Source organism: Vigna unguiculata, chromosome 1 (assembly GCF_004118075.2).
Source record: "Vigna unguiculata cultivar IT97K-499-35 chromosome 1, ASM411807v1, whole genome shotgun sequence".
NCBI classification, from domain to species: domain Eukaryota; kingdom Viridiplantae; phylum Streptophyta; class Magnoliopsida; order Fabales; family Fabaceae; genus Vigna; species Vigna unguiculata.
This window is the reverse complement of record NC_040279.1, coordinates 27,316,662-27,388,750: the sequence shown is the minus strand read 5'-3', so window position 1 is coordinate 27,388,750 and position 72,089 is coordinate 27,316,662. Positions and strand designations below refer to the sequence as shown.

General features: G+C 29.8%; 3 protein-coding genes and 1 non-coding gene across 8 annotated transcripts; 3 read left to right on the top strand and 1 right to left on the bottom strand.

Annotated features, from left to right (window-relative positions):
- Positions 1–17,681: 17,681 nt before the first annotated feature.
- LOC114165631 lies at positions 17,682–17,788 on the bottom strand. The gene has a single exon (XR_003599744.1). It is a non-coding gene; the product is annotated as a small nucleolar RNA R71 (small nucleolar RNA).
- An 8,037-nt stretch (positions 17,789–25,825) lies between these two features.
- Positions 25,826–34,726, top strand: LOC114192585 (stomatal closure-related actin-binding protein 3-like). Of its 4 annotated transcripts, none has more exons than XM_028082378.1 (14): positions 25,923–26,134; positions 26,971–27,162; positions 27,680–27,979; positions 28,293–28,421; positions 28,677–28,769; positions 29,636–29,776; positions 30,293–30,361; positions 31,129–31,212; positions 31,613–31,793; positions 32,348–32,461; positions 32,618–32,676; positions 33,310–33,444; positions 33,731–33,880; positions 34,331–34,666. In XM_028082378.1, the coding sequence occupies exons 3-14, from the start codon at positions 27,695–27,697 to the stop codon at positions 34,361–34,363; spliced, it is 1,473 nt and encodes a 490-aa protein (XP_027938179.1). In that variant the 5' UTR covers positions 25,923–26,134; positions 26,971–27,162; positions 27,680–27,694; the 3' UTR covers positions 34,364–34,666. The 4 variants fall into 4 exon arrangements, with proteins under 4 accessions (XP_027938153.1, XP_027938162.1, XP_027938179.1 ...); XM_028082370.1 differs by lacking the exon at positions 26,971–27,162 and adding an exon at positions 26,316–26,347; XM_028082352.1 differs by lacking the exons at positions 25,923–26,134; positions 26,971–27,162 and adding an exon at positions 25,826–25,916 and having other exon boundaries at positions 34,331–34,726.
- A 14,234-nt stretch (positions 34,727–48,960) lies between these two features.
- Positions 48,961–51,640, top strand: LOC114181180 (G2/mitotic-specific cyclin S13-7-like). 2 transcript variants are annotated; one of them, XM_028067555.1, is made up of 9 exons: positions 48,961–49,090; positions 49,422–49,548; positions 49,624–49,693; positions 49,766–50,005; positions 50,126–50,251; positions 50,343–50,594; positions 50,683–50,835; positions 50,930–51,108; positions 51,226–51,640. In XM_028067555.1, the coding sequence occupies exons 1-9, from the start codon at positions 49,054–49,056 to the stop codon at positions 51,422–51,424; spliced, it is 1,383 nt and encodes a 460-aa protein (XP_027923356.1). In that variant the 5' UTR covers positions 48,961–49,053; the 3' UTR covers positions 51,425–51,640. The 2 variants fall into 2 exon arrangements, with proteins under 2 accessions (XP_027923356.1, XP_027923346.1); XM_028067545.1 differs by lacking the exon at positions 48,961–49,090 and having other exon boundaries at positions 49,190–49,548.
- An 11,199-nt stretch (positions 51,641–62,839) lies between these two features.
- On the top strand, positions 62,840–65,636 carry LOC114175691 (G2/mitotic-specific cyclin S13-7-like). Its single transcript, XM_028060477.1, has 9 exons — positions 62,840–63,040; positions 63,408–63,549; positions 63,657–63,717; positions 63,824–64,051; positions 64,159–64,284; positions 64,374–64,622; positions 64,722–64,880; positions 65,008–65,186; positions 65,285–65,636. The coding sequence occupies exons 1-9, from the start codon at positions 63,001–63,003 to the stop codon at positions 65,436–65,438; spliced, it is 1,338 nt and encodes a 445-aa protein (XP_027916278.1). The 5' UTR covers positions 62,840–63,000; the 3' UTR covers positions 65,439–65,636.
- The last annotated feature ends 6,453 nt before the right edge of the window (positions 65,637–72,089 follow it).

The following is a 72,089-nucleotide window of genomic DNA, read 5'->3' as shown; positions in this document are numbered from 1 at the left end:
TACTTTTTAGTAGTGAGTATGACTATGAATAATATTTAATTTTCTAACCCGAATTTGTGGTTAAGAATGATTATGTACATATCCATCTTATCTCCATCCCTATACACATCATCGTCTTCATATCTGATTCATTTTAAATTACTAAAACATCTAATTCATTAAATATTCTAAAAAATTATTTTCATTATTTTCTTTAATTCTTAGTTTCTTTTAACTTAGAAAACCCTTTCTTTTCTTTTCTTTACACAACTTTTAATTTTCTCTTAATTGTTGACTTGTTCAATATACACAATTTTTTTTTAATCACAACCTAACACTTCTTATGTGAACTTGTAAATAATTTGAAGCTCCATTTCAGGTTATTTAGGTCATAAGGTTTCATCAAACATGAGTTTTATTATACAATTTATGGTAGTGGTAAAATTGAGATCACTATATCATAACTAGTACCATTTTTACTAGGAAAATAATTTTTTGACTACTAAATTTTGACAACTTTCTCTTACAATTCTAGGTGGTATCTTCTGAATGGTTTTTTATTATTCTATTTTCTTATTCTCAATGTTTCAAAACCACTTAAAAAATGACACATCATATTGTAAAAGAGAGTTGTCAAAATTTAATTGTCAAAATATCATTGTTATTTTTAATAACACTTGTGCTCTTAGTATATGTATAGATGGGTCTATGAGGTGATAAAATTGTGTTCACTTTTATTAAGCTCTGACCGAATGAGAGAGTAAAATCACAAGTTGTATGGTGTAGAATGACAAAGTATTTTGACATTGTATTGTTGGGGAAATGTGTTGAGGGACTATTACTATGTCTAACTTTGTAAATAAACTATGTAGCATTTTATATGTGGGTTGAGACACCACTGATGTCTCCTTTACTGTTTATAATTATTTCACTAAATTAAAAAACTATTATAATGCAATAATAAAAAAACTAACTCAAGTATTTCACACATATATAGAATAATTAATTTATGACTTAGCATATAATATCTTACATTATCACTTTTATGTTATCGTACACATTTTTTTTACTACATAAAAACATTTCCTTACTTTACACATATTATACTACATAAAGGCATTGTCTTCACATGTTATTTTTTGTTAATATTAAACGACATAGTGTTGTGGTTGGATGAAGGTAAAGGAAAAGAAAAAAGAAAAAATAATGAAAACTTAAATATTATTTTGGGAGATTGTGGAAAAAGCATGGGTTGAATATCAGAACAAGCATGAGATGAAATTGAAAATGAAATGAAACAAAAATAAAGAGGAAAGCAAACCAAAAATCTAAATATAGTGTTGGGAGTATACGAAACAAGGGTGGGATTGGAGTTGTGTACGAAAGTTATCAATGACCATTCAACAAGTTTCAAAGATTTGGAATGACATAAACAAACTTGTATAATAACATCATTCAATTATCCAAGGATATTTTATTTGATAATGGAGTTTTAAAAAGTTTCATAATTGAATATGTTAAATTATTTGTCTGAAGGAATGTTTACCGTATGACCTATCAACATCCCCAATCAGACCCTCGGTCAGACGGTCTAAGGATAAGCAGTCAAAGGCGTTACAGACAGATAATTTCGTAGGTTGTTGATGTGACAATTTCTACGGAGTACCTTTTAGGTAGCCCACAACCCGAGTAGCCATGGTCTGTCTGTGACAATGGAACTTTGTCACCATAACATAAATATGTGGCCTTCGACAGCACACATAGATCCATGGAACTTTGTCGCCATAACATAAATATGTGGCCTTCGACAGCACACACAGATCCATCGGTCGAGCGGACACATTAGAATCAAATAACTGCAAAATTAAAGTAAAACAATTCAGTAATGAAGTTTAAAAAATAATTGGATCGTGATTAAGAAAACCCTAATTACGGGCCCATGTCAAACACTATAAATAGGAACCACCTAAGGTAAGTTGATAAGGATTTTTTTTCTTCCTATTTATTACAGCTTTAATTGCATTCACCCGAACGAACTTAAACTGGCTTAAGTATCAGTCTTATTGACATGTATCATGATCGTCTGAACAGCCGAATGGGCGAGAGGTGCTAGGTTCCTATCCGAAATAGTATGTTTGATGTGTGTAATTTCAGAATCAACATGCTCAATATTTGTTTGCTTGTATACTCATTAAAATGTCCTCCATGACTTTCATGTGCAACTCCAATTTTATCTTTACTCTCCGATCTTTCAACGCAATATTTAGATTTTCATTTTATTTATTTCTTTGTTTTCATTTACCCTCATCTAATATGTTTTTGTTTGCACTTTTTTGTAATCTCATCTCAACAAGTTGCTCTATGTTGTTTTTAACCTAAACAATTAAAGTTACATGTTATATTAACTACAAAATTACGTCTTTTAATATTAAAATAATATAATAATAATTAAATAAGATGACATATAGAATAACAGCTGCAACCTTAAGGTAAAAAAATAAAAAATAAAAGACAGAAACTTAATTAAAAATATAATCTTTATTATTATTCAACAAAACTTAATAAATACTTATTAAAAATATTTAATTTTATTATAAAATTGGAATTTAAATAAACCTTCATATATATATAAACAAACTATGAACGATAATCCTAACCTTAAGTATAAGATAAATCTTAGAGATCAACTTTGATATTTCAGAGTTGAATACCAATAATAGGTTGAGCTTATAGATTTATAGATTTTGGTAAGAAAAATGATATTTTGACAATTTTCTCTTACAATCTTATGTGTTATCTTCTAAGTGGTTTTTCATTTTTTATTTTTCTCATTCTCAACCTTTCAAAATCACTTAAAAAATGACACATTATGTTATAAGAAAAAATTGTCAAAATTTAATAGTCAAAATATCACTGTCTGAGGAAGAAAATAGACTCATTATTATTACTTAACATCAACGGTCTAAATGGACTCATTATTACTTAACATCAACAGTCACATAGACGGAGCTAGATTGGGGGGCCTTGTTAATTGATTCTTTATTTCAAAATTTTAATATATATATATATATATATATATATATATATATATTATTCATTTTATAAACTTAATTTTTAGATAGTTTAATTCTCAGGGTGAACCAAGTTTTTCTTTTTTCTGCTGACAGAAGTGGCACTTATAAGCTAGGAACTAGGAACATGTATTAACAAAAGTGTCTGAATTGCATTTGTATTGTCTCTATCGAAATTCTTTGGGAGAGACACTATGAATTCATTAGGAAAAGAGAACAAAAACTAATGGGTAGGTAGAGAAATAAACGTGTGTCTATGCCGACTAACAACCCATCTTTCTGTCTTGGTCAAACATCATTTTGAAACAAGATCTTAACAATCAAATTACCAAATTATAATAAGGAACCACACTTAAATAATGTAAACTCTTTTTTTTTTCATAAGTTATAGATTGTTATCAATATTTTTTTTACCTAACTAAAAAATAAATTCATTCTTTTTCTTTTTAAAATTTTTCTTAATTTGTTGGTCCAGTTCATCCCATTCATCCAAAACAGATGTCTTTATAATCACCTTTTCAGATTCAGTAATTAAAATTTATATTATTTCCTTACACCCACCGATTGGCCACATATATGCCTGATACTTATTTTATACATGCTTAGGTGAATGAAAATGGATGAAATTATTTATTATATCACGAGGCAACAAATCCAACATCTTGACTTTGTGGGCTGCATGTGGGCCTAAGCATTCAAACACTTGCTCTTCTGAAAAGACACCCCAATTACAGACACACTCAGAGCTTAAGCACACAACACATTATCATGTCTACCAGTTCCTACTTTCACTGTTTTATACATACATTAAGAAAAATAATTCAAATATTATTTTTATTTTTGTGTTTAATTTATTTCAGATTATCTAGCTCATTTTTCTTCATCTGTTGTCTAAAATTCACAATGATCATAATCATCTGTATCACAACTAAACTATCGTTACTTAGGAAAGAGGATTATAATCTTGTGTAAACTTAGCTAATTATGACAGTAATTTGATTAGTTTCAAGTAACAAATCAAATGAATATGCAGACACAGAAAACTTTAGCATAAAGTCAACATATCTGTAATGAAAATTTCAATCATCATCTCTAACGTGGGACTTTAGTCGAAGTATATATATTTCGTGTGTATGTCTATAAATGGATAGTCCATTAACGATCCGATAAGGATATAGTAGAATGTTTAAGAAATTTTATTAGGATAAATTCTTTAAATAATGACTTTAATATCATACTAGAGATGGAGTTTAAGTCTAACTCAATCTCACAAAATCAATTTATAAAATGAGGTTTGCACTTTATTTATATACTATAAAATTGTCTTATCTCTGATCAATGTGAAACTTCTAATATATCGTGATATATAAATAGAAAGGGGGTCGACTGTTAATCGAAGAATAAGGTGGATTTAGGAAGACAAATATAATAGAAAACTACAGAAGATAATGTTTGTTGCAGTATGATTTGGAGAAAATGCAGTACGTTGGTTTGTTAGATGTCCGGTAATAAGCTGCTGATAGAGAATAATGTGGTTAATGACTTCCTTTTGTTGTATACAGTTTTCTGGCATTTTGTCTCTAGAATACTTACTTTTCTTATTCATATCTCACTGCTACAACTGCTGTTCTATATAAGGGTTGCAATGCATCCAATTATAAAATTCTTGAAACTTATTGAGTTCAATTAAAATATAATGTAAATAAATTTAAGTATTACTAAATTAAAAATAAGAAACATCGATAATGAGAACATTTGCATCACCTATCCAAAATAAATAAAATTTTAGTCCGTCACAGAGTTCATTAACATACATATAAAAGATCTAGAAATAATTACAATAAGTTACATTTAGTATCAAAATAAAGACTATAATCAATATAATTCTCAAATTATATTCATCATACTAACTAATAATTTAGATCTTCAATGACCTTCTCAAACTCCTATATTACTACCACCATTTGTTCCCATTTGTGTTCATACCTGCTCACGTATTGATATATGACAATTGTAGAAAAATAAACAAACACAAAAACACATATAAGTTAATGCATTTTAAAGGAAGATAACTAATATTATATAAGACATGGCAACATAGAAAATAATGTTATTAATTTATATTTTAGAGAAAACCCAATTCCTATATTTACATGTCTCATTTTTAATATTTTTCTACTCAATTACTCACTCACTAGAAGACATTCTATTTAAAGGTCAACATAAAAATTCACATATTCTTCATTCAGCGAAATCAACTATCCACATCAATTTCTACGACTCTATCTAATAATCTCATTCAAATCTCAACCCAAATAGCTCGAACAACAAACTATTCATTTTATAAACCAGCCCAAAAACGTAAACAATTCACATTCATCAAAATCAAAACTTAGGTATCAGCCCTCGTGGCTCAAACAAATACCAACTCAAAGCGACTAAACAACACAAAGAATTTAGACTCTTCCAGAAGACTAGTGTGTCGAATAGACTCGTGAGACTCTGCACCTGTCACACTTACTTCAAATTACCCATATTACAATCACATCCAGAATCTCAAGTTCTTCACCAAGTCATGTTAGGATTAACTTCACTGGCTCCATAAGTATGATCATCTTCCATATCATATTGTCTGCTTTGTAAAGTCTCCTTCAACTCTCATCACCTAGATATCCTTCTCTACATGAGTTAGATACTAGTATAGTCAGGATAGTCTCATTCACGAAATCACCTTTCAATACACTTTGACATACATACAATAACAATAACTTTCCCTTGAAAATACTATTTGGACTCAACCCTCACAATATCAATCCAAACAAAGTTCACAAAATCCTATAGTTTTTAACAATCTTCAATTAAATGAATTCTCACACTCTAAAATACTATATACCAACTACATATATCATTAATGGCATAAAATTCATTCTGATATTTCTCAAAAGATAAAAACACATTAAATGACTTTTATTCTAGTACAAGTCTAACATAGAGATTCCATTTCATCGTATATATTCAATTGTAATCTATTTGGAGGCAAAAGTCCAGCCATAATCCACCCTCTCAATACCATTTCTATTGTACATTGCTACGTGACTCAACAATCTAAAATAAATTTTCTTTCCTCTTTCACAGTTCAACAAGTCTAACATTTAGACTTCTCTTGAACAAAGTATCCTCCAAATAGTTCTACATATCTTTAATCAGTACATCACTGACGCAATTAAGTTTAATATTCCACAAAAATATTTCCACAACTACAATATATGTATCCCATATTTTGATTCATATAACTATAAACACAAATCACACATAGATAAAATGATTAGTTTCCCTCACATTAAAATATATTCATAATACTGTTCTTCTCCTACATAGCTTCAAAGCTTAAAAAAATAGCTATCTACACAAAGAAGAGTCCAATTAATGATCAAAGTTTGAATTTATGATCACTTACAAACAAGATCTCTCTAGATTGTAGAAAAAAATCACATGCAACCATAAAAATGCTGCATGAAAAAGGGAAAACACATTACTTCAAAGAATAAATGGTAGAAATTGAATTTACTCTATTTGAAAATCCAATCGGATCTAAATAATCCTTAACCCTTCAGCTACTCAATGGTGCTGTCAATTTTCAAAATGGATGAACATGGAGTGAAATTTTGAGAGAAGGAGATTGAGGAATGAAGGTTTGGATGAGAATATGACTTGAAAGAAAGACAACAGAAGAGGTACAACCTTTATTTATTTTTTCTTACCTTTCTATTCCTCATCTCTCTTTTCTTTATTAGGCATGTTTTATCACCCATTGCCACAAGTTAAAAAAAAAAAATACAACCATAAAGATGAACTTATAAAATTCATATTAATATAAAAAACATCGAGTTATATAATATGCCTACGAGTGAAATTTCATTCCAACTCTTCAAATAATACAACTCATAAGCTCTAAGAAACTCCGCAAAAAAATTGGATAGCTCTTTCAAATTGTTCATTAATTTAAAAATATTTGATTAGACCGAGTCAAAGTTTGGTCGCTAAATTTTTCTAAAGCATCTAATATGCTATCCTAATACTTTGCATAATCCGACTCTTTCATATGTGGACATGGTCTAACCTTCGTTAAAAAAAAAATTCAATTCTATAGGTAGAAATGATACGGTCCTTAGTTACGTAATCAACATTGTGTGTATTAAGTCATATTTCTTCACTATAGGGCTTGTGGTTGTCAAAATCCATGAAAATATTTTCTATCATGTTAAACAACTACACCTTAACTATGCCTTCCTTCATTCCATACGTCTATAAAAGTGAATTTAAGTTACATTTATTTATACTGAAAATATATTTCATACGGAGACCGATTATTTGGTGCTCAAAATAACTAAAAAATTTAGAATGTAATGTTATTAATTTAGATAAAAAAATAAATGTTTAAAATAATGAGATATTGGAGACATAAAACTATTATTCAATTATAGTTGTATTAGAAAGAAACAAAAGAAACAACCGTTAATCTTATTTCATTTTGAGACTGAAAAAATAGTTTCTAAAATAAAGTAATAGCAACTAAAACATTTGTTAAATTATATTTCTACTGAAGCCATAAATATTTTGTCACTAATAAAATAAATAACTTTTATGACAATTAGGACAAACTTATGATTTCTATGCATTTAAATTTTTCTATGTGAACTAAATTAGAGATAGACAATTTTAAATCTCGAACATGATTTCTTACTTAATTTATACAATGATAAAATTTTAATCTTTAAATAAGTTTTTATTTAATAAATTTTTAAAATAAAAATCAATTATTCAGTTTTATAAGGAAATTTATTATTATAGGACATACAAAGCAGTATTCAACTTATTATTTAAAATGTCACTATACATATATAATTATGTAAAAAAGAATTTCATTTTTTTATTACATTTTACTTTCCAATATAAAACTATTTTTCATTCCTAATGGCCTTTTAGTTAAAGTATTCAGTCTCATCTATCACATTAATTTTTGCACCTACCCAATCCAATAGAAGATACTAAGTAATATGAACTAATTAATCTCATTACAAAAAAATTTATAAAATATTCTAAGATATATTAGAACAAATATTCACATATTAACATTAATTATGATAAACCTCATTAGTTTGATTACGTCTTGATATTTATTAATACTAAATATTTACAAAGATATTTGGTATATCGAGTAAGATGTCACATTATTATTATTAGGGTTAAATACCCTTAACTTTCGGTAAAAATGGGAAATAGTTCCTTCTCGAAATTTTAAACTAATTTAGTCCCTCAACTTTGGAATACGTGTATTTAGTCTTTTTAATCAATTTTTTTAAGTTTATTTGATATTTTAAACGCAATTGATGATAATATTTGTGTTGCTTACATTGTTTAACTCATTTTCGCTTCAATTTTTACTTAGAAACGCATCTAAAACGTCTAGTTAACTTAACAAAATTTGCTCAAAAAAACTAAATTCACCCATTTATTAAAGAGGAGGGACTAAATTAGTCCAAAGTTTCAAAAAGAGACTAATTTCAATTTTCACTTAAAGTTAAAGGACCAAAAAAATATTTAACTCTTATTATTATTATTATCTATTCAAGGTAAGTTGTTATTTTATTTATATTGGTTAATATTATACTATCTGTTTATCATATGGATCCAGGGTCCAAAATATCCTATAAATACATGTAGTATTTATAAGGGATACACATACTCACTATCATATATTCTAATTTCCATACATACTTACTTACCACGTTCCGAATCTCGGTAAGAACAATTTTAAATTTTTTCATCCTAAATTTAAATTTGTTAAATAATATCTCACATCTAAACAAAACAACATAAAAAAAAAATTATCCAAATAAATTTATAAAAAAAATATAAAATTATCATACGCATTAATATGTAAAATAATAATATTTAAGCTCAATAAAATAGTATGATAAAATTCAAACACACAAACACATTAAGGCTTATGTTTTCGTTAGTAAAGGGAATATAAAAAAATATAAAAAATGATTTTAGAATAATAATATTGGAAAACAATGGCTTTAGAATCATATGTCATGGGTGACATAGTGAGGCATTATTTTGGAAAATAATAATTTTAGAATCCTAAAAGACAGAACGTAAATTAGTGTCACAAACCACTTACTATTAAGAGCAATTTAATCTTGGATATGGTTGCTTATTTTTGTCTCATGGGTGGCCCCACTTTTCAATCTTAAAGTTAGAGAAGAAGTTGGTGGAGGCATTGCCCCCTCTCTCTTTATGATATGACACTTTCGAATAAGTTTTCTTCTAAGTTTTGTCAAAAAGATATGGAAGGGATAAATTCATTTTTTATAAGATAAAATAATCAAATTAAATAAATTATGTTAATATGAAGCAACACATTACCTAATTGCAACCCGTTTATTAAAAAATACTATATCAATTCCGACAATGGTAGCCATCAATAATAGCGTAATGGTAGTTGATTAATGAGAAACCAAAAAATTAAAGGCGTTCATATTTTATAAAAACAAAGAGCAAAATTATTATTTTTTTTTGCAAAAATGAAATATATTTGTTGAATTTGTCAACGATTAATTAATCATCATTGAAAATATGATCATAAAACATCTCTTCTTTCAACTATAACATTTCCAAATATTAATGTCGTGATGTAAAAATTTATAGAAATAGAAAAACGAATGGTAGGGGATAGATAAGTGCTAAGTCAAAAATATAATAATTAGAGAAAATGCAATTTTTTCTTCATTATAGTGGTTCTCAAATTATATCCTTCTAAACTAGATTAGTTGTTGTTTTCTTAAATGACTAACATAAAGTTTTTTGTTTTTTGTTTTCCAAATGACAAGTTCAATATAGCAAAGATGGTAGTGCATTTCTGCTTTTTTGCTTTTTCACCCTGTCATTACTAGCTGCACCCTCTTATGAATATTAAAAAGACTAAAATATCCCACTTCATACCATTACTTTCGTCACCTTTGTTGTCGCCATTGCACCATCATCACTACTATAGAGAAAAAAGAAGAGAGAAAACGCTACAAAGGAAGAAAAGAGAAAGAACGTGCTGCTAAAAACAAAAATCTCATTTTAGAAAATTATATCTGGAACACCTTTTATTATTCAGTAAAACATGTTCTGAAAATCTTATTTGAGAAAACGCATTCGGAAAGGTATTATATAAGTTTCATAAAGTTTTTTTTTTCATTAAATTTTGTTTTAAAAATTTCATTCTAAAAATCTTATTATTATGAAAATTCCATTATGGAACTATTCTGAAAATTATGTTCTTGAAATTCCAAAAATCTTATTTTAGAAAATTTCTGAAATAAATAATTTGAAAATCACTTTCGAGGTACGGGAAGAAAAAGTCCCATTTTGAAGACATGTGACCTAGTTTTCTTGGTCCATCTTTAACCAGAAATAAACTAATTTATTATTAAAAAGAAAAAGAGAAACTAATGGTTGAACCGAAGGTTATGTATGTAGCCAAATGGTCCAAATATGTTTAGAGGTCTACACAAGAAAGTTGAGATATACAATTAATAATATTTTAATACTTCATATATATATATATATATATATATATATATGATGTATTATTAGTATACCAAAATCACTATTTGTATAAATAAAATTATTAGAGTATTGTTGAGACGAGTTTTTCTATAATTTATAAAGAAAATAAGATCAACTTGCGAACACGTATGTTGGCAAGCCCAAGTGTAAAAACATAACCCAATCGTTACCAGAAAGTCCAGGACCACATTTTAAAACCGTGAAAGTTGGATTTAACTTTTCTTTTACTTTGGGCTTATTATTTTCACCCTTTTTTTATGAAGTTCAACGTAAAACCTTTTAGGAAAAATAACCTCGAAAACATGGCTTTGTTATATGTTATGTAATAAAAAACAAACACCCTAATAATACAATAGATACATTTTTGACAAGTTTTATAAAAAAATATTTAAAAAAAAATGTAAACAAATAATTTTAAAATCTGATGCCACTAGAAAAATTAATATAACAGTGGAAAATCAGTTAAAGAGTAATTATAAGTATCAAGTAATGATTTCAGTTTCAATCACAAAGTTTATTCATTGATACCCCAACTAAAACTAAAATAAGCAAAATATCAAGTGGTAAAATTTATTACATTGTACTAGTCCTCTGCTCTTAATGGGCTGGATCTAACATATGCTAACGGACTTAACTTCTTGGACTAGTTTGGTTTTGTATCCATTAAATGATGGCAAGGACTTCCTGCACCCTATCAAATTTCTTGGTGCACGCCATCAAAAAGTCTCCCAATAAGTTATTTTCGTAATAGAAGTGGGATGATTGTATATCTGAAAAAAGAAATTCGAATTATTTTAATGTGTTCCGAAAAATAAATTTGGAGGTGTAACGATATGGTGCAGGAAGTAATTGCCTTAAATGATTATTGTCTAGGACCCAAAAAAAAAAAAAAAACATTGGTAAAGTCTTTCGAGTTGTATTATCCGAGTTTGAGAGACGTAATTTAGTTTTGAACATAAAACAGAATAACAATACGAAGTTCAAATTGATACATTTTTATTCTATCAAATAAATGTAATTAAAGAGAATATAAAAGGTTTTTATTACACTTTTGTAGTTTCAATATTATGTCGCATTATTTTATAATTATACGTAAAATTCGTAATATTATATAACACTATGTTTTTATTTTAATAGGTTAAATGTAATTTTGGTGCCTATTTTTACAAAGTTTTGAATTTTGATTCTTTAAACATTTTCCCCAACAATTTTAGTCTCCAATTTAAATTGTTTTCTAATTTTGATCGCAATCATAATCTCTTAATTTTAATTATGTGTAAACTTGCTCAATTTTCAGTTTAATCATATGTAGTTCTTTTTGTTATTTTGACATGACTAGCTGAAATGGGACAAACTACATACTTGTGACATTTTACTAGATTATAATGCTCAAGAGATTTGCTACCAAATATAATACGTTAGTGTTTAATATATTTGTAAAATAAAAATTTGAATAAAATATCGGATGGTAAAAAATAGGAAGAAAAATTACGTAAACAAAATTAAAGACTAAAACTATAGATAATTAAAAATTAATTTGGACTGAAACAACAGAAAAATGAAATTAAAATTGTGGATTTTGTAAAATATAGAGAGTAAAACTATGACAAAACATTTTACTTTTTAATTTTAAAAATACTTATATAAAAATATTTAAATGTATGTTATTGGTACCGAGACCTTATTTGGAGACATGATTTTATTATCATAATAAACATATATATATTGCTATTGAAAGCTATAACACTATTATTATAATTAAAAATATCTTTTAGTGAAAATGACTTCATCGTAAAAAAGATTGGAAATAGAATAGAAGTATCATGTTTCCAAAGAAAAATAATCTAAAACTAGGTTACAATTTGGTATGTTCAATAATTCTACATCATTTAAAAGTTGACATTAAAAAAATAATTTAAATATATATTTCTTTTTTAATATTTTGAGGTGTTTTTTAATGACAAAACAGTGTCAGAATTTTAGATTCTATTGCGGACAATACCTCAAATGCGGTAATTGACTCTAATAATGTTATTTCAATAAACTTGAAGTCAGAACATTGAGTTGTCTATTGGAGCATAAACTTCCTTAGCATTCCATTGAGAGATGAACCCTTATTTTCCTTAGATCTCAATCGGGGACATGTTCTGGTATACCTAATAGTCATACATTACTTAAAACTCAAGGTCAAGGACAATTTAAATGTGATGATCGACTCTAACTATATTACCTCAAATGGACTCGAGATAAATTATTAATTATTAATAGACATAAATATTTTATAGTGGGTATTGTCATTAGGGTTTCTTACCCTAAGTGGCCCTAAGACCAATATCAAACTTAAATATTATATAATTACTATGTGCATCCAAAAATTAAGACTCCTTGTCCCAATCAGATAAGAAAATTAGGTGAGAAAAAGGAGCAACAAATAGTAAAGTTAGCGAAGGATATCACCGATGACACTAATATAAGAAACTAAGAGTATCTAACAAAATGAAAACATTAAAGAGTTTTTTTAATATTACTAGCCTAAGACAAACAAGAAATTTATTGGGAGAAATCAAAATGGTGAAGAGAAATCAGTAGAGGAAAACACCAAAACCACAATGGAATATATGACAAAGAATGTGAAATGGGTCGCGCACAAGGACCATACATGCGTACTTCAACATGGGCTAAAACATAATGCATAAGCCCATAAACATAAACTACACAAATCTCTACTTTTTTATTCTCCGTTCACTTCTCCTATCAAACTACTTCGATCTATTATTTTTCCATATAATATAACCTTATCCAAGACATCTTATTCACTCTTCCACTTTTTACTCCTCTCCATGCAACATGTTCAGGATTTAGTATACCCGTTTCATCTCCCTTTATAATGAAACAATTGTCATGCATTCTGAATATATATATATATAATATTCGATAAGTCTTCGGGTTATACATTATTTTCTTAACTCACCCAAGACATTTTCTTTTCTTTTCTCGTGACATCATGAGAAATTTCGATGTAATTTCATTAGTATATATCTATCACCGTAGTCGCATGTTAAAAAAAGAAAAAAATGATAAAATAAATATAATTCCAAGTTTATAAGACAAGCCCTAATAGAAAAAAATGATAACACTTCATTTTCCATTTGGTTGGCTTCCTTCAAATTTTCTTAATCGTAGAAAACTTGTATTATCTCAAAAACATTAAAAAAAAAATACCTTTTATGATGCATTCATCATAATAGCGTCCACATATTGCACAAGTTTAACAATCGTCTCATTGATTTCAATGGTAAAACCTTGAGTACAATTTGCTTGTCTACGTCGTTGTCACGAAAAGTAATAACAAAATTATTATAGAATGATCAATGTACTCCACTCATAATTTAATTTGAATATATATCTATCACCTTAAACTTCAACTTTATAGATATTTGAGAGCATACTTAAAACATGATTAACGTGTAATTTTTGCGTTCTACGTCTTACTTTCTCTTCAAAATGACATGGTCGTCACATTCTTTGAATATGACCATATCCATGGATTCTCAGCACGCAACCTCAATCCTTTAAGTCCTTTTGTCTATGACAGTTGGCTTTGACAGTAAGTTCTTGTTCTAACTTCTTTTGCTATTTTCTTCATTTGGCATATTCCAATTCATACGCATTTATTCTTTTTTATTTATTTTAGGTTTTAGTATGAGACAATGCATATGTAATTTGATTGTTATTCAATGGTTCAGTAATTCTTTTTATTGAAAATATGCAAATATTTCCAAAAGAAAAACACTTCAGTGATGTATGGATTTCATCAACTACGCGGAATGAACCAGTAGCCTCCAATACAAACAACTTTGTTAATAATATAAACTCAGATATAATTAATCAGTAGCAATTAGGCACTTTGGGTCTGATGCAATTATTTATTACAAGCTTTTTATGAATCATTTATCTTTATTTATATTCATCACTGACTGCAAGAAAATATTTTATTTTTTCCTTTACTAATACTTAATAATCAAAACAATAAAACAAGTGGATAAGGAATACTTAACAATCCGTAGATTTAAAATTCCAGTTGTTGAATCAACTGGCGACGGTAGTTAAACGTGTTCATATGAATCGCAAATGTTGTCGTATATTATATACGGTCATACTTTGTAATCTTCTCCTACACATGCTGTGTAGTTATGAACTTTGTTTTTCATAAAATAATCATGTGGTTTCATGCAATTTGTTCCCTACCAGGAAATCAATTTGCATATGATATAATTTGTTTTTGTTTCAAACATAAATATACTTTGACAATGAAGAGGAACAACATTGAATAATAATATGGAAAATCATATCGTGATTCCCATTTTTTTTATTTTAATTTTTTTCTTCCTGACGTGGTTTAGTATGAATCATTAATTAATGTATTAATGTCTTTTTTTTAAAAAAATCAATTGTTCACACTAAGTCACATTATGGAGTAGAGGATGAGAATAAAAAAAAAATGAGAATCATAATATCATTTTTCTAATAATATACATGAAGAAGTGATATGATGTATGAAGATGTTGAGAAAAACGCAAATTAAGAATATTACCGTCTTTACTAAAAAAATCATGGAAATTTTAAAAATCCTAAAATTGGAGAAAAATTACTCAAAAATAACACTATTTGAAAATTAAACATATAAAAAAAATCAAATATTAATTAAAGTGTCTTTGACTTAAGACAAAAATATCATAAATATAGAATTTATTATATAATCATAAATACTCATCTCCTAAATTATCCTGTATAATAACAAACTTTTTAAAACATGTTATAAAATTATGCAAGATGAAGTGAGCCCTATCAAAAGTGGGATAAATGGATTGTGTTTGGAGAAACAGAGAGGTGTGTATGATATTATATTTAGTTAAGGAATCCAAAGACATAGGCCCCTATCCTATAAAACCTAAAATATTGGACCCTACCATGTGCATGCCTCCAACGTTATGAGAATACCACCCAAGCTCGTGTATATATCATAGCTTTTAGTGAAGATAAAATATAAAGACTCGTGTCATAATCGCATGCATTAAAATAAAGACGTACAACTAAAAAGCTAGAAAAAGATAGAGGAAGAAGATAAGGGATTACGATATGTATATGCAAATTGGATATTTATTCATATCAATTAGTACAAACACGCGTGTCGAGGGAATATATAAAAGATTATTATAGTTTTGTGAAAATAGTTGTTTCAATATAAGAAATATTATATATTCTTTTTCTAATATAATTAGTGAAAATATATGGATATTATTTTTTTAATTCTAAAAATAAATATAAATAATTTTTAAATTTTATTATAATTTTATTTATTTATTTTGTAGATAATTCTTTTATTAAAAATATTTATTTTAGTTTAAAAATATTAATTTAAAAGAAAAATTAAATAAATAAAATATTTAAATCTTACTTAAAGAGAAAAAAATGGTAAAACAATTATTTTAATTAGAAAAAAAATTATTTTTTAAAGAATAAAATTGGGAATAGAAATATGGATGCCAAAATGAGGCATCTTCTTTATATATACTTTATATATATATATATATATATATATATATATATATATATATATATATATAATTTTAATATAAAATATTAAATTGATTTTAAAAAAATTAATGATTAAAATAATTAAATAAATATCTGGTTTTCATTAATAATTACATATGTTTATTAAAAAACTAAGTAAAGAATAAACCATAAAATTAATAACATATTAATATTTATTTTTTTAATAAATACATGTAGTATTTATTAAGTATCTATTTAATTATATTAATCATTAACAAAGTTTAAACAAAATTAGTGTAATTATTGTATTAAAATTATAATTTTTCATGACACTAAACATAAAATATATCAATATTTGTTGTATTAAATTTACTATTTAGTTTAATTTTTTTTATTTATTTAGATAAAAATAATCTACAATTTAATAATTTACATACTTATTAGTTGATTACATTATAAGAAAATGTTTCATTAACAATCGATTTTGTTGACCAAAAGTTGTTAGTCACTATATTGATCAATTTAGATACCAATTTACAAAATAAAAAATTATTGATCACTAAAATAGCACTATTATGAATAAAAAAATTATAATTGATCGTTAAATTGGTCAATAATTTATTATAGACTAATTTAAAAATCAACTCCTTTTAATAATAAATCAATTATAATTTTTTATTCATAATAATAACTATTTTATTAATCAATAATATTTTATTTTATAAATTAATATATAAATTAATAACAACTTTCTATTATTAAAATTAGTTGTTAATTTGACTTTAACTATTTTTTACCTAACTCTATTATGACTTATAAAACTCAGTGAAATTTGATTACGAGCAATTTTATTAGAGCCAAACATCACAGGTGGAGGTATTTTTTTTAAAGCATTAAATATAAAGATAAAATAATTAATTTTAGAGGATATTACATATAATCTTTTATTAAAAATAAAAATAAAACAAGAATGCTTTTTGAAAGCCAATGCCACACGACATTTCACTAAAATGAGTTGGCCCGCGTATACTTCCCAGTTACGGAGCACACTGCGTACCCCATTTCCTTCGCACTTAAGCCTGTTTGATCAATAATATATAATGCAATTTGATCCAAAAAAAAATAAAAATTGGGGAAAATAATAATAGAACAAGAAAGAAAGAATAAATCAACACTAAAAGAACAAAAACAAGACAATTCTTCAAACCGTCAACACATTTCTTCTAATACTCAACTAGAAATGAATCAACGTTGATGCCAACCAAATCACTTAGAAATATTCTATCAAACTATGTTATGTAGCAAGGGAGGGCCTTTACACTATCTAATATTGTTGTTCCACCTACAACCAAGACAATGAAAATGAGTTCAAATCAAAGCTTAACTAGTTCAAGTGTTGTAGAAGAGAAATACTTTATTTAGTTCTTTCCACCATGAAAGTACATCAATGTTAAATTTGACCTTTCTACTTTTAGGAAAATAGCACATGAATCATTTTGTGAAGAATGGGAGAGGTTTAAGTCATTGCTTAGAAAATGGCTAAATCATGAATTTAAAGATGTATCACAATTGAACAACAATGAAATTATTTTAAATGTAGCAATATGAGAGACCATAATGTCTATTGATGCACAACAAGCAACAAAAATAATAGATTTTTTGCCTCCACGGATTATCAAGCTCGACATAACAAGTAATCAATTTATAAAAAAATGAGTAGTTGATCTTATTACTTAAAAAACCAATTAAGCACAAAGTAAATAATAATCAATTTACGATGGTCAAAATTTTGAGCTTGTTTAAAAAGGGGGAGGGGGAGTTCAAGTCCAATCAAGAGGAGTTAATTATTCCTTTTCTTATAATACAGTAATTGAATTATTGGGTAAATGCCTATAGGCAAGAATTGAACCCATGACCCCTACCTAGGGCTGGGCAAAATAAATCAAACTGCATTGCACTACCAAAAACTGCACTGAACTAAAAAACTGTTTGTATGAATTGCACTGAACTGAGAAACACTTCAGATGAACTGAACTGAACTGTTATTCTTAAAACTAGACTAAACTGCACTGAACTGCACTGCACTATAATATAAATTGAATTGTTTTATGAACTGCACTACGTCAGAAGTGAACTACACTATTTTTGAACTGAACTGCACTAATTTTTAACTTAACTACACTGTTTTTGAACCGTTTTCGAACCGTTTTCGAACCGAATTGCACTGATTTTGTATAAACTTCAGTATTTTTGAATTGAATTGTATTATTTTTAAATCAGATTGCATTGATTTTTAACTGAATTGCACTATTTTTGAACTTAATTACACTATTTTGAATCGAATTGCACTAATTACATATGATTGTACTACGCAATAATAATCTAAAGTTTATAATTTGAAAGTGCTTAGGAAATAATACTTGAATATGCATCATACTTCAATACACCAATTAACATTTTTATAATTTTTTTATTTATATTAAAGTTTTCCGTAACTTAAAATGTAATTAAAATATTAAAATTAATATAATAAATATAAATATCGGTATTAAGTTATTTTTTATATTTTAAAATCTTATGTAATATTACTTTTTAGTTTTACAATGTTTATTATGTTACGTCAAATTTTTTAAAAGGATTTATTTTAGAAAATTTTCAAAATTAATATTTTTTTAACATTTGTATTCATTAATATTTGTGTGAAAAATGTTCTAGAAATTTTATGAAATTCTAAAATATATTTTGTGAAGTAATGAATTAATAACTTTTTATATTTTTTAAGAATTTTTTAAAATAAATTCTCTTTAAAAAAGTTAACGCCACATAATAAATATTTTAGAACTAAAAAATAATATTATATAAGATTTTAAAATAAAAAATACGTTACTACCAATATTTATATTTATTATACTAATTTCAATATTTAAGAATATAAATAAAAAATTATAAAAATGTTAGCTGTCACAAAATTTAATTTTTAAAAATAACTTCTGTAAACTCATAACATAAAAATAACATTACATAGTAAAATTTATTCAAAATAAAATAAGATCTTGAATTAATTTATAAATTTTTTAATAAATTAATTATAAATATTTTATATTTTTCTCAAAGAAAGAGTAAAGAAAAAAATTAAAACAAAATAAAATAAATATTTCAATATGAAAGAAAAAGAATAGAATGTAAGACACAAAATACATAAGTCCAATTTTTATCTTAATACCAATATTTTATTTGAGGTATTTTGCTCTTTCAATTTACTATAGTTCAATAATTAACTTAATATAAGTTTAGTTTCTTAAAAGTGAACTATTTTATAATACATTTTAATTATTATTATAAATAGTTTAGTATATTTTAGTTTAATATAGTACAATTAACTATAGTTTAGTATAGTTTAGTAAATTATGCCCAACCCTACCCCTACCTTTAGAATAAATACAATACTTTAACCATATAAGTAAGAACTCCAACCTATTGATTTATTGATGTCACTAATCTCTTAACAAATTACGTAATTTACCTCTAATATCACTATTTTAAACGAATGATAGATTTTAAAAAAATTATTTATCATTCAAACTTATAATCCATTAAAGTTTCCATAAATAAACATCATTAAAATAATTCATTGTTTATGAAAACATCAAAAACCTTATAACATTATTCTATAATATTTCTCAATAAGACCCTTTTCACTAAGTCTCAACAAGTCTCTTCACAATTGTGCATCATTACCAACATCTGCAACAACATTTGATCTCATATACATATACGATCATTGCAGTCAAACACACACAACCATTCACAAAACATGTTGTCTCACATGATAGTTCAAAATATGTTTTCATAATCTCGGGGTCTCACAACACCATTTAATTACATCAGATGCCTCACACAACCATTCACAAAGTTTATTGTCTCACACAATAGTTCACAATATATCATCACAACAAATAATACAAGCACTGATTATCTTAGCATCAAGAACCAATTTTCAATTGTAACTCTCGCAAATAGCTTACCAATAATCATTCACTATTAGTGCAACCATCCCTCCTACTTCTCACAGGCCTTACAAACAAAGTCCACTTCCCCTACTTTCCAAGAGTCTTACAGGAGAAGTACATAGGTGTCACTTCTTGTCACTCTCCTTGAGAGCTTTCTTGGTGAAGTACATTAGTGTCACTTCCCACAACTATGCTTAAGATCTTCCCTAGTGAAGTACACAAGTGTCATTTTCCATTACTCTCCTTGAGAGCTTCCCCGACAAAGTACACAAGCACAACTTCCCATCACTTGAGTGTTTCCCCGATGACTTATGGGTGGAGACCACTCTCCGTTGCTCTCTCAAGAGTCTAACGATGTGAAGTCAACACTCAAGTTCACCACTAGAGACTGATAGAGTGTAACACTTTTCGTTTAGTCACCACCTAACTCCATACATCATATTAAATATCAACTCAACAATTTCGATTCATATAAAATAATACATCACACAAAATAGTGACAAGGTTTTTGATGTTATAGAATAATGTAATTAGGTTTTTGATGTTTTCATAAATGGTGACTTATTTTGATGATGTTTATTTATGGAAAATTTAATGGATTATAAGTTTGAGAAATAAAGAAACTTTTCTAAATTTCTCGTTCTGTTTAAAATAGTGGCATGAGAGGTAAATTAAGTAAACTGTTAAGAGGTTAGTGACATGCTAGAAGGAGTGTTACACATCACCTCCTCTTCCTCCAACTCATCTTCTTTCTCCTCTTTTCTTCTTCTGAATCATCTTCATTTAATTTATAACAAATATTTCTTTAGATTTAACGAGAAAATTAACACTCATTTTACTGACGAATTTCAAAAATACAATTGCCCACAAATTTTCAAAAAATTCAATTACCAATAGATTTATCTACAAATTTAAATAAAATCAATATCGAAGAATTATCATAAATTTTATCACAACATGGTCAAAGCTAAAACAATAATTTTGACATTCATTTTATCAACATAGTTTACTGATGAAAATATCTATCGAGAATAAAAAATTTTGAGTTATCGAATTCTTTTACCGACAAATCCATTACTGTCAGAAAATAAAATCCTAAAATTTGTCTATAAAATTTATCGGTAAATTCTATTTTACCAACAATTTTTTTTATCTATACAAATCTATCCTTAATATGGTGTTTTCTTGTAATGGATATTTTGGAAAAAATCATTCAAGATTTTTTATCCAATGAAATAAATATCGAAGCATTTACAAGAAATTCAGAAACTTGAATGGACCATTTGAAAAAATAGCTATTTTAGCAAAAAAGTGGTAAATTCCCGTCACACACCAAGATCAATCCTAAAGAATGCTATAAAGTTATCACTACTATAATTGACAACATTATTAGAAAAATAATTGCCGACAATTTGACAATACAAGATGTAGTTAAAAACATATGTGAGTGATCAGTGAAAAAGAACGAGTTGGAGTTAGAAAATTAAAATAGTATAAGAGTGAGACGCTAAATAGAGAGATAAAAAAGAACAAAAATTAAGAAATGAAGAAACAAAGAAAGAAAAGATAGGCATTCATTAATGCCAAATTTATCCGATCTACATTCTTTCCATAAAATATAAAGAAAAACAATTTGCACTGATCATAAATAATCTTCAAAAAGTTATAGATTAATAAAAATTTGTGAAAAAAATTATTCACTAATTTGAAATTGAAATTTTTAACAACAAGGGGACCGAGTGTCCACGATGATGAAGTCATTTATCCACTAGTACATTTTAAAATATTGTGTCAATGAGTTCCAAATGTTTGACTTTAACATGGGACAAAGTCACATTATTTGTTAATATTGAAAATATGTTTGTGAATGAAATAATTGTTGGGTTTATATTTGTCATGAGTTATAGATATTGAAAATTTGTGATTCTATATATATGACATTGGTCTTATACACATATAAGTAATTTTACATTACTTTTAATCTTAAATCTTAAGACAATTATATTATTAGTCTTTATTCTTATATAGTGTTTAATTGTGTCTATTCTATCTCATATTGGACTTTTGACGACTATTCCCAACAATAATAAATGAGAAATTGAAACGTAATAAAAGGAATGAAATAACTTAATAAAGAAAAAATAAAAATTAGGTAAAATGAACACACATGCACCATGAAATTCCAATTTGGAGAATAATTTTTTTTATTGAGCTAACTAATATTATTTCTTATTCAATTGATCGGTATAGAGAAGCATAACAGGTATATAAATTGATCTTTGGTGGGGGATCTCTAAAATGAAAGGACAAGGTAAGTGGCTGGGTGCCATCAGTTGCTGGTTGCTAAAGGTCCTAATTAACAATGATTAAGGGCAGTAATTAAGTTAATTGTAGCCACCAAATCCTCCCCCACCACAACTAAATGAAAGTGAAAGAATGTAGGTCACAAAACCCAGCAAACATATACAAAATAGATGCCATTTTGCAAAAGTGTAAGTCCAAAATGGCTGTTATCATAACCAGAGCATCATTTATCAAACACTCTCATCATTTCCATGATTCCTTCGTCTAGACGCGCCTATATATAATATATATTGCTAAAGATATATATGCACATAAAATAATGCAGAGTTAGGAGGAAGTGCAAATATATAATCACAGATTTTGGTGGAACCATATTCATACTCATCAATTCCGATGCTGCAGATGACTTTGAAGACAAAAGTGCATGTGGGGTATGGAACAACATTGAACCCTAATCCATTTTTTATGCTTTTTGTTACTCCACTAAATTATCATATCATTATTAATAGTTTTAGTTTGTCTACTTAATTATCATACCAGGAGTAGTTTTAGTCTCATTTAAGGAACTCTTTTACTATACTTTAATGGCAAAATATTAACCCGAGGCATATGAAAATAATGATAGTAAGAGAATAATCACTTTTTATTAACTTTATTAGCTTTGTTCATTAGGATTTTAGGAGTGAGTTTGGTCATTGAGTAAGAGAGATCCTATGACATTATCACATTAATAACAACCATTTTACAATCTATACGGTCTAACAAAAGTGAATTTTTGTATTTTTGAAAAAAAAAATTAAGTGAAGGATAGTGAATAATAATGCTAATTAAAGATTCTATTTTTAGAAATTAAAAAAGAAAAAGAGGTCAATGATAATTTTAGAGTTGTCAAAACGGATAATTTGGCCTGGTCCGACTCGATCCACAACGGGTTAATTACTTAGTGAGCAAACCCAACCTGATTCACTTATTAGTGAGCCAAAAAAATTTGAATCCGACCCGATCTACCACGAGTTGGTGGATTAAACAGGTTGACCCACAGACTCACTTAATTGAAAAAAAATATAATTTTATTTTTAGTCAAAACTAAATTATAATTCTAATTAAAATCTAAATAAACTTTAATACAATCCAAATACAAATCAAAATCACAAAAATACAAATTATCTATGTGTTTAAAAAAAACCTAAATTGACCCAAATGCAAAATCGAACTTAAAAAAAATACTTGTGTGTGACCCTTTATTTGCAGGTTGGTGAGCCGAATTCTAGGTAGGTCGGGTCAAAAATCAATCCGTATTGAAATTTATATAAAAATTCAATCCAACCCGATCTGAATCCATAATGAACCAAATTGACTCGCAGATTCCAACCCATTTTGACGATTCTTGATAGTTACTTCTTATCTTTTTCATTGTATTTTTTTTTTTCTATTCAATTTGAACATGAATTTTAAGTGATGTATACGAGTTATGTATTCGACAAAAATAGCTGATTAACAGAAAGTTACTAAAATCATTTGTGTTTTAGCCAAAAGTCACTAAATTAACTTATAGTGTAAAACCGTGTTAAATCTAAATACTGTCTTAATATAATAAATATGGTAATAACAAAATTAGTTTGATGACTTGACCCATTTGGAATTAGAGTATTCCCTAAGCATGATTTGATAAGATTACGTATTAGTGATTACATGTATCATTAAAATAACACCTATATCTCCAGCCTTTTACACACTGTTTGGTGCTCTTTCACCATCAAGACAAGTCACAAAGAGAGAAAACTTTCCTTTTATAATATTATCAATTATGAGTGCTAATCCCAAAATTTAAGGGCATATAACAAAAGTAACAAAATGTTGAAAAATAGACAAAGCAACCAAACGCACTTATAGGCCCAGCTGGGTTCGTGATTGCATAGTTTCTCATCGCTCACATGCATGCTTTAATTTCCATGCACACTCATCTCACATTTTCATTTTTATAAATAATTTAATTATAAATTTTAATCAACAATGGAGTTGTTAATTCTATAATAATCACACCTATTTATATATTGAACTTTTGAATATTTACGAAATTATCTATATTCTCTCCTTTTTCTTTTATATATGTCAAAGACATAATAATCATCAAAGATATTGCACGTGAATCTACAACTATATTATTAGATCTTCTTCTGTACAGGATTTTCATATCTATTGCCTTCCACGAAAAAGTTGGTATAGAAACTCCAAATATATTAAATACAACCATTTTAAAATCGACAACAAATTTATATACCAAATATTAAACACAAGTTTTAAAACAGCGAATTATTACACGAAAAATAAGTAAACTAAAGTTCCTTTTCATATTGGCAGAAATGGTCCCACTCCCACATATGATGCTCAATTATAAATGTCACAATGAAAAAAAAATGTTCGTATTTTGGAATATTTTTCTTAAGAAATAATAATAATTGGAAAAGAAAAAGTTACACATGGATAAGTTCTTAAGACATCTCAATTTGATAGTTGGCTAACTAAACAAACCAACACTTTGTCTTTGTTTTCTTTCGTGTAGATGTTCTTTTATGCATGTAGCCATCATGTAGTGTTTTTTAAGGGCCACTTTCGAACTTTATTTTGACTCAAAAAATCACCACGCCGTGAATGAAATCGAGTATAGTAATGAGTTGCTTTTGCTCGTTTTTTTAATGTACTGCATTTTATAAAAAAAAAATAGAACTGTAATTTCGACATATTATTAGTATAATTTTTTTACACTATTGACTAATAAAAAATTAGGATGTATGAATTTTAAAATAATAATATAAAAATATGTGTAGAATGAAAATATAAAATTATTTATTATTTACATTTTCGGTACATATAATATTTATTTCAAAGAATATCGAGGAAAATTCGTATTTAATTTAGTATATGTTTGATTTGCAGCGAGATAATGAGATTTAAATTTATTTATTAACTTTTATTTTTCATGTAGAAATTTAAATTTTATTCTTACATATGTTTTTTTATGTATTATCCACTGTCTCAGGTGGTGGCATATGCGTCAATAAGAGAAAGACGGAGGGCATTATGGGGTAAAAGGGAGTCAAAAGAACAACACCCGCCAAACACCAGTCCCCGCTGTAAAACAACGTTAAAATAAAAAAAGAAAAACCACGGTACGGTCCGATCATATGGCCAAGCGCGCGCAGTCGCGCGTGTTCACGCCCTCTCGCTGTAGATGGGCACGGTGGAGGTGGGGACGGCGCGTGGGACGATGGAGGGTGGCCCCACCTAGAAGGAGGGCGTAACAATGATGCAGTTAGCGAAAAACAAATTGATTTCAAGTCGTTGGGAGGGGAGACAAATGAGTCAGGTTTGCAAGCTTTTTCTTTCACTCTTCTTTTCTTTCTTCTTTCTCTCTTTTTTAACCTTTTCATAAAGCAACGCTAATGGCCACCCTTTAGATTCTTCTTCTTCTTCTTCTCATCCCCCTCCCCTTATCCTTCTTCTGCTGTTCTTCTTGTAACTCTTCAACTTCAATCCTCTTTGTCTCTTTCACTTTTTGCTTACCTGCAACCGGCTTCAGCAGTGGTAATTCTTTGTTTTAATCACTCTCTTTGTTGGGTTGTTTTTTTTTTTTTTTGGGTTTTTAGGAGTTTGTACACTCACTCTCTCTCTCTCTCTCTGGCATTTCCATTTGTATGCATGCAACTCTTGGCTCTCCATTCACTCTCACTTTGCTTTTCATTTTTCTTTCTATTCTTTGCTTCAGTGGCCTTACTTACAAGTGTTGCTGAGTGAAAAGTAAGATTTTACCTTTTTATTTATTTCTGCATTTGTGATTGAGTAAGACGGAAATTGTGGAATGTGGGTTGGTTTGACGATGTTCAGGAATGCATCTTTAGATGTTGATGTGATTGACAGACAATCCTCTTGTTTGATCTCGAATTATCAATGCTTTTACTTTGTTTCTCTAACTTTATTTCTTAATTCTTATTATTGATTTATCATGTATTAGGTGCCTGCGTCAATGTCAGCAATTTTTCATTTTTGTTGTGTAGATCTATGTGGTTTCATGGTTTTGCGTGTTTGTTGTGGGTAGGAGAAACCTTGTTTTTTTAATCTGGTTTTTGTTTCTATATTAGGAACTGCTGCACTAACTTGAAACGTAATTTGATAATGTAGTTTGGTGAGTGAAGGCTTGTTGGCACGGTGACTACGCTTGATCTCTCTTTTTTTACTAAATATAGGAAATGAATCACTTTATGTTTCAAGATTAATATTCAACCACAATATAGCTGTTAGTTTATGTTATTGCTTCTAATCTTTCCCTCTGACCATTACTACTAATGCTATCTGCTACATCATTTTTCTTCTAATTAAATGCCGTACTAATTCTTCCATCCTTTTCTTTTTCCCTTTTTTAGTTGTATACGAATTAATTGACAATTGATGTATTCGGCCACTTTTTCTGCTCAAACTAAATGGAGTCAAATGAGATCGTCATTTTAGTCTGAACATTTCTGGCATCTTTTACCAATCTAACCATCTTCGCCTCAAACTCTAATCTTTGTTGATAACACTTCAAGATTCTATCCTCCTTCAAAGTCTAATCTTTGGTAACAACACTCTTTTAAGTCTTTATATTCTCAATGAGGATGTTTTGATTTACAATGTGATTCATAATTGGCAGTTGGCAGATCATCAGCAACCGTGATGAACTTATGTTGTTTATGTTTTGATTGTAGTTTGATCACCAACTTGCATGAACATGAATTTAGAATGTCTTTCCCGCATAATCCAACATGATTGATGCTTCTTAAAGTTCATGAAGACGTTTATTTACTATTGATTTGTCTCTTATGGTAAAAGGTGCTTTGAGTAGTAGACAGATCCTAGAAGTTCAACCACACCTATTCCATCACGCTTTCTTGTTTTTAGCATTCTTTCATGACTTCACCTTCTCTAAATTACATGTCATATGTCCTCAATACGTTTGTCTAAGCTGGGTTTGATTGTAGTTGTTGATGAAGAAAGGAGTCTTCTATACTTAAATTTTGTTTAACTTTTGACTCTTCACTGCTATATTCTCTATCGAAGGCCTCATACTATATTGTAATATGTTTTTTTTACCAGACTACAATTTTCCTCATGACAAAGATAAGTCCGGAAGTTGAAATCAAGATGCCAATGGAGGCATTTCCGCCAGTTTCAGCTGACGTGAGCTTTATTTATGATAGTTTTCCAAAGTACAAACTGGGAGCTGATAATCAAATTCTGGAAGAGCCAGTTGAGGAAAACCAAGGTCCTTCATTGAAGGATGTTATTGAACAAGAAGCTTCCAATTTGTCAGACCAACACAAGCGGATCTCAGTTCGTGACCTTGCCAGTAAATTTGACAAGAACTTGGCTGCAGCTGCTAAGTTGTCCAATGAGGTTTTTGTTTCAATTATTTGCTCATGGTCTACTATTTGGTTATTTCCCTTTACTAAATATAAATATCCAATATTTTTCAACACTCCCCTGTTCTGTCAAATACACATTAGTTCAAAGTTAAAGTAAAATAAAATAGCTGGTTCATGTTAGATCTCTTTTAGATTTTAGGTAAGTGCCATTGTTGAAATAAAGTTTTGTTATTGACTTCAAATCACAGTTCATCGGTGTCTTTTTTTGATTGTTAATCTGAGTCGTGTTTCTTTTCTCAATTTCTGATGATTCCCCTGTCCTCCTTTCTGTGTGAAAAATTCAGGCAAAACTGAGAGACGTTGCATCTTTGGAGGGGCATGTTCTTTTGAAAAAACTCAGAGATGCACTAGAATCTTTAAGAGGTCGTTTTGCAGGAAGAAACAAAGAGGATGTGGAGAAAGCTATATCTATGGTTAGTTATTTTATTTTATTTCATGTTAAGTAAGTACACTACATTGTTCAAAGTTGGAAATGTTATTTCATTCCATTTGATCCACTATCTTTTTAAGTTTTCTGGTTTCTTTCGTGGAGCGTGTTTTCATTTCCTTTTTTCTGAACCCCACATATTTCTGCGAAGCTATTTCATAATGCATGAAGAAAATTATTTTAGCTCTTCAATTCATGTTAATGATGCTAAACATTCATACTTAACAATTATTCCTCGCAGGTGGAAGCTTTAGCCGTTAAGTTGACTCAAAATGAAGGAGAATTGATCCAAGAGAAGTTTGAAGTGAAGAAGCTAGTAAACTTTCTCAAACAGGTCTTCTTCGACATCTAATTTTTGGTCACTTGTTACGCAATCTCCTCCAAAACATTCTGCTAATTCATAATTTAATTTACTTGAACAATTTATGAATTTTCACTATTATTGCTTTGATCAAATTCCAAAATTCATTTGGGTTTGTTTTTTACATATTGTAAAACAATAATGAATTCATTGTTTGACATGTGTTTGTGTATTGTTTGCAAATAAACTGTTTCAAACTGTACTATGGTAAGGATTTTGGCAAGTGAATTTTTAAGTCCAAGTATTGAAATCCAAGAGACTCGCACAGTACTCAATTTGTTTGTTACTTTTGAAAAATTAAATATTTTGTTTTATATAAATGGTAAAAGATAAAGAGATCAAATAAAGATAAAAATAAGGAGATAAAGAATAAGAAATCAAACTTTGAATTGAAAAGGTTGTTGAATATGAATATGATATGAATATGTTAGGGTTGAGTTTCTCAAGACCACCCCTCATATAAATTACTTCAAAGTAATATATTTGTTTAGGGTTTAGGATTTACACACCATGTTATACATGTACCAAGCATAATAGTGTAGGATGTTAGGGGGTGTATTGGGAAAAAAAAAACCAAGTTGGTTCCAAAATGCAACATATAAACTACTCTAAGATAGTGGAAGGAAGTTGGTCACTACAAAAATTATTTTGTGATATGTACCCTCTTCTAATGTTTTGAAACGATGGTGATAACTATTCATTAATATTACTAGCATTCCATTTATAAGCATTGCAATTGTTTTTCCTTCTCCAAGGCATTTTGAAATAGTTTTGATTTTCTAGTTCTTTGAATTAAATATGTTTTGACAAGAAAACTGGAATCCATCTTTGTTTTGTAGGCTTCTGAAGATGCTAAGAAGTTAGTTAATCAAGAGAAATCTTTTGCTTGTGCCGAAATCGAAAGCGCAAGGTCAGTGGTGCTCAGAATTGGGGAAGCTCTTGAAGAACAAGAAAAGGCATCGCAAGCTTCTAAACCACAGGTACTAAAGTGTTGTTTGATTACACAATTATATGTATGTATAATTTTGCATTAAAGAATTCTTAATCAAGCATTACTTCACTCTATAATAATACTCAATGTACACATGAGAATCATATGTTTGGGTGTAGGCAAAAGATTACCAAATACTACAATTTTAGGATAGAAAAGAGGGGTTTATTCTCTGTATGAGGGCCTCATCTTGAAGATAATTTTCCTATAGAAATTGTATAAGCTGAACAATTCTTATGAACTTAATTTCCTCGTCAACTATACAAACTTGACTTGGAAATTTTCATACTTCCATTCATGTGAACATAAAAATACTCAGGCTGGAACTGTAAAAAAGAATAGAAGGTTGAGTTTTCTGACTACCCTGTCTGTAGTTCTTTGCTTGTAATTTACATTGTATCTTCATATCATGTTATATCATCCTTCATTTTGCAATGTATATAAATATGGAAAATCTCTAAAGATGCGTTATTGGTATATAATATCTACTGTCCCTCGTTGTTAGGACGTGGATGGACTAATAGAAGAGGTTCAAGAGGCTAGAAGAATCAAACTGTTACATCAGCCAAGCAAGGTGAATTGCTTTCCTCTTCCTCATTACTGTTATAACGGGTAGTTTTTGCTTAACTTCACTGTACTTCATTTTATAATAATGATTATAATAGTAAGAAAAATGATCCAGATGTTGACAAGAAGCATTAACACCAATTTTTCTATAATTTCGTAGTTACACATCATACACCATGCTTAGATACGACATTTTCACCTTAAACCTTTCAAAATATGAAATTTTTTATTTTGGAATGTTTGAAATGCATATAATTGTCTTAAATGCTGAAATTTGGTTTGAATTGTGTAAATTTGACCGTACCATATCTGAAGAATTTTGGTATATTACATGTTAATATTAACATTTTGAGTTTAACTGATAAGTATCTTCAGTGTGGAAAGATTTTACATTGTTAACCAAATAAAAATCACCTCTAGTGTGACTTCTAGGGTGATTATTGTCAAAGTCAACAAACTTATATATGGTAGTTTGTGATTTGGATGACTTTGTAAAAATACTTTACAATGTCAACGCATATCTTTTTTTCATTCTTTTCTAATTCTTATGTGTGTGTATGTAAATACATATATTACTACTGTTAATTAATATACTCTGCTATACCGTATCCTAACTTACTTAATTTTCCATTGCTTTACATCATATCATTTGGGATAACTTGAACCATTACACGTGCAATCAGGCACATCTTAATTTAAGGACCTGTTAACTAGATTGTGTTACAATTTGAATATTCTTCATAATGGTGAAATATGACAAGTGTATGATTTCAGGTGATGGCCATGGAATATGAATTACGTGCTCTTAGGGACCAAATTCGAGAGAAATCTATATTTTCAATTAAGCTTCAGAAAGAGGTTTGTTGATATCGTGTTTCACTTGCTCAAATTAGCTATCAAAGCTATAATCAATTTTACTAGATTCGATTGGGCAGTCTTTTAACATGTGGTAATAGGACAATAGTAGTTTATTCATATACTATTTTTTCCCAATTTGAATCAATCGTAAAATGTTTGCTTCGATTATAGTAACCAAAATTTAACTAATAAATAACACATGTTGGGCAAAATCTTGATTTGGTCGTGTTTGAACATGATTTTGGTTCTCAAACCATGTTTTGAATGGAATGAATAAAAGCCTCTTGTCTATCGGATAAAACTATGGTTTGCAAACTATAATTTATACATTTTATCAATACTAAGATTTAATGCACTCAAATCTACTTTTCTTGCAATAACTTCATTTCATCTATACCAGCTAACCATGAGCAAGAGGGACGAGGAAAATAAATCTCGCTTATACATGTTAAATGGTTCTGAAGCTTTGGGTTCATATCTTCAAGTCCAGCCTTGCTCAGATGAAGTGCCACATGTTTCTAAATGTTCGATTCAGTGGTATCGCTTGTCATCTGAAGGCAGCTGGAGGGAAGTTATTTCAGGTACCTCTCTTTTAGTTTGTTTTCAATCGTGTTTCAGAATGCTCAGATCACAGTATTGTGTTGATATTTTTTAGTAACATCTATACTTGATTCTGTTAATTTGACATTGGTCTGGAAGTTTTTCAATGACTATATCATCTGTGTATATTATACAAATTGGCCAGTTTGCTTTCCATTTTAGATCTATAAGTGAGTGTAAATGTCAAGAAAAGGTTTGATGCCTTTATTTATTCTTGGTCTTTCTATAAATAATGGTTGGAGCATTTAAATATGTATCCTCTTTAATAATGTATCCTATTTTTACAATCCAACAAATGTAACTTTTCAAATATGCTTCTGCAACATTTAGCTGCTATTAGTTCTTTGATTTTACATGATATATGGCTCCAATATGGCGATGGAATCTATTTTTATTTGCAACCTGCATAATGAATAATGTTTTACATATCTTGTTGACTTTGTTTATGTTGCTGTTTCCTTGAATAGGCTCCAACAAGTAATTGATCTTGATTATTTTTTATAATATTTGAAGTTGGTTTCCCTTCATTTCTCAGGTGCCATCAAATCAATATATGCTCCTGACCCCTCTGATGTAGGAAGAATCTTACAAATAGATATTGTCTCCAATGGGAAAAAACTTACCCTTACAACTAATCCCGTTCAACCTGGTTAGTTTCTTAAGGGCCTTTACCTTTTTCTTTTCCCAGAAAATAACTTCTGTTTTCAAGTTTGCATAGTTGGGGTTATCTTGTACGTGACAATAACTATTGGTGCACCCTGAAATAGAAAACAAATGCTAACAGCTACCTATCTGTGTGTAACAGTTTCAGGACTCGGAAGCCATGTAGAGTCACTTCTACGAAAATCTAATGCTGATTTTAATGTATGTTTTCAGCATCCTTTCTAGATTCAGTAATTTAACTTCTCCTGGCAGAAAAGGCTGTAGAAAAAGTGTCATTTAATTCAATAAATATTATGAAATATCTGTTTGTCTTCTCAGTTATTTCTGAAGATAATGTTTAAAAGCAGAGTTAAATTCTGTTTGGTCCTATAATTCAACAAACATTATAAACCTTGCTTACTATTTGGTTGATAAATTTACTATTTGGTTGGAACACCCCTTTCCTATTTCCATTCCCATCCTCTCTCATAGTCGCCACCCACCCTGTATTATAATTGTTGCAAACTTGCAAGCAAGCTTATAGTAGTGGGTGATAGAACACAAGCTATTGATTCGCCATTCCAGTTTTTGATAAAGATGGATGCCATATCTTTTAGTTTTTTTTTCTTTTTGTAGTGTATAAAAGAGCCTTACATTTCTTGAATCATTGTAGTCTAATTGAGTAAATTTCGTACATGTGTTATAACTCAGCTTTACTGTTTCATTTTTTATGCGTAACTAACTATGTACTTCCACATTTTCACAGTCCTTTTATCTACAAAAGAGAAGAAGTTTTGGTTTGGTAGTGGACATTTCTTGGGAGAATAATTCCTGGTTTGTATTGGATTTTCACAGGTAGTTATTTCTCAAATGAATGGAAAAGATCACTCATCTCATTCTACTCATTCATTTAATGTGGGGAGGATGAGGATAAAACTATGCAGAGGTTGGATTACAAAAGCTAGAGAGATTTACTCCCCATCAATGCAGGTACTAATTTTGCAATGAGTCCTTATTCTTCTGTCCGACAACATGTTAAACATGAAAGTTAAAGGCTCTCCATCTGCCCCCGGACACATAAATTTACAGTGTCAATGTCTTCCCAGTACAGAATTACTCCTTTCTATTCTTTATTTAACACAGACAACCTATATAAAGAATAACATGTTTTTATCGAAGTGCAATGTTCCATTTGTGTACCGTTTTTATTTATGGTTTATTATCTTTTAACACCTCTATTTGACTACCCTTTAACTAACATTTATTTTAACTTCAGCTATGTGGAGTTAGAAGTGATGTCAGTAATGCAGCAAAGGCATTGTTTTGGCAAGCTAGAAAAGGTCTCTCATTTGTATTAACCTTTGAATCAGAGAGAGAAAGAAATGTAGCCATCATGCTTGCCAGGAAATATGCTCTTGATTGCAATGTATGCACCCTTCTCATCTGGTTACCTGTTACTGATTCATATGTTGACTTTCTTGTCTCATTGTTTAGATCCTACCTCTATCCAAAATGTTTGCATTCATACTTTGCTTCCAAATAAATTGCTGTCTATGTATTTGTAGGAGATAGAAAGTAATGCATTTACTGAAAGAGTGAAGTTATTTTAGTAAAATTGTGTCAATAAGTTATATATAATATTGTCATTAATTTGTGTGGGGAAAAAACCTTAAACTACCACCATTTAGGTACAGAAAGTAGTACAGAAACTACCTTATACATCATTTTCTCAATAAATGACATTGAAAACAATTTATTTGGAGACAAATTAGTTATAAAAAGTTAATGCTTTAATGAAAAATCACGCATTTCCTTGTTGAAATGGATATCTTACTTTGATGCAAATTAAAAATGGGTATTTGTTTTCTAAATGCAGGTGGTGCTTGCTGGGCCAGATGATCTAGTTTAGAAGCAAAATTAACTGACTGAGTTCTTCCTACAAACGTGAGGTTTATCATATTCTTGGTGTGAGTATACATGTGTGGTTGTATTGTTAAAGAAATATGTGGTTTCATACTTGTGATTGGGTTTCCACTAATTGAGTTGCATTGTTTTAGGCATGTTTTTTTGTTTGCCTAATCATGTTGTTCCAAGCTCAACCTTTTATAATTATTAGTTCATTTGTTCACTGTGGCTAATTTGCATGTGCTAGTTGTTTTGTAATGTAAAGCACATCCCAAACATGGTATATACCAAAACTTCTTAATGATTATTGCCAAGTAAATTTGCTATGCCTCCTTTAATTGGGAAGGATGTAGTGATTAACACTCAAGTGAGTATTGATTAAGGGTAAAGATAAACTTTTATCTTTAGATTTATTCTTTTCTTATTACTAAAACCAATTGAAGTAATGAATTCCATTGTTGCTACAAGTATTAAATTTGAAGTTGTAAGTAGTGACATTTTTGAAACAGTGAGAATCGAGTATCATTCTTAAAGTGATGTGAGTTTTCATCTTAATTATTTGTTCTTTTCGTAATTGTAGAAGAGCTAAGAGAAAGAGAGAACAAAAATTGTAGATGCTCGTTAACAATATCTCTTGATAACTCATTAGTTAGCAATGTATCATGTGATGATAAGAAAAATGAAACATCATAGTCTATTTCTGTTCTCCTTAATTTCTCAATGTTTTAACACTAAGATGTACCGTAAATATTTTAATCAAATTATGTTTTTAAAATGTATCAAACTTATATAATAAAAATTATTTATTATGCTTTATCTTGTTTGAATATGTCTACCTATTTTTGTGGTAAAAGCGAGGGAAGTTATTGATTGAGCAACGAGAAAAAATTATTAACAATAATATTGGTGGATTATTGATCATCGATGAGATGATACTTATTTTCTTGATAAATTTGTCATTTGGGTTTTGATCAATCAAGGAAAAAATAACTTAATCATTTTCTCACGTCCACTCAGTCATACATAAATTTATTAACTTTTTATGATAATTATTTAAAAATTATTTTCATTAAACTCTTAATCAAATATAAGAGATGTAAAAATAAAGGAGATTGTTGGCCACTAGAAAAAAGGTAATAATAACTATGACCATTTATTAAGTATCAAGGTGGGAAATTAGGAAATCAACCTAAATGTTCACTAAATAGACATGGAATCCATTTTTTTAAAAAAAAAGTTTTTTTTTTTAATTTTTTTTTCAATTTTAATTTTTATATGATAGATTGATAGGTCAATTTGCTTTAACCATTCAAATTTTAAATCCCACAGGTTATTTTTTTTCGTTTGTGTAAACCAATATTAGTATTCGTAAATTAATCTATTTAAATAATAAACATTTAAGAATAATTAAAAATAAAAATAAAATAGAAAAAAGTTTTTTTTTAAAACAATAATAATGAAATGAAAGGTTAGATGCAATGATACCAGGAATGGTAAAAGAATAGGAATTAAATTTGTATACAAACTTAAAAAGAAAAAAAAAATATCACATCGGATAACTCGTGTGACTTAATCATTTTAGTGGTGAAATATTTTATATTTTACATGAAGTTTTACATTTAAATTCTATTGCCACTTACAGATAAGAAAATAGTTATGTACTAACGAGTAGATATGGTTAACTTATCAAAGTTAAAGAATAGGAATTAAATTTGTATAGAAACTTAAAAAGAAAAAAAAAATCAAATATCACATCGGATAATTCGTGTGACTTTATCACTTTAGTGGTGAAATATTTTATATTTTACATGAAGTTTTACATTTAAATTCTATTGTCACTTACAGATAAGAAAATAGTTATGTACTAATAAGTATATATGGTTAACTTATCAAAGTTAAAGTTTGAATAAATTTTAAATCTCTTTTAAATTTGTTTATTTTTAATTAGTTGATATTACAAAATTTTATTCTATTGACTAGTTAATTTTGTTTTCATTTTTTTCTTCAAAGTCCCTGATATTTGATAGTTTTGTTGATGAAATAACATAAGTCATTGCTATATTGTTGACATGTTTATTTGAGGTTTTTTTAAGTATTGAAGGTAAAAAATAAAAAGGATGTCATTTTTGGTAATGTTAGCATTGACGTTGTGGATTTTATGTGAAGGTTCGAAAGCGTTAATAAAAAGTGTTGATTAGCAGAGCACGAACATTAGATACAAGAATTTTATTCATTAATTTTAGTTCAACCTGAGACAATTCCTCTTACAATTTTAATGAATTCCAAATCATGCCTAAATTAGTTACACGACACATCAACATGAATGTGTGCAAATTAGTTGTCAAAAATAAAATTATCGATTAGGAGGGTTAACAAAGTGACTTCAACTCATTTTGATCCACTAAATGACTATTATTAACCTATTATTTATTAACTACAAAATATTAACAAAAAACATAATTTTTATCATGAGGTATAAAGTTATATGATCTTTAGTTAGAAATGAAACAACCATTCTGAGTAATTTATTTTTAGTCAATTTGAATGTTATTTTTCAAATTTATGAAAAAAAAATTAATAAGGAATTTGTTAAATTAAACAAAGTAATGTGTGCAAAGTTAAATTTAAAAAAAAAAAATCAACCAAAATGGTTTAGTAATTAACGAAACTGTAGGAGTGTTCTAAAACAAATATATAGTTTTCAAACAAAACTCAACCAAATCAGGTTATCTCTCACCAATTGTCATCTTATTATTTTAAAATTTTATATTTTTATAATTTTATATGTTTATAATTTTATAATTTTATACATTTATAATTTTATAATTTTATACATTTATAATTTTATAATTTTATAATTTATTTTAAAATTGTATAATTTAAAATTATGACTTTATGATTTGAATTAAAAATTCAAAATATATCATAATTTTATATATCATTATAAAAACATAACACTATAAAAATGTAATACAAAAAATCCAATACCACTTAGAGAATTTCCAAATCTTGAAACTTATTAATATATTTTACATTGGATAATAAAGGTGAAGTTGGAGTTATCCGTGAAGGTCGTGAAAAACATCTAATAACAAGGCCGGTGATATAGAATCACAGAAATATCATTATAAAATTCTTAGATTTAAATACTTTGTAATTGGTATTGAATTTTTATGAAATATAAAGTTATGGTATATTTTTAATTTTGAATTAAAATCATAAAATTATAATTTTATAATTATATAATTTTGAATTAATATACTAAAATATTTAAATTATAAAAATATACAGTTATACAATCATAAATTTACAAAATTATATAATTTAAAAATTACATAATCATAAATTTTAAATTTTAAAATTTTAAAATAATAAAATGACATGTGACGACAATTGAGTAAGATGATATACTATTAGGGGTGTCAAAACGGGCCAGCCCAGTCCGTTTTGGCTCGACCCGCCTATGGCCCGCCAAAAGCGGACCAAGCCGGGCTGGCCCATCTCTTTTCTTTTAACTTTTTTTAATTTTTTTTAACTTTTTTTAACTTTTTATTAAAATTTTATTTATAAATTAATTTATATGTATAAATTTATTTATATAATATAAAAAAGTATTATTTTTTAATTATTTTAATTTTAAACATTAAAAAAATAAAATAAAAAATGGGTTGGCGGGTCGGCCCGTGGGTTGGCCTGTTTTGGCCCACTAAACTGGCGGGCCAGGTTGTAGTGGGTTGACAAGTTGGAAATTCTAACTCGGCTCACCCTTTTTTGGGCGGGCCGGCCCGACGGACCTGACCCATTTTGTCATCCCTATATACTATGATATACAAATACGACACATATCTGATACGACCATTTGCCTTAACTTAGAAAAGGTAGGATACAATACGCAGGGGTGGATCTTCATATAATTATAGGGAGGCCATTGCCCGTCCAAAATTTGTAAGTTTATTTATAAAATATATGTAATATATATTATATATTAAATTAGTGAGATTTTTATTTTTTTTATAAAGTATAATATTTAATGTTAATAAATAATAAAATATAAAATTAAATATAATAAAAAAAAATATTTGTTGAGATATATTTTTTGTTTTTGTTCATTGTCTTTTAAGTTTCTCACGTATTGTATTCATATTTCATTCTTACATGTTTTTTCTTTGTTTCTAAAAAAAAAAAGTTAGACACACATTTATTCTTTCTGCTCTCATTTCTCATTAATTCTCTTCCATTTTTTAAGATAAAAAAGTAATTCCCATGTCTATAAATAGTAAAACATTAGTTTAATATTTAATACTTTTTTCATCCCATGAGTATGTTGTACATTTATTTTTTTTATGAATATAAAAGGAAAAATGATGTACTATTGTTTCTTCATAACCATTTTTTAATTCAGACTTGTTATCATAGATTTTTCTTTCAGTAATTACTCTCTTAATTTTTTATTAGATTTTGATAAATCATTTTTTAGTCTTAAATATTAAAAAAAAAGGTATATTGATGAAGAATAAAATAATATTTTTTAAAAAAATGATAAAAGGAAATATACCCTTAAAAACAAAAACAATACATATTTACATCTTCACATGTTTTCAAGCATGACACAAAAGATCCAAGTCTTGGATTAGAGGAATCCTTCCTCAATATTCAAAGAATTACATGTGAAGATTTTCGTATTAATTCTTTGAAACTTATTCCACAACAACGTTTTCAAATATTAGAATATCTCATGAGTGAGAGAGATTAAATTAGAAAAGCTTATCTAAAATGAGTTTCATATCAAATTCAACTTCAAAACTATCATTTTCTAACATGAAACATATAAGGATATTTCAATACTATTTTTTTTCATATTGACAATGATTAAATATATAAATTTTGAGTATATTATTTCGGTCCTTCAAAATTTTGGATGAAAATCGCTATTGACAATAATAATTCATTTCAAAATAAAAAATATATAATATTATTGTAATTTATTTTAAATTATACTACAATTAAAAAATTAAAAAATTGTTAATAAATATTATCTAAATCGAATGTGATAAATATATTGAACTCAATATATAAACAAGATAAGAAAATATAAACTTAATAGTTTAAGCTGTTATGAATAGTTAAACTATTGTGTTTTTTTAATTATGATTATAAATGTTAATTTTATAATTTATATTTTTTAAACTATTTTAATATTTCATTACTTTTTATTATTATTTAAAATTCAACTTGTATCTTATTTGAATATATTTTATTTACTATAATTATTATTTTAAATAGTAATTTGAAGAAAAGTGGAATGATAATTAAAAAATGAGTTAAATATGTTTTTTTGTTTTGCAACTTTGAATAAAAATTAAAATTAGTCTTTCTTCGAAACTTTAGTTCAATCTAGTCCCACAAATTTAGAACTGTGTGGATTTAATCATTTCAATCAAATTTTGTTAAGTTTATGTAACGTTTGAAACACATTTCATAATAACAGTTGAGTTGTTTATATAATTTGACACACTTTTGTTTCAATGTTAGCTATAAATTTATCTTGAAAATGTAATGAAACCAATGAAGAAGGGTGAGAACACAGCTGGAGAAACGATAAGTCAAGGCCACATGGCAAGCGGGGCAGAGGGCTGGAAAAGGAGCAGAGGCACAAAATCCAAAATACCGAACAAAAGGCTAACAAAACATGTATGGAGGAAATACTAGTATATAGTTACAAATAATAACGTGGGAGGGGATGGATGGATTATAGAAAATTTTCTCTCTTATGTTTTCTCTTCTGTCCATGAACATTTGGGAATTCTGATTTTCTTTGTTGTTGCTTTGTTTCTGTATTGGAACTTCTTGTGTTTTTGAATACCAATACTACACTAGGTGTTCCTGGATTATACTATTTTTGCTTATAGTGATTTTTACCTTTCAATTGGTGCTTTTCATTGAGTCATGGCGGAGAATACTCATCTGAAATAACTCGTAGTGGAGGTTTCTCACCTCAAGGACCTCTCTGTTGATGTGAAAACCCTTAATGATGCGGTAGCTGCTACCAATCGGGACATTAAATGATTGTTGGAGACAATGACAAATAAGAGAAGTGGCGATAATACTGGATTCAAAACGGTGGAAACTACATTGGAACTCTCCAATCCATTGCAAATCTGCAATCAGGGTCTACAAATCCTTCGTTGTGCCCTTCCTTTCAAGCTCGCAATGTTAAATTGGACTTTCCTATATTTGATGGTTATGATGTGCTTCAATGGATTTTTGAAGCAAAGCAATTCTTTAATTATTATAATACGTCGGATGAGCAACGTTTAACAATAGTTACAGTGCATATGGAAAAAGATGTTGTGCCATGGTTCCAAATGATGTCTACATCCAACTCTTTTCCTACTTGGGTTACGTTTACTCAAGCCTTAGAACGGGAATTTGGATCTTCCCCTTATGAATGGCATAGATCTAATTTGTTTAAGCTTACTCAGGAAAGCTCAGTCCAAGACTATTATGTCAAATTCACATCTCTAGCTAACTGGGTGCAAGGGGTTACAACTAAAGCTCTTCTAGATTTTTTCGTTGGTGGATTAAAAGCGAAAATTCGTAGGGATGTGTTGGCTCAAGAACGTACCACCTTGATGCATTGTGTTTCCCTTGCTAAATTATTCGAGGAGAAATACTCCTCTATTCCTAAAACCAAACAATACTAGTACAACTATTACCCTAAAACACAAGACATAAACACAACTCAAATGCCTTCTCAGTCCCTTAACTCTTCATCTCTACCTCCATTACTTCCTAGCCCCCCGACTACATCATCCACCAATACTTCCCGCAATTTCAATGTTAAGAAAATATCTCCAGCTGAAATGCAACTTAGAAGAGAGAAAATGTTATGTTTCACCTACGATAATAAATTCACCCCTTCACATCGATGCCCTAACAAACAATATTTGTTATTGCAAATGGATGATGATGAAGATCACATTGACCGTCCATAGGATAATGAAATTAAGAAGGGCTCGAACAGTCAAGGTGACCCTCATCTATCCTTTAATGCTTTGAAAGAATCTGCAGGTCTGAGTACCATGAGGTTCCAAGGGTCAATCCAGGGCATGCCTATTCAAATCTTGATCGACAGTGGAAGTTCTGACCATTTTTCACAGCCTCGGTTAGCCCACTACCTTAAATTACCCATTGAACCTATTCAGAAAATTAAGGTTGTGGTTGGCAATGGTAGTGCTTTAATGGTGGAAGGTGTTATCAAGGACTTGGAAGTCAAAATCCAAGGCCATTCAATTTTTTTGCCTGTGTTTTAATTACCTGTTTCAGGAGCAAATTTGGTTGTGGGGGCAACTTGGCTTTCCACTCTCGGAGCACATATTTCTGACTATAGCACATTAACATTGAAATTCTTGCTAGGCTACAAATTTATCACACTACAGGGTGACTCTAACAAGCTTCCTAATCCAATTCAATTTCATCACATGAGAAGATTACAACACATTCATGCTATTGTAGAATTATACTCCTTACATTTTAACATTGTTCCTTGTTATTAAGATTACTGGCTAGACTTGCCTACAAATATTGAACCAGAGATTGCTCTTTTGCTTCACACATATCAAGATGTGTTTTATGTACCATCGAGGTTACCACCTACCAGATTTCACAATCACTCCATTCCTCTGCTACATGGCACGAATCCTATTAAGGTCAATCCCTACCGCTATCCCTTTAGTCAGAAACAACATATAGAAAAAATGGTTCAAGATATTTTGCACGAGTGCATTATTATGCTTAGTTCAAGTCCTTTTTCTTCTCCCATCATCTTGGTAAAAAAGAAAGATGGAACCTGGCATTTTTGTACTGATTATAGAGTCCTGAATGCCATAACGGTAAAGGATAGTTTCCCAACGGTTGATGAACTTATTGATGAGTTACATGGAGCATTATATTTTTTCAAATTGAATTTATGGTTCAACTATCATCAAATCCTAGTATAGAAAGAGGATAAATAAAAACAACCTTTAGAACGCACCAAAAATGTAACATCTCAAAATTCATACCACAATATTTTTAATATAAAAAAATAATTGTTAATATAGTTATAATAATTTTTTTTTCAATTAAAAATATATATATACACACACGTTATATTAAGTACATATAATCTGATATATAATATTATATATCAGAATATATGTACGTAATATATATATATAATTTAATATAATAATATTATAAATATTATATATCAAAATATATGTATGTATATATTTAAATATATATATATATATATAATAATAATATTATTATTATTATGATAATGTTATAAATATTATATATAGGGGTGGCAATGCGGGTCGGTCCGGTCCGTTTAGGTCTGGCCCGCATAAGGCCCACACAACGCGGGCTGGCCCGTCCCGCCTCGCATACTTTATGCGGGCTGAAAACACTGGCCCGCCCCGCATTTTTTTTCTACGGATCGAACCCTAATTACCATCCCTAATTATATAATAATAGATTATGTTTACGTATTAAAGTATATGTATATATAATACAAGTTTATCTTTAGAATAAATGATGTAAGGTTAATATTCAGAAAGAGATAGAATTTCAATTAATAAGATTCCATTCTTGTACTGCAAATCTAAGATAGGATTAGATTAACTTAATGAGTGAATCTTCAAACCTCTATATAAAGAGATAGTGTACTGAAAGCCATACGAGGAAATGCAACGAGAGAAAAAAAAAGATATGAGAGTTAGAGAAGCACATCAGAAAAAGGAAAACGTAACAGTGAGACTCAAAGGAGAAATAAGAGTTGAATCGTGCATTTATTCAGACCTTTTTCAATCTTCAAGGTAAGGGAATGAGACATTTATCATTCTATCTGTTGACTTCTATTTTTCTTATCTCCTCATAATTTTTTTTTTATATTTACCTTTAAGTGAGGTGTCTCTAACCTCATTCTAATTTATATTTAGTTCTCGTTCCTATTTATTTATTTATTTATATTCATCTTCAGTTATGCACTGGTCCTATTTATTCAATTTATATTTATTTTCAATTACTTATTTATATTTATCTCTAGTTCTGTACTGGTCCTTTATATTTATTTATATTTATTTTAATTATTCATTGATCCTATCTATTTATATAATTATATGGTTTAATATTGAAATAAAATTTATGATAAATAAAGATTTGATTATTGTAGTTAGAGGTATGACCTTGGGGATTTAAATGAGTTAGTATTACTCAAGATGAGATGTTCTTGAGCTACTTTGTTGGTCATGAGCTCATTTATCCTAACTAGTCACTACAAAATTAATCAATATCTTTTTAAAGTATGATAAAATCCAGTTTTATGGATTTGGGAGAATTTTCATTTCATTTTATCTTAATATGATATGTTGTATATTTTTTTGTGTGGTATTTGTCTAACTTTCCTATTTTATGATTATGTGTGAAAAATAAAATGTTATAACCTCATCATAGATGGCCGCTCCCAACATGTTTGATCCCTTCTTCGCCGACATTGTGGCAGTTTTTCCGGGGAATGCATGGCAAACCAATGCAGTGAATAATTCTGTAACATTTCAGGAAACGGAAAACTCCACCATTACTTTTCTCTCTACTCCAAACGCGTCGATTGTCATCGAATGACAAATCGGAGTTACCTTCTATTTACCCCCCAACAGTCCAAGTGAACCCTATTTATAACATTTTTCCTCCACCTGTTTGAAAACTAGTATATGAGGGGGGAAACTGTAAATAAATAACACCCCTTCCTCTTCTAGTGTAAGAAATATAAGATGTACTAAACAATGTAGATATAAGATGCATACAATATTGTAAATATGTATATATATGTGAATATTTTAAGTATAATTAGATATCATCGTATAATTTTGCCTTTAAATTTTATAAGTATATTATAGGAAATAATAATAATAATTAAATAAATAAATAGAAATATATTTTTTCGTCACAAAGGGCATTATGAATGGCTTGTTATGCCATTTAGGCTCACTAACGCCCCAACCACCTTCCAAAGCTTAATGAATACGGTGTTCCAAAGAATGTTATCGAATCTGTTTTGATTTTTTTTTTTTATGACATTATGGTTTATAGCTCCTCATGGAAGGCTCATCTGCAACACCTTGAAGTTGTTCTCAAGTTGCTTAAGCATCATCAATTGTATGCTAAGCTTAGCAAATGCTCATTTGGTCAGCAGCAGATTGAATATCTTGGTCACACGGTGTCTGGAGCAGGGATTCAAATGGATGCTAATAAGGTTCAAGTTGTCATAGATTGGCCCACTCCCACTAATTTGAAGCAATTGAGGGTTTTTTTTAGGTTGACTGGTTTCTATAGACAGTTTATAAAAGGTTATGCTACATTAGCAAGTCCTTTGACTGATTTTCTTAAAAAAGGACAATTTCGCTTGGGGCGACAGAGCCACAATTGCATCCAACCAGTTAAAAAAATGCTATCACAACTGCTCTTGTGTTGTCCTTACCATATTTTTCTCAACCTTTTACTTTGGTGACAAATGCATCAGGAATTGGTGTGGGTGTAGTGTTGGGACAGAACCAATATCCAATTGCATTTTTTCCAAAGAAAATAACTCCACACATGCATAAACAATCTTCTTACGCAAGGGAACTTTATGCTATTACAGAAGCCATAGCTAAATTTTGAATTTATTTGCTTGGCCATAGATTTATAATTAGAACAAACCAGAAAAGTTTGAGAAGTTTGACAGATCAAACCCTTCAGACCCTGGAACAACAACAATGGCTCCATAAGTTGCTAGGGTACGACTTCACAATTGAACACAAGTCGGGGAACGAAAATTTAGCAGTTGATTCCCTATCTCGGTCATTTTATATGGCTTGGTCTCAACCAATTCCTCATTTACTTTCTGCTATTCAAGAAGCTCAACTGACTGATCCTGAATTGTATGTTGTATTGTTGTCTTGTAAAGACAATCAACCTGTCAAGCCTCATTACACTGTCCAAGGTGAATTGTTATTGTGGAAATAGAGGCTAGTATTGCTTGCAAAGCATGCTATAATCTAGCAAATTCTTCAAGAGTTTCATAACATTCTTATAGGCGGTCATGTTGGTTACGACCCTAGCTCAAATTACTGCACAATTTTTCTGCCCAGGCATGCATGGTGATGTTAGAAAATTCGTGCAACAATGCTTAATATGTCAGTAGACTAAAGCAGCTACCACTTTACCAGCTGGCCTATTGCATCCTCTCCCTATTCCAAGCCAAATCTGGGAGGATTTAGCTATGAATTTCATTATAGTTCTACCCTCTTCCTAGGGATACACAGTGATTTATGTAGTTGTGGATAGGCTATCAAAATATGCACATTTTACCCATCTAAAAGCAAACTATTCCAGTATATAAGTGGCAGAAGCATTTATGAAAATGGTGGTCAAAGTACATGGAATTTTAAAATCCATAGTCTCTGATAGAGACAAAGTTTTCATTAGTCAATTTTGGCGACACCTCTGGAAGATCAGTGGTACTACATTGAATATGTCCATAGCTTACCATCCTCAAAGTGATAGGCAATCTGAGGTACTCAACAAATGTGTTGAGATGTATTTGCGATGTTTAACATTTGAGGCCCTGAAAGATTGGTCAAAATTACTTCTGTGGGCGAAATATTGGTACAACATCGCTTATCACGCAAGTGCTGGAATGACACCTTTCAAGATAGTGTATGGGAGAGATCTACCATCTATTGTTAAATACACTGTTGATATGACAGATCCCATTTCTGTTAGGGACCAACTGTTGACTCGGGATGCAATCCTAAAGAAATTGAAGAGGAATTTACATAGAGCTCAACAAATATAGAGGAAGTATGCTGATCAAAAGCGACGTAAAATGGAATTTCAGATAGGTGATTATGTTTTGGTGAAGTTGCAACCATACAGATAACACTCCTTGACTCTAAAGAAAAATCAGAAGTTGGGCTTAAGGTATTTTGGGCCATTTAATATTACTGAAAAAATTGGCAAGGTTGCTTATAAACTTCAATTGCCATCTACTACTCGCATCCATCTCGTATTTCATATATCCCAATTGAAACTTTGTCACGGAGATCAAACTGCACCCTATGTGCCTTTACCAATATCTGACAAAGAGGTCTCACCTATCATTCCACCCTACGCAATTTTAAAGTCTAGAGTTATTATGAGGGGGCATTAACAGGTTCCATAACTCTTGGTTCAGTGGGAAGGTCTTCCAAAAGAGGAGGCTACATGGGAAGATCAATTTGTGTTCGTGAAGGCTTTTTCGACTTTCAACCTTGAGGGCAAGGTTGACCTTAATGGAGGAGGAATTGTAATGAAACCAATGAAGAAGGGTGAGAATACAACTGGAGAAACGGTTAGTCAAGGCCACGTGGCAAGTGGGGGCAGAGGGTTGGAAAGGGAGCAGGGGCACAAGATCAAAAATACCGAACAAAAGGTTAACAAAATATGTGTGGGGGAAATACTAGTATATAGTTACAAATAATAACATGGGAGGGGATGGATGGATTATAGAAAATTCTCTCTCTTATGTTTTCTCTTTTGTCCATGAACATTTGGGAATTCTGATTTTAGTTGTTGTTGCATTGTTTCTGTATTGGAACTTCTTGTGTTTTTGAATACTAATATTACACCAGGTGTTGCTTTGCTGATAGTGATTTTTACCTTTCAGAAACGTCATATAAACTTAACAAACTTAACAAAATTTTATTTAAATGACTAAATTCACGCAGTTATAAAGTTGGGTGGGAGACTAAATTAGGTCAAAGTTTACGAAGATGGGTTAATTTTAATTTTTACCAAAAGTTTAGACTAGAAAACTACTTAACCCTTAAACATAAAAAAAAATATTCAAATTTATTTCTATGCAAATGCTAAGAAAAATAAGACATTTTAATAAATTAAAAAAATTTAATTAATAAATTAAGAGATAATATTTAAATTTATTTATCGAGTTGTTAATATTAGGTTGTTAACATTAAAAAAATGATAAAAAAAATATTTTAAAAAATAAAAAAAGAGTTGAACGGTTATATTAATAAAATACGTTACATTAGTAAAATAATAAAATGTCATTCAAAATGTCAGCTAATTCCATTGGTGAAGTCCAAGCGAATTTTTAAAGATTCAGGACGTATGTCTGTCAGATACGCTCAGGACACGGTACGCAAACTGTTTGGATGTGTTCGTTAATATAAAGAAGTTAACTAATGAAAAAAAAATTGTTGAATATTTAATAAATTAAAAGAATTTATTAAAACTTAATTGAAATTTTTAAATTTATCAATATTTAAAATGTAATTAAGTTATTACAAACTAAACAAAATTTCAAACTAATTTTAAACTTTGAATAAGTTTTAAACTTATTTTAAAATTTGAACTTCATAATAAAATGTATTGATATTATTTTAAAGATAGCTGAGTGTCTAACTATCAGTGTATGTTTGAACTTTGGTCTATTGTCAGTTATTTAAGTAGAAAGAAAGGTTTTAGGTTATGATTACAATTTGATAAACAAGTAATTAATTAAAAGGTTGTGTTTGATAAATATGTTACATGTGTTATATTTTTTATTTGTTAAGGGAGGAGAATATGTATTATAACACAAGGTAAGATATTTCGGTTTATAAAATAATTTAACAAAACTCTAAGTATTGTAGGGATAAAACTATAGTTTAATTTTTTGGGTTAATTATGTTTTTGGTATTCGAATTACTATGAAAATTTATATTTAATTTTTTAATTAAATTAAAAATATTTTGTTCCTAAACACTATAAAATTATGTAAAATATTTTCTTTAATAAAGATACGTGAAAATTATATTTTAGTTTATTACGAAACTTGTGATATGTGAAACATATGTTATGTGTCATTTGTTTGGACTAATTTTTACATTAACTTTTATAAAACATAAGTAAATAAATATCTCATAATATAATTTAAGAAAAATAATCATATTTTTTATAATAATTTAAAAAAAACATAGTTAATCCAAATTGTTTTAGAAAAAACTAAATGAATATGTACATATAACAAATGATGATAAGGTTTCCTCCAAAGTAAATCCTTATAACATACGCTCACTTTTTTTTTATCATAAACTAGAAAACTATTATTATGGTTAACTTTAAAATGCATTCGGACATTGGTAATCTACATCTTTAGTAAGAGTTATGCTAGTAAAATAACACCATATTTAAAGTTATTTGTTTATTTAAATTAAATGTATACTGTTAAAGAAAGGAGAGAGAAGGAGAAGAAAGAGATCATGTTTTAAAAAGAATTAACGAAAACGATATTTTCGAAGAATTAAATAAGTTTTAAGAATGTAATATGTGATTACTTTTTTGTTAAAGAACTTAATATTTTTCTGAAAAAAAATGTATCATATATATATATATATATATATATATATATATATATATATATATGAATGCAAAATCAAACGTGTAAACATGAAAGATATCTCTAACTAAACGCTTAAGAAGTGGTTAAAAAAATTGACCGTTGAAGGCAAAGTGCTCGGTCTCATCTCATTCAGAGTGATCATAGAGAAAGGGAGAGAGGGCCAAATATTCTACCCTTTAGGAGATTATAATTTGTCTCAACTCAAGACAAAAAAAAGAGTTTTCCAAATGGCATCAAGAACCACCGTAAAACAACAGGGCGCATGTATGTTTGTACAGTCTTTTTTGAATCATTGCATGTATACTATACTCTTTGATCGTACGATGATGCTGCCCTGCTAGTTTCTTTGGATGTATTATTTCTTGTTCTTGTCAAAATAGGATTGATTGAATCTTTCTTATCTGATCCTCCGGGGTCTTGGTTCATATTTTGTTTTTAGTTGGATCTTGGGGTTGCAGGATTGGGTTCTATTCCGTTGGATGAAAACATGAAAGGGTTTCTTTTTCTGTTCTTGAAATTATCTTAGGTGTTGCATGTGTTTCGATGCAAAGCTACGTAAGTTTTTCGAATGAGTGGCCTTTTTTTCAATCCATAGGTGAAGCAGTAAAAGGACGGAAACAGCAGTGTGCTGCGAAAGGAAGGAGCCGCAAGGTGTTAGGTGATATTGGGAATTTGGCCAATGTAGAAGAAGTTGAAGTCAAACCTAATCGCCCCATAACAAGGTGATTTTTTTTCTTCTTCTTCTCTATCTCTCTGGCGTACTCATTACTAAGGTAACATTGTTATGATTATTGTAGGAGTTTTGGAGCTCTGCTACTTGCCAAGGCACAAGCAGCAGCAGCAGCAGCTACTGATAAGAATAACAAGGTGAAATACTCTTTACATTACTTGTTTAATTATCCTATAAGGTTATGACTAAGTTTTGTTTTGGAATTGCAGAAACGGGTTTCTGCCAATGTGGCTGGACCTCCACCTGTTTCTAATGCAGTTGCAGCGACCAAAAGAGTGGTCCAAAAACGGGGTCAGAAAAAAGGCACTGTGAAACCAAAACCTGAGAAAGCCATCGACAAGGAAGCTATCCCAGATAAGGAGATTCAGAAAGACAAGACAGGGGAAGGAGATGACAACTCTAAGAAGAATTCACACGCTTTTACTTCAGTGCTCACAGCTCGAAGCAAGGTATATAGGTTGAGAAAATCAAAGTAAAAATAAAATGAACATAAAATAAGAACCTTGCTATGTACAAGAATGGCACTGTGACACTTTTTTTGACAAGAAGTTCTTGTGAAACTATTGCAGGCAGCAAGCGGCATAACTGACAAACCGAAGGAGCACATTATTGACATTGATGCTGATGATGTTGACAATGAGCTTGCTGCTGTGGAGTATATTGATGACCTTTACAGGTTCTATAAGCTTGTTGAGGTAACAAACGCGATTCCCTTGATCCATTTTGTATGCTGTGTTTGAAGTGAGATCATTGTAATATATGTAAACGTGCTTTTGATACATGAAGAATGAGAACCGCCCTCATGACTACATAGAGTCACAACCTGAGATAAATGAGAGGTCGAGAGCTATACTAGTTAATTGGCTGATCGAAGTCAACACCAAATTTGGCCTTTCACTTGAGACCCTTTACTTGACAATCAATATCATTGATCGATTCCTATCAGTTAAGAGTATTCCAAGGAGTGAGGAACTGCAATTGGTTGGCATCAGTGCCATGCTGATGGCATCCAAGTATGAAGAAATCTGGGCCCCTGAGGTGTGTATGTATATGTGTGTGTGTACATTTACATTTGTTACTACATTGATGTGTTGACCCTTTTAATAACACTTGTCTTGGACTGCAGGTTGCAAGTCTTGTCTGCCTTACAACTTTCACTCCTGAACAGATACTGCTGATGGAGAAAACCATACTATATCAGCTGGAATGGACTTTGACTGTGCCAACACCTCTTGTTTTCCTGGTTCGTTTTATCAAGGCAACAGTCCCAGATCAGGAGGTCTTTCTTTTCTTTTTCAAGTCTCTTAAACTATGATTCTTGCTATAAAATTTCTGTCTTTTCTGAATTTCTTTCTCAATGTCTGCATTTTTAGATGGAAAACATGACTCATTTTCTGTCTGAGTTGGGATTGGTGAACTATGCCACCATAATGTATTGCCCATCAATGATTTCTGCCTCAGCAGTATTTGCAGCTAGATGCACTCTGAATAAGACTCCCCTTTGGAATGAGACACTTAAGTTGCACACTGGTTACTCACAAGAACAACTTATGTATGTGAACATAAATTGGACATACTAACTCTTTTTGGATTGTATTATTTCATTATAATCATTCCATGTATTGTTTCTTTAATTTTAATTCTTTTTGGCTTTGTTTGTTTCAAACAGGGAATGTGCTAGATTATTGGTGAGCTTCCACTCCATGGTTGGGGATGAAGAAGAGCTGAAGGTAGTGCACAGAAAGTATTCTGATCCTCAGAAAGGAGCTGTCGCTATGCTCCCACCAGCTAAAAATCTTCTCCCTGAACCACACAGAGTTAACGAAACTGAAGAAGCAGGCAAAAAAACTCCCTTAGTTTTTTCATAAGCCACAGTTTAACGAAACTGATTTTATAGCAAGTTTTTCACGCAGTCAATTCCTTCGTCGCCTTATGAAATTCACTAAGTGCAACAAGGTGCAATTTGCAATTTCACAGTTTCTTTTTTAAGGAACTTCTCGAACTGCTAACTGTTATTGCCGACATAATGTTAAAACAACATCTTTTGAAATTGCATAGTGTGCTTTCTACGTCATTAAGTTGTGTTCAGTGTTAAATATATACTGTGAAAAGAGTTATGATATGTTAACAAAGTATTTTTAACAAAGTTTTGCTGCCTAAACTGTGAAAACGTTGCTGTGAAATATATATGTTAAGGAAAATGATAAAATGACTACTAATTTTTACTCCTTCCCTTATCACTTTACGTGTCCTGACACATTCCATTTTATTTTCTTTTTTGAATTTAATTAAAAGCAGAACAATGTGACAGATGAAAGTGGAAGCTCACTTTCGCGCGTGGGCTGAAAAATTCTCACTCTCTCACCTTACCCCATTCTTTGAAACATTTTGAAATAGAACCCCTTTTCTTTTCACTCCGAAAAATTCCTACTCTCTCACCCTTACCCCATTCTCTTTCCAACAAAACCCTTTTCCTCTTCACTCTAAAAAATTCCCAAATTCTCACGCTTCCATTTAGAAAGCCCACCCCCATTCCATTTGTTGTAAACCAAGTATTGGTTTCCATTGTGGAAACTACAGCTGGAAAAATAATTCCCTCCCAAACTTGATGGACTTTCCAAATCTGTTTGAAAAGTGAAATTAAAAGGCAATTTTTTTTTTCAAAATTAACTTAAACCTCGTTTACAACCACATTGATGGGTGAGTTATTGGTGTGCACAGGCCGTGGTCCAGCAAGTTTGGGAGGCAATTGTGTATGCAGTTGCACTTTCCAAATCTGGTTTTTTAAAATTGTCCAAGAAATCGTTGGTGGGTTACACCTTATTTAGTTTTGGGTTCCAAGTTAATTTTTAAAATGTGTCAGGAAAGTTTTCCCGCAAATGCAAAAATAGTTGGTTTAGAATAAACTAGGTGTGCACAGCCTAAGCTCCACCAAGTTTGTGAGGGAATTCTGTATCCAACTACACTTTTCAAATCTATTTTATTTTTTGTTCAAAAAGTGACTTTTGGGTTACTAGTTAATTGGTATTAGGTTGCAAGTTAAATTTAAAAATGGGCGAGGGAAGTTCATCCATAAATGCATAAATAGTTGGTTTGGACCAAATACGATGGGGTGTGTTATTTGTGTGCATAGGCTGGAGTCTACCAAGTTTGGGAGGTAATTGTGTATCTAACTACACTATCCAAATATGTTATTTTATCGTTGTTCATAAAATCATTGGTGGGTTACAACTTAATAGGTCTTGGGTTTCAAGTTAAATTTAAAAATTGGCGAGGGAAGTTCACCCACAAATGCATAAATAGTTGGTTTAGAACAAACGGGATAGAGTGTGTTGGTGTGCATAACTTTGGGTCCACCAAGTTTGGGAGGCAATTGTGTGTGCAGTTGCACTTTCCAAATATGTTATCTTACTTTTGTCCAAAAAGTCGTTGATGGGTTACAGCTTAATTATTCTTGGCTTGCAATCTAATGTTCCATACGGATCAGGAAAGTTTTCCCACAATTCAAGCTAATACATGGTTTAGAACAAATGGGATGGGGTGTGTTGTTTGTGTGCACAACCGGGGGTCCACCAATTTTCGAGGGAATTTTGTATCCACTTGCACTATCCATATCTGTTATAACCTTTTTGTTCAAAAAGTCAGTTGTGGATTACAACATAATTGGTCTTGTGTTGCAAGCTAATTATCCACATGGGTCAGGAAAGTTTTCCCACAATGGAAACCAATACTTGGTTTACAAAAAATGGGAAGGGGTTTGTTATTGGTGTGCACAGCCTGGGGTCCACCAAGTTTGGGAGGGAATTTTGTATCCACCTGCACTATCCAAATCTATTATTTTACTTTTGTCCAAAAAGTCGTTGGTTGGTTACAATTTAATTGGTCTTGGGTCGCAAGCTAATTACCCATATGGGTCAGGAAAGTTTTCCCACAACGGAAACCAATACTTGGCTTACAACAAATGGGATGAGATGTGTTATTGGTGTGCACAGCCTAGGTCCACCAAGTTTAGGAGATAATTCTTTTTCCAGTTGTAGTTTCCACAATGGAAACCAATACTTGGTTTACAATAAATGGGATAGGGGTGGGGTTTCTAAATGGAAGCGTGAGAGTTTGGGAATTTTTTAGAGTGAAGAGGAAAGGGGTTCTGTTGGAAAGAGAATGGGGTAAGGGTGAGAGAGTGAGAATTTTTCGGAGTGAAAAGAAAATATGTTCTGTTTCAAGATGTTTAAAAGAATGGGGTAAGGTGAGAGAGTGAGAATTTTTCGGCCCACGCGCGAAAGTGAGCTTCCACTTTTATCTGCCACATTGTTCAACTTTTAATTAAATTCAAAAAAGAAAATAAAATGGAATGTGTCAGGACACGTAAGGTGGTAAGGGAAGTAGTAAAAGTTAGTAGTCATTTTATCATTTTCCATATGTTAAATATATACTATGAAAACGTGTTGCTACCGTACGTTGTTGCCTAAACATCAACAACTTACTTTTTAACTTAAATGTGTGTTTTTACTAACATGCTGGTAAAACATTTTCAGAATGCTATAACATATTTAGTAACGGGAAATCATTTTAAGTAATTTATATTTCTTTTAGTTCTAATCTGTTCGATTTAAAAATTGAAATGTACGCGTTTTTGAGCAACTTTAACACATTTCAATAATTCTAAGAAATTGAAATACAGTATTTGAATTAGTTCCAATTGGCCTTCATTTCTTAAATAATTTATTTGAATTAAACAATATAATTTTTATTTTAAGACAAGCTCAACCCGACCCTTGAGTCTCAAGTTGGGTTAGCTCAATCTTCAAGATAAGATGACTCATTTCAACTTTGGCTCGGATAGACTCGTCTAGACTTTGATCGGACAAACTTGTCTCGACTTCATCCCAGGCCAACTTGTCTTGACTTCGGCCTGGTTGACTCAACTCAATCTTCAATCTTGACTAACTCAACTCGACCTTCAGTTCTTGCTAACTCGCCTCTACTTTCAGTCCGGATAGACTTGGCTCAACCTTCGATTTCTACGAAATCAGATTGACCTTCAGCATATGTCAAATTGGCTCGACCATCAATTTATATAAATTTGACACTAACCGACGTGGCTTAACCTTCAGCCCAGGTGACTAGGGTGGACTTTCATCTTAGCTCCATTCAGTTCGACCATTGGCCTAGGCCTAATTGACTCAACCTTTGACTTTGACTGTAGATTGAGTCAAATCAATATGGGCTCATAGTCATATCGAGGCGACACGGGCTAAATGTCATGATAATTTGGTTAGTATTGAAGGTCAATATGAGTCAATTCTTTTATACTTGTGGACTTTTTTCTTCCTAACGGATGAGGAAGAATTGCACAACTGATCGATGAGGAAGAATTTCACAACTTGTGAAATTTCAATTTTCTTCTTTTTTGAGGGAATTTCAAATTCTATTATGCTAGTTATTTGAAATATCTTCTTAAAGTCCCTAAATTTGAATTTTCTCATTCAAATAAGTCAATTTACATTAAAGTTCCTACATTTGAATTTTCTCATTCAAATAAGTCAATTTACATCAAAAAATTTTAAATTCTCCAAATAAATGAATTACTCTCTTAAAAATTGTCTTATTCAAACACAACATTATCTCCAACATACATTTTTAGTTTTAAAAAATGTTAGATCATCGATTCACACCAATAAAAGATCGGTCAAGAAAAAAGTAAACAAAAATTATTACTTTAATTTTTTGTAAATTTTGAATTGTTTATAAGAAAATAAAAGGAAAATATTTTTTTTATCACTGGTTGTATTAACCTACTTTTAAGAATATTTTGATCATTAAAAAAATTAACTTTTGTATTTATGAAGAAATGAAATAAAAATAAAAATAGTAAATGTAAAATATGTGTAAAATTTTGTTGAGATTCAAATCAAACCCGCTACACATCGTGTAAAGAATTGAACTAGTATTTTTTCTAAAAATGTAAGCATATTTTTAGGGTATGGTAAAAACACGTCGTATATATCTTCTTAAACATTCTTTTATCATCAAGACATTTTCTCAATTTATTTATAAAAAAATTATGTTACATTACATATGTTAAAGTGTTTGCATGAATGCACCTTGCCTCCTCCCCCACCACACCAGGGAATGGGCAACGTCTTCTTGCACCTCCATGGATTTCTTCCTGCACCTCTACAGGTCAGGAAAGACTTATTTGCCCGTTCTCCTTTTTTCCTCTCCTCCACCGCACCCCTCACTCCTTCCTTCTTCAATGGTCCAATGGTATTCATCTTCCTCCTTCTCTTTCCCACAGGCGACCCTCTCTCCCTTCTTCATTTTAAAAGCCATGTCATATTAATTTTTTTGTTAAATCAATTTGGTATAAGTCTTATAAATGACTATAGATCTTCGGTGTCTACATTTTTTTTTTTTCAAACAACACCTTGATTATTTGCAACCAATAAAAGAGACATAAGTCATAATGATTTTCGCAAGTGAAATTTTTCCAAAGGATAAAAGATTTTATGTAACTCCATGTTTACTTTTAAATAAAGGAATTTTCTTTCAAGCAAAGGCATTTGCTCAAGCTACAATTCCTAAAAAAATTATTTAGAGGTTTTAAAAAGATGTTTCTTTACTTAATCGAACATGGTTGTTATATTTATAGTTGTAGATAAAATATTGAATCATATGTTTTAACTGAATTTTTTTATTTTATTTATGAACCGTTATACAGAAAAATGAAATGGTGAATGATGAGTAGTGAAATGCAAAAGGGACGTGATTTGAGATTGATAATTATAAGGTGGACATGAGATTTACCCCTGTTTGTAAAATGATTATTCTCATTCTACTATTTACTCGACTCAGAAATAATATATTAGATGACGAAAGCTGATAAAAGCTTTTAGGCTTAAATATATTTTCTCCCTATTTTTTGTTATTTTTATTTAATTTAGTCTTTTTTTTAATTAGATCTTTATTTTTATTAAACTTCGGTCAATTTAATCATTTTTATTAACTGTGTTTAAATAATTAACGTTTTTGAAGAGTAGATGTCACATGTTAATTTTTGCTTTTTTTTATTTTTTTATTTTGTTTTTAATTTTTAATTTAAAAAAAAATTGTTCATGTGTCAAGTCACAATTGTGTCACGTCAGTTTGTGATTGTGTTATTTTTTTTTTCCATTTAGTCCCTCTATTTGTTATTTTTTTCAATTCAGTTCCTATATTTGTTATTTTTGTTTAATTTAGTCTCAATTTTAATTAAAATAGAACAATTTTTTTCTTTCATGTTGATCAACTTTAACTTTTTATAAATATTATATATATTTATAAAATTGACATTATTGTTATTTATTTTTTAAATTCAATTATAAATTATTACATTTAATTATAAATTGAATATAATTTGTAGATTGGATTCTTAAATAGAATATAATTATTTAAAATATTATTAAAATATAATTATTAAATGTTTTAAAAATACATATTAAAATTTGTAAAATTCACATTTAAATTTAAAATATTTAATATTTTTGTTACATTTTATATTAAATTAAATTTTAAAATGTTTTAGATTTAAATGTTAATTTTATAAATATTAGTTTAATTTTCTAAAATATTTCTAATATTTCTAATATTTGAAATATTTTAACATATCAATTTTAAAAGTATCGGTGTTTTAGAATATAAATATTAAAAAAATTAATATTTATATTCTTATAATATTTAAAATAATTTTATTTTATTTAACAATTAAATATATGAATTTTATTCAATTTATAATTAAATTTAATAATTTATAATTGAATTTCAAAAATAATTAATAAAAATGATAATTTTTAAAAAAATATTAGTATAATTTTTATAAAAGATATTAAATTTGGTTTTTATTTGAAAGAAACAAAATTAATTCATTTTAACCAAAATTGGGACAAAAATAATGAATACAAGAACTAAATTGAACAAAAATAACAAATATAGAGATTAAATTGGAAAAAAAAAACATAAACACAAATTGACATGTGGCATTGGTATTGACACACGGCACAATTATGACTTGACACGTAGACAATTTTTTTTTAAATTAAAAAAATTTAAAATAAAATATAAAAAAATGTATAAAATAATTAAAAAAACTAGGAGCTGATACATGGCATATACTGTTAAAAAATGTTATCTATTTAAACATTGATAGTAAAAAAGGCCAAATCGACCAAAATTTGACGAAAATGAAGGTCTAATTAAACACAAAACGAAAATGAGAACTAAATTGAATAAAAACAACGAAAATCACTACTAAAAATTCTCATGTTACATATGAATTTTCTTGCAAATTTGTTAAAAATATTTATAAGAATTTTAATTGGCAGGTAATTCCTTTATGGCTAATTATTTCCTACAAAATTATAAAATATGCAAGTATTTCCTACAAAATTTGTTGCGAAAAGTGTTTTATACCAAATATTTTGCAAAAAAATTGACAGCAATTTTCCGCAAATTTTTTTCATAACAAAATTTATAAGTATTTTCTAAAAAAAATCAAAAAATAAATTGGTAGGAAATATGAGTTTTCTTAAGGGTGAATAGGGACTAAAAATATATTTAAGCCAATTTTTTATAAATTAATTTGTTGTTTGAAATAAAATTGATCGAATAAAGTTTATTGTCTTTGATGAACATGTTTCTAGTGTTGGTTTTATTACTGTTTTACGAAAGTGTTTAAATCAACTTATTTTTTATTGTGTGATTTGTATATCTAATTGTGATTATCATATTACAGGACAAATGATGTGAGAGACGAGTTAATGGATTTTAATAAAAATGTTGTTATTTAACTTCTGATGATGCATTTAAATCGCTGTTGAGAGAAAATTGAATTGTTTAGAATTAAATTATTTGTGTGTTTATATATAACGAGTTGTTGAATCATATAAATTAAAGATAAAATTAAAATATAATTTATAAAAGTGGTGTAAATCTCATTTAACAAAATGATTTTATGAGATTGAAAGATATAACTCACTTATTAAAATAATATATATACATATATATATATATATATATATAATTATATAATTTTTTTAATATACCGTAGATGAGCTAATTTATCTATCAAATTGAGAGCAAGAATAGTACTTAGATGTTGAGATTTTCTTGCCATTATTTACACGAATAGACAATTAAAAAATTGCACAAGCCTTAACGTGAAAACTCCTTAATAGAAAAAGAAAAATCATTGATAGTCCCAAAAAGTATTACACTATATAATATAATAAGATTGAATTACAATTCCAATCCTGCAATAAAAAATAATATAAATAAATGCACATAATATGAAAAATTAAACTTAAATTATGAGTTTTCTAATGTATAATAATTAAAATCACCGAAAAATAAGAGAGGCTAAAATCTTGGAATAAAAAATTAAAAAGGACTACAAAATTAATTTAACTTAAAAAGATGTTAATATATTAAAATAATATTAAGAACAACGACATTTTATCCCCTCCCCAATCATTATGTATTTGGATAATTAGTAGTAAGTGAATTAATATTTGAATAGCAAGCTTGAGACTCAACTTTGTTTTAATAATATATTTTATATAGGTTTAATTAATCGTAAGGTACCCAGTTTGGTACTAGAGTGTCAAATTGGTACTCGCTTTTAAAAAAGTGTCAATTGCATCATAACTTTTGAAAATTGCTTCAATTAGGTCCCTTTCATACAGAGTTGACTAACGCCGTTAGTCAACGTGCCACGTGTCAATCTGTGGTTTTTTTGATTTTTTTTTTTAAAAAAATTAATTTTTTTTAATTTTTTAATTTTTTTTTAAATTTAAAAAAAATGAAAAATGCCACGTGTCAAGTCCCTGTGTGTGACACGTGGCATTGTCAGTGCCACGTGGCATTGTAATGCCACTTGTCAGTGTCACTATTAGATGTCATTGTGTTGATTTCGATTTGGTCCCCACATATGTCTTTTTGTTTCAATTTAGTACCTAAGTATGTGTATCTGATTCAATTTTGACCTAATTTTTTTTTTAATAATTAAAAAATTTTTGTAATCCATTTTTTATAAGATTAAAAATAATTAAGTATAAATATTTTTACAAAATTAAGTACTAATATTTATAATGTTTCTCTCAATTTCATACCAAATTTATTATTTGTATGAATGTTATGCTATTTATAAGTACTAAAATGACTTTTACCACTAAATTTTAATATAAATATCAAATACTTAATTTTTTTAAACTTTTATACTTAATTACTTTTAATTTTATTAAAAAATATTTTAATTATTAAAAATTATTAGGTCAAAATTGAATCAAATACACATAAGTAGCATAAGTAGGTACTAAATTGAAACGAAAAAACATAAATGGGGACTAAATAGAAATCATCACAATGACATCTGATAGTGACACTGACACGAGGCATTACAATGCCACGTGGCACTGACAATGCCACGTGACACACACAGGGACTTGACACGTGGCATTTTAATTTTTTTTTAAAAAAATTAAAAAAAAATTAAAAAATTTAAAAAAAAATAATTTTTTTTAAAAAAAAATCAAAAAAACCACAGATTGACACGTGACATGTTGACTAACGGCGTTAGTCAACTCTGTCCGAAAGGGACCTAATTGAAGCAATTTTCAAAAGTTAGGATGCAATTGACACTTTTTTAAAAGCGGGTACCAATTTGACACTCTAGTACCAAACTGGGTACCTTACGATTAATTAAACCTTTTATATATTTATATCCCACAATTATTTGTTATATATAAAACTTTTAGTATTTGAAGATATTGTTTAAAGATTAGTAGTTGAATATCGTATTAATAGTAACCTAGACGTGGTGTTGAAAGCAAATTATCATAAGTTGGATATTGCGAGCGTGGGATGTTTTTGAAAAAAAAAAAGTCACTTAACATTATTTTGACAAATATTCGAAACTTGTCAGGATAAAATAGGTATACAAAAGTAACTTTTTTATGTGTAGATTAAAAAGTAAAGTGAAAAATAAGAAAAAATTATATTAAATAGGTGTGAAAAAAGATAAAACAGTGTGAAAATAATATTATTTTTTTTACGATTATTTTTTAATCTGACTCCCAAGTGGCTTGGGAATTTATATGTGAATGTGTTCCAATTACTTAATATCATGTTGATACACAACTTTAAAGTAAACTTGAAATTTTAATATTTGATGTGTATATGATAATGCAAGTGATAATGATTTTGATATACTTCCGTTACAACTTTGTTTACAATGTGAATTGTTGTTTTTATAAATTAAAAATTAATTTAATGAATTAAAAAAACTCAAAAATTTGTTCAACCATTCTAATAGAATGCTTTTTTTTAATTCTTTTATTTTACTTTAGCATTTTACGATTCAAATGTCTCATTAGTTTAATCAGTTTTTTTTAGTTAAGTAAAATCATTTAAATATCATCTCTTAATTATTTTAAAATTTTGGTACAAAACGACAAAAACTTTATTTTAACAAATTGAAAAGAAAAGTTCATCTGTTCTATTTGCATACATTTGAGCAATCAATTCGAAAAAAAAATTCTTAATTGTTTCAAAATTTTGAAATAAGATCCATAGTGAAAAAACGATTGATGGAATTATGCTATTAAAGCAATGATTTTATAATCTTAAATTGAGTTAATGACATTTTGGATTAAGGGTTTGGCATGTTGTTCCAAATGGGTGTATGAAGTTTTATTTTTCTTTTGTTGAAAGATTCTTAAAACTTGAAAAATTAGGGACATTTGTGTAATAAGAGTGATAATCAGTAGGTGTAATTTAATATATGGAAAGAAAACTTTAAATGCGTTATTATGATCTTATAAATCATTCTACCATTAAATTTTGTAAAAATTTATATACAAATATAATAGTAAATAAACTATGATTTAATAATTATTAATGTATTTTCTTATTTAAAAAATAAAAATATACTTAAATGTTATATTGATAATTTATTTGATATAAAAAATAAAAAAATAAAAAAATAAAATTTTAGTATTATTAAAAATAAAAATTTAATTAAACAAAATAAAATATTATTTTTTATACAAATAATATTATGTTATTTATTTTTTATCTTCTTTAATAAAAAATAAATAATATTTATTTTCTGTTAATTTAGTTTTTGTAAATTTAGTTATATTTTAATTGTTAATAACATTAAAATATAATTTTTGTTATTTAATTATTTTTTTAATTTTATATGTGCATCAAATAAATTATAATATACATTACACTTATAGATAATTTTGTCCTTCAAATAAATTCAATGTGCATTAATTGAGTTTAAAAAAAACTTCTTTATTTATTTATTTTCTCACTTAAAAAAAATACCTCCGTAATTTACTTGTATGATATTTGTTTGTTTTAAATAAAACAAATTAAAATAAAATTACCTCTGTATAATACATGTCGTGATGTGAGTCAGACATTCATTTGATCACACATTTAGATTCAGTTTTATTTATAACAAATTACGATTCATATATATGCTGTCACAAAAACATATAATTAACTCATTACCAGTCATATATTAAAACACATCTAAAATTTAATTAGCGACATAAAAAATTAAATTAAAAAGGCTAACCCAGTGGCTTGAACTCGTTTTACACATTTGAAAACTATTGTTACAAAATACTATTATCAATCAGTTATATAACTAAACAAAAACCAACTATACTAAAAAGATACGAGAAATAGTCATTAACAATAAATATGATTTTCACCTTGAGACAAATAATATAATTATCAATTATATTTTATCCTGTTAATTAATTACTATGTTTAATAACTTTTAGCATTTTTTAAGTTACTATTATTTTCTGACTATACACCTAATTTATATATATATATATATATATATATATATATATATAAATATATTATAAATAATATATATTTCATTTTCAATATAAATAATATATATAATATTATTTATATAAAAAAATATATCTGAAATTTAAAAGAATAGTTAAATTATAAATAAAAATTAATTTGCCAGATATAAAATATATAAAATATAAGAAAACATTTTATTTATTTATTTAATTATTATTTTCCTTTTCTTTTTCCATTATGATACTTTCTCTGCAGGCACGTTCTCATTTTTGAATTTCCAACGGCTATTCTCTATAGTCGAACCTCAATCGTTGGATGAATGTAAATCCAAAGGTCCAAATTCGACTCAGAAATTGACCGTTGAAGGGAGAAGCGTTGTGTCCCTCGGCTTCAAATGCCAAGGCTATTTCACTGTCCCTCTCACCCCATTATCATTCAAGCTTATTCTTAGTCTAGAGAAAGAGAGAGAAAGAGAAGGAGAAGGGGAAGGTAACCCGCCCTTCTCTACCCAGAGTTGTTTCTCATATTTTGATACTTTGATTTCATTTTCAAGACCCAAAGAATATCCCAAATGGCGTCAAGAGCAATAGTTCAACAACAAGCAGCCAGAGGTAGTGTCCTTTTCAATCTTTGTATTTTTCTTTCAAAAGTTGGATCGAGTCTTTATTTTCTGATTCCCCCAGGGAAGTTGGTTCAAGTTATGTCTTAAAGTTGGGATTTTTTGGGTTCTTTTCTTTTGTCCCGGATGAAATATGAAAAATACTGTTTCAAATCAAATCTATTTGTATAACGGACAAGTTTCGATTTTTTCGATCTTTGTATATAAATCTCTTTCCGTAACTCATCGATCTTTTCAGACCAAAAGGTTTTCCATTGTAGATTTTTTTATTGTTGTTGGAGCTATCTTGTGAATCTGTGTGTTTAGATCAGAAGCATTCTGCCACCTTTTGAATGTGTGGTTTGGTTGTGATTTCCCAGGTGAAGCAGTAATCGGGGGAGGAAAACAGCAGAAGAAGAACGGTGTAGCGGATGGAAAGAATCGCAAGGCGTTGGGTGATATTGGGAATCTGGCCAATGTAAGAGGAGTCGTTGAAGTCAAGCCTCATCGCCCCATCACTAGGTTCCCTTTCACTTTCTCTTTCTCTCTTTTCAGTCACTTTTTCATTTGGTTGTTTAGAAGAAGTTGTTGAGGTTAATATTGATGTGATACTATCATGATTCTTTTAGGAGTTTTGGTGCCCAGCTACTTGCCAATGCACAAGCCGCAGCAGTTGTCGAGAATAACAAGGTGAACCACTCTTTATGATACTTTGTTTCATTTTACCTTAAGTTGATTGTTGTTCAAAATAGACAAAGTTATGGTATCAAGTCATAACTTTTTCTGGTTTTTGCAGAGACAAGCCTGCGCTAATGTGGCTGGTCCTGCTCCTATTGCTGTGACCAAGAAAGTCCCCAAGCCGGTTCAGAAGAAAGTTACTGTAAAACCAAAGCCTGAGGAAGTCATTGTCATTGATGAAGATAGTATAGACAAGGAGGTTCAGAAAGACAAGAAAAAGGAAGGAGATTGCAAGTCCAAGAAGAATTCACAAGCTTTTACATCAGTTCTCACGGCTAGAAGCAAGGTAGATACAGATAAAACAAATAAAATGATAAAAAAAAAAAAAAACTTTTTGTCTGAACTATGTAGTATCACTAATATGCAATGCCTTTCCTCCTATTGATGTTACAGGCAGCATGTGGCATAACCAACAAACCAAAGGAGAACATTATAGACATCGATGCCAGTGATGTTGACAATGAACTTGCTGCTGTGGAGTACATTGATGACATTTACAAGTTCTACAAACTTGTTGAGGTATCAAACATGGTTTCTGTTGTGGTTTTCTGTGTTGTGTGTGATGTGATGGCATTCTAATATTGTGAATGTTCATTTGATGCATGAAGCACGAAAGCCGCCCCCATGATTACATACACTTACAACCTGAGATAAATGAGAAGATGAGAGCTATTCTGGTTGATTGGCTGATTGATGTCCACAGCAAGTTTGAACTTTCGCCCGAGACCCTTTACCTGACCATCAATATTATCGATCGGTTCCTAGCAGTTAAGACTGTTCCAAGGAGGGAGCTGCAATTGGTAGGCATCAGTGCCATGCTCATGGCATCCAAGTATGAAGAAATCTGGCCACCAGAGGTATATATTATATTTTTTGTTGCTGCCTTGATAAATTCTACGATAATAAAAAAAACTGGGGAATAATAACACAACATGACACTTTGTCTTGCATTGCAGGTTAATGACTTTGTCCACCTCTCAGACAGGGCTTACACTCATGAACAGATACTTGTTATGGAGAAACTTATACTGGGAAAGTTGGAATGGACTTTGACTGTTCCCACACCCTTTGTTTTTCTGGTGCGTTTTATCAAGGCATCAGTCCCAGATCAGGAGGTGAGTGAGTGTGTGTGTGTGAAATTGTTTTTGTTCAAATCTAAGTAAAATTATGTTTTTTTTTTACCTTTAGTTTCATTTGATGTCTTGTCTGAATGTCTTGGTGGATTTCTGCATTTTTTTTCAGTTGGAAAACATGACCCATTTTCTGTCTGAGTTGGGAATGATGAATTACGCGACCTTAATGTATTGCCCATCAATGCTTGCTGCCTCAGCAGTGTTTGCAGCTAGATGCACTCTGAATAAGACTCCCTTTTGGAATGAGACACTTAAGTTGCACACTGGTTACTCACAAGAACAACTTATGTATGTGAAAAATAAGATTCGGTGTTGTTTAATATTGTTTGGATTTTTTATGATTCAACTGTTTCCTGAATTTGGTTGGTATTGTTGATTGCAAACAGGGATTGTGCTAAACTATTGACGAGCTTGCACTCCTGTGCTGGAAATGAAAAGCTCAAGGTTGTGTACAGAAAGTATTCTGATCCTCTGAAGGGAGCTGTTGCTGTGCTCCCACCAGCTAGATATCTTCTGCCTGAAGGTTCTGCCTCCCAATAATAGAGTTAAGAAAGAAGCACAAAGGAAGAAGCTGTTATAGAGTTTTTTATGCGGATTTCAGAAATAATCCGTTGTAGTTTTATTTCTTTGATTGTACTGGTTTACAAATTCTGATTGTTGCAAGTTTTGCACTTGCAAATTCCTTAAACAGGGTGGTTCATTGATAAAAAAGAAATGTCATATTGCTGCCATATGAAATTTTGCGTACTTGGTTTTTTTTTTTCTTTCAAAAAACTAACTGTAGTACAGTACAAACCAGGATGCACATTAAGAGGTTCCTCTGTTAAAAAACACTTTGTTCTGCATAAAAATTTTGTCATTTTAAAACAATCTTCCATGTATATATGTAAATGGGAAGAAAAGTTTTGGTGAACTTCCGGTAGTTTTTCCTGTTTAGATGGGAGGAAAAGTTTATCTTGTAGGTTTTTATTTTTTATTTTTTTTTATTTCTAAGATAAAAATAAAAAATTAATGTTTTTTATATGAATGTTAGAATAATTTTGAAGTAAAAGTGAAAAGAATATATAGTTACATTTTATTTTAAATAAAAATTTATTTGTCTATAAATATCACACATTCAATTAATATTTTAAATTATTATTAAAATTAAGTTTGTCATTTCAAACTTCTATGTTACATATATTTTTATTATTTTTAAAATTATATAATAGAAGGAGTTTTGTTTTTACGGTAAGTGCAAATTATAGAAAGAGTTTCTTTTTTTTAGAAAAATATGGTTAATAAGAAAGAGGCTAGTCACATGGAATGAAAAAAATAATAATTTAGAGGATCACCCTCATAAAATTGGTAATATCTTTCTTTATATTACTTGTTAATTTTTAAAATGTTTGTGAGTGTGCGTCAAATGAAAACTAGTCTAGGGAGTAAAGAATTTAAATTTGTTTAATATGATTTTTATTTTTTAAATAGAAGTGGAGACTTAGGAAGGAAGAGCCTAGACTTTGAAAAGAGATATTGGAGTGAAAATATGGATGACATAGAGTTTTAGAAAAAAAGATGGAAACCATAGTTTATGGTGGTGGAGGGATATTAGGAGAATTTGTGGGTTGGCCAAAAAGAAAGTTGGTTAGATAAAGCTTTCCTTGAAATAAGTGGATTGGAATAATAATCCACTTAGAGACAAGGGAGGAAGAGTGGAGAAGGAAGGAGGAAGAAACAAAATCATACACGGTAAAATTAGCATATAGTATATTAAACAATGGAAATTGTAGGCATGAAGAGATTAATACATGGCTTGCTCTGCAAAACAAAAGTCTTACCATCAACCAAATATAAATCAATAATGTGCCAACAACACAAGATAACCTATAAAGTATAATAAAAATTGAGTTTAACAATGTATTACAAAATATCTCCCAAACGACATAATATATTGTACACATAATGGAGTTTCAACCGTATGTTGCGGTTATGTTTCCACTGTGGATATTCAGTGACCACCTATAAATAGTAATTTTTTCTTGCCTCCATAGACACATCTCTCAAGTATATTTTCTATCACTCTCATTTATTTTTGATCTTGGGTTTATTTTTATTCTCTTAAAGAGTTATTCTTGTTAGTTATGAATCCTTGGAGAGATCCAAGATGATCATGTTGTATCTCGAGGGATTTGTGAAAATTTAACGGACAAATATTAAAGGACAATGTTTTTACACACATTAGGAAACTTATCTTAATTCAATTTCAATGCAGATCTTACACCACAAAGTAGGATTATAAAGGTGCAGAGTAGAAATATGCACCACATATGGAATTGAAGATGAAAGTGAGTCACTAGTTTTCAGTTGTAGGATGACCACACACGCATATGGAAAATGTGTAGTTCCTGGGTAGGGACTGGTATATCATAACATAACAAAAATACACTTTTGTCAATTTGAATATTTAGGAATGAATGAGTAATTAGTGTAATAAAGTGTGGTGATATATGTAGATGACAATAGTTTATAATATATGGAATCACAGGAACAATGCCATTTTCAAGGAATCAAAAGAAGATGGAGTGTTGGGTATCAAAGTACTAGCACAAGTACTCACAACTAAAATGCAAAATGAAAATAAAGGAACACACACAGACAATAGGCAATGAATATAATTTATTCAAAGAAAAGCAAATTACATACCACTCTCTCAATCTCCAAGGAGAAAACAAATGAGGACTTCTCTCTAGGAAATAGGAAAAACTAATAAGGAGAACCTTCAAGGAGAAACAAATATTCTCTCTTGTTTTCTCTCACTCACTAAAGCAAATAGAAAGAAAAGAAAGACTTTGGGATGCTTCCTAAAGAAACAATAGGCTCCCTTTTATAACATAAAAAGTAAATCACAAACTAAGTTCCCACCAATGTGGGACTTCTATTCTCACAATCTCCCACTTGAAGATTTTGATTAAACTAATCAAATCTTCACACCATCACGTTGCTTATTTTCATATAGGCCATAGTAGGACCGAATCCACGTAAACTTGTCAATGCTAACCGGCTTAATCATAACATCAGCTAGGTTTTCATTTGTGTGAATCTTTTGCATATCCACACTCCCCTCCTTCACTACTTCTCGAACAAATGATAACGCAGACCTATGTGTTTTGTCCTGGAATGAAAGGCAGGATTCCTTGCAATGTGCAAGGCACTCTGACTGTCACAATATACAACAATCTTTTGTTTCTTGTGCCCGAGTTCCTCCATCAACCTTTGAATCCAAATAGCTTCCTTCCAAGCTTCAGTAGCTGACATGTACTCAGCTTCTGTAGTGGACAGAGCTACAACATCCTGTAACTTGGATAACCAACTTACTGCACCTCCTGCAAGTGTAAACACATAGCCAGTAGTAGATCTCCTTCTATCAATATCACCTGCAAAATCTGAATCGACATAGCCCATGACAACGAATCCTGATCCTCTAAAACATAATGCAACATCTGAGGTTCCTTTGATGTATCTAAGAATCCTCTTAACATAACTCCAATGCTCTCCACTTGGATTTGCCATGAACCTACTAACCACTCTCACTGCTTGTGCAATGTCCGGTCTTGTACAAATCATGGCATACATAAGACTACCCATTGCCGATGCATACGGTACTCGAGACATATTCATCCTCTCCGCTTCACTGCTAGGACTCATACTTGGGGATAACTTAAAATTAATAGGAAGTGGGGTAGAACTTGGCTTGCAATCTTGCATGTTGAAGCGCCGAAAGATTTTCAGTAAGTAATTCTTCTGAGAAAGCCAAATCTTCCTATCTTTTCTGTCTCGGTGAATCTGCATCCCTAAAATCTTGTTTGCTGATCCCAAGTCCTTCATATCAAACTCCCTAGCCAACTGTGCCTTCAATTCCTGGATTTGAGCTTTGTTGGGGCCTACTACCAACATGTCATCCACATACAACAACAAGATGATAAAATCATTCTCACCAAACCTATTGTAATAAGTACAATGGTCTTAACTCAATTTGTTGTATCTGAGGCTAATGATGAAGGAATCAAATCTCTTATACCAACACCTAGGCGCCTTTTTTAACCCATATAGAGATTTGTTCAACCTGCAAACCAAGTTTTCTTTTTCTTTAAAACCTTCTGGTTGGAGCATATATATTTCTTCTTCAAGTTCTCCATGAAGAAAAGCAGTCTTCACATCCAATTGCTCAAGATGTAAATCAAATGCAGCACACAAGGCTAACACAACTCTAATTGTTGTCAATCTAACAACAGGAGAGAATATCTCACTAAAGTCAATACCTTCTTTCTGAGCATATCCATTTACTACCAGTCTGGCACGATATCGTTCTACTTGATCATTGCTATCACATTTGATTTTATAGACCCATTTGCATCCTATGGCTTTTCGACCTTCTGGGAGTTCAACAAGATTCCATGTCTTGTTTTTGTGAAGAGCCTCAACTTCTTTTTGCATTGCAATCATCCACAATGAAGCATCTGTACCACTTACAGCCTCTTGAAAAGTTAAAGGTTCTCCATCTTCATTTAAAAGACAATACACATCATGGCTCATCATAACGTATTGTGAGTGCCAAGACGGTGTAATCTTCTCCCGTGTCGATCGTCGGAGTCCTTCATTACCAGCCTCATTTGGCTCTTGCTCTTCTTGCTCCTGTTCAGTCTCAAGAGAATCATTTGAAGGCTTCTTCTCTGTTTGTACCATGGTAGCGCCTTTTTTAAAGCTATCATTTGACTGCTTACTTTGCAGTTCATTTTCTGCAAATGTTACATCCCTGCTAACAATAACCTTGTGGGCAGTGGGATCCCACAGGCGATATCCCTTTCACATTGTCAGCATAGCCCAAGAATATACATTTCCTGGATTTCGGATCCAGCTTCGATCTTTCTTGGGAGTTGTACATCACGTACACAGGACAACCGAATATATGTAAGGAAGAATAATCACCTGGTTTACCATTCCACATCTCCAATGGTGTCTTCAAATCTATCGTTGTAGACGGTGATTAATTTATCACGTAACAGGCAGCTTTAACTGCTTCTGCCCAAAAAGACTTGGTCAATCCCACCGTACTCTGCATAGCTCTTGTCTTCTCTAGGAGAGTTCTATTCATCCGCTCCGCCACACCATTCTGTTGAGGAGTATGCGGCACAGAAAATTGTCTTATAATACCTTTTGCTTGCAGAATGCCAAAAAATCTCCATCTACATATTCTCCTCCATTGTCTATCCTCAAGCACTTAATTCTTTTCCCAGTTTCAAGCTCTACTCGTGCTTTGAATTCCTTGAATACTGGAAACACATATGACTTTCTCTTGATAGGGTACACCCACAATCTCCTGGAGTAATCATCAATGAACGACACAAAATACTTTGCACCTCCTAGGGATACCTCTGGTGATTCCCACACATCAGAATGAACCAAGTCTAGTATGTTTTTACTTCTAGTAGTGCTTCTAGCAAACTTCAATCTGTGTTGCTTACTTATCACACAATGCTCGCAGAAAGGTAAATAAACCTCTTTGAGCCCGAGTAAGAGATCACGTTCCGCAAGAATCTGCAGCCCTCGCTCTGACATATGCCCAAGTCTTCGATGCCACATCATTACTGCTTCTTCTTGATTCATCGATGCAAGTGTTGCATTAGATTCTTGCAATGTATATGCCATAAGCACATACAAATTCGCCATAATCTTCTCTGCCTTCATCACCACCAGATTCCCTCTCACTACCTTTAAGATTCCACCTTCAGTATGGATCTTACACCCAAGGTTATCTAATTGTCCAACAGACAACAATTTTTTCTTCAAGTCCTTCACATGTCGTACCTCTTGAATTATGCGAACAGTACCATCATACATCTTTATTTTGATAGTACCAACTCCGATAACCTCTAAGGCATGACCATTCCCCATGAACACAGATCCACTTGAGACAGGTTTATAAGTGTAAAACCAATCTCAATTTGGAGTCATGTGCCAAGTTGCACCTGAATCCAATATCCACCTATCATGAAGTTGTCTTCCACCATTAGAGCTAATTATTGCTTCGCTAACCAGAATATCTCCATCTTTCGAGGTATTTGCAACACAACCTTGTGAGGTTGAGTTCTTTCCTCCATTCTTCAAATGCCAACAATCCTTCTTCATATGCCTTTTCTTGCCACAATGGTAGCACTTGAAATGCTTCTTACTTCGAGACTTTGATCTACCATGAATCTGACTCCCACTAGATCTACGTTCTGTTGATCTGCCTCTTGTCATCGTCAAAACCTCTGCTTGCTTTGCATTTTCCACCATATCATCTTTGTTCTTTCGCCTGGATTCTTCTTCAAGAACAGCTCCGGCAACATCCTCAAAGTGTAGGAGGTCAACAACGTTGTAATTTGTAATGTTGATGACAAGCTGATCATACGAATCAGGTAAACTCTGTAGTAGAAGCTCCGCACGTTCTGTTAGGAACAAGGCAATAAAGGAAGAATAAAGGAGAGAAAAATAGACACAAAGAATTTAACGTGGTTCGGCGTACAATGTGTATGCCTACGTCCACGACTACACTAGGAAGTATTTGTATTTCTGGTGTATCTTAAAGCTTTACATAGAGTCTCTTATATAGTAAAATAGAGAACCACATCTCACTATTCTAAGCAATGTGGGACTAAATCAAGCACCATAATTCTAACAATTCTCCCACTTGGGGTTTGATTTACATTACCACCTAGTGCAGTGCCTTCATCATCAATTTTCTCGAAGGCCAGTTGAGGCAATGCAAAGCCTCAACTTAGTTGTTGTGACAGTCTTGGTCAACATATCAGCTGGATTCTCTGCACCTGGAATCTTCAACAAAATCAAATCTCCATCATTTATCAAGTTTCTGATAAAATGATACTTCAATTCAATGTGTTTGCATCTGGAGTGAAGAATTGGATTTTTAGCAAGACAAATGGCACTTTGACTGTCACTGAACAATGAAGGTTCATCTTGCCCTTTTCCTAATTCTTTTAGAAGATTCTTCAACCATATCATCTCTTTTGTTGTTTTTGAGATAGCTATATATTCAGCTTCGGTGGTTGAAAGGGAGACTCTTCCTTGAAGTTTGGACTTCCAACTGATAGTTGTGCCACCCAACGTAAAAATATAACCTGTTATGCTCTTTCGACCATCCAAATCACC

What these genes read in the sequence shown, in the direction of transcription:
- LOC114192585 (XM_028082352.1), top strand. Translation starts at nt 25,854, where the DNA reads ATGATGCAGTTAGCGAAAAACAAATTGATTTCAAGTCGTTGGGAGGGG. An exon ending in CTGCTAAGTTGTCCAATGAG is followed by an intron (nt 27,980 to 28,292) that starts GTTTTTGTTTCA and finishes TGAAAAATTCAG; the next exon opens with GCAAAACTGAGAGACGTTGC. An exon ending in TGTTACATCAGCCAAGCAAG is followed by an intron (nt 30,362 to 31,128) that starts GTGAATTGCTTT and finishes GTATGATTTCAG; the next exon opens with GTGATGGCCATGGAATATGA.
- LOC114181180 (XM_028067545.1), top strand. Translation starts at nt 49,370, where the DNA reads ATGCAAAGCTACGTAAGTTTTTCGAATGAGTGGCCTTTTTTTCAATCC. An exon ending in AAGAAATCTGGGCCCCTGAG is followed by an intron (nt 50,595 to 50,682) that starts GTGTGTATGTAT and finishes CTTGGACTGCAG; the next exon opens with GTTGCAAGTCTTGTCTGCCT. An exon ending in CAACAGTCCCAGATCAGGAG is followed by an intron (nt 50,836 to 50,929) that starts GTCTTTCTTTTC and finishes CTGCATTTTTAG; the next exon opens with ATGGAAAACATGACTCATTT.
- LOC114175691 (XM_028060477.1), top strand. Translation starts at nt 63,001, where the DNA reads ATGGCGTCAAGAGCAATAGTTCAACAACAAGCAGCCAGAG. An exon ending in CAGTTGTCGAGAATAACAAG is followed by an intron (nt 63,718 to 63,823) that starts GTGAACCACTCT and finishes TGGTTTTTGCAG; the next exon opens with AGACAAGCCTGCGCTAATGT. An exon ending in AAGAAATCTGGCCACCAGAG is followed by an intron (nt 64,623 to 64,721) that starts GTATATATTATA and finishes CTTGCATTGCAG; the next exon opens with GTTAATGACTTTGTCCACCT.